The 72,089-nt window shown below is 34.3% G+C and overlaps 2 protein-coding genes across 2 annotated transcripts; both read right to left on the reverse strand.

The window, feature by feature from the left end:
- Nucleotides 1-26,319: 26,319 nt before the first annotated feature.
- Nucleotides 26,320-55,489, reverse strand: LOC136034248 (selenocysteine insertion sequence-binding protein 2-like). The gene is made up of 3 exons (XM_065715389.1): nucleotides 55,291-55,489; nucleotides 32,179-32,265; nucleotides 26,320-28,569 (listed from the first exon to the last, which is right to left on the reverse strand). Exons 1-3 carry the CDS (start codon nucleotides 55,487-55,489, stop codon nucleotides 26,957-26,959), a joined length of 1,899 nt encoding a protein of 632 aa, XP_065571461.1. The 3' UTR covers nucleotides 26,320-26,956.
- Nucleotides 55,490-56,431: 942 nt separating this feature from the next.
- LOC136034249 (uncharacterized) lies at nucleotides 56,432-57,908 on the reverse strand. The gene is made up of 2 exons (XM_065715390.1): nucleotides 57,759-57,908; nucleotides 56,432-56,815 (listed from the first exon to the last, which is right to left on the reverse strand). The coding sequence occupies exons 1-2, from the start codon at nucleotides 57,906-57,908 to the stop codon at nucleotides 56,432-56,434; spliced, it is 534 nt and encodes a 177-aa protein (XP_065571462.1).
- Nucleotides 57,909-72,089: the final 14,181 nt, after the last annotated feature.

Genomic DNA, 72,089 nt, shown 5'->3' on the forward strand with positions numbered 1-72,089 from the left:
AAAGATCAATCCGTCAAACAAATGTAATTTCAACAATTAAAAGCCTTTTTTGGAGATGAATCATCTCAAAATCTTTTGACATCAATGCAGGGTGGCAAAATAACCTCTAAAGACAACCCCAAACACACATCCAGACGAAATTAAAATCAAATTGGAAATCGGATTGAATTCAAATCGAATAGTTGTGGGCATCAAGCCATGGCTAATTGTAGAAAAAGCCAAGACAGATATTTCGATTAAAAGTCCCAAATGTTGTTCTTAGTTCAATGAAATGTTTCAGAAACTGAATGGTGTTCTTGCTTTAAAGTAAAACTTTGTACCTAGTGTCATTTCTAAATGACGAAAGATGAAAGTCCACTGAAAAAAAAAACTCTGAATGTCAAATTTTCTAAATTCAAATATTTTACTATCAGGGCCCTACACCATACTCAGGATTGTTGTTTTACGGGAGGATTACATAATTTTTTTAAAACACGCATCCGTGAAACTTATGAAAATGTTATATTTAAAATCAGCATGAAAATGTGATTTTTTTTATGTAAGTATTGGTATCCAAATTCCGTTTTTTAGAGTCTCGGTTACTATTGAGCTGGATCACTCTTTACTACAGTTCATTACGACAAATTGCTTGATTAGAGGGATCATTCTAAGGAAAATTAAAAGTTCTAGTGCTCTTTTAGAGTAACCAAAAAAATAGAGGGAAACTAGACCCCCCACGCCTATTTTTCCCCAAATTAATCGGATCAAAATTTCAAGATAGCTATTTTGTTCAGCATAGTAAAAAAAATTCATAACTATGTCTTTGAGGACGACATAATCTGCCAAATTCCCTGGGGGAACTTTGCCCATTGTTTACATATAGAATTGGTTATTGGGAAGTATACAGATGTTTTCAGGGGGTATTTTTTCTGGTGGCTGGGATGGGATTACGTGAGAGGATCTTTCCATGGAGGAATTTATCACAGGGGAAGAGAATTTCCATGAAGGGGGCGCTGTATTCTCCAACATTATTTAAAAAAAAAGGAGAGATTAATTAAAAAAAAGTAAGTTTTTTCAACTGAAAGTAAGAAGTAACATCTAAGCTTAAAACGAAGATAAATTATTATGTAAAGGAAGAGGTTTTGTCCCCTCCGTCTTACCTCACTTTTTACGCTAAAGTTTTCTTAGTAATTTCAAGAGAGCAATTTATTCTAATTAAAAGACTTTTGTGATTCAGGGGTCATTCTTGAAGAATTGGAACAAAATTCAAACTTTTGTGCAAAGAGCGTGGTACTGAAGAGGGGTGAATCCCCTCATATACGTAATAAAAATATACAAATGTAGAAGTTCGTTACGTAAATTAATTTGTAATTTACGTATATTTATTACTGATAAAAACGTTCGTAAATAAAATTAAAAGTTCTAGTGGCCTTTTAAGTAGCCAAAATAATTGGAAGACAAAAAACCACTCTCCCTCGTACTTTTTTCTCAAAATTGTCCGATCAAACCTTTGAGAAAGCCATTTCACCAAAAAAAAAAAATTAATATGCAAATTTTGTTTTAATTATTCTTGTAGGGTGAGCCAAAATAAAAACCTCCATTAATTCTAAAATGTTCAGAAATTAAATGAAAAAAAAAGTTTTTTTTAACTGAAAGTAAGGAGCAACATTAAGAGATAAAGCGAACAAAAATTATTACTTAAATGAGGGGGTTCGTCCTCTCCTTAATACCTTGCTTTTTACGCAAAAGTATTATTAGTAATTTCAAAAAAGCTATTTGTTCTAATTAAACAGCCTTTGGGATTCAGGGGTCATTATTAGAAAAATGTGACAAAATTCGAACTTCAGTGTAAGAGCGAGGTATTGACGAGGGGGCGAGCTCTCTTATATAAGTAATACAAATATACGAATATACAAGTTCGTTACGTAAGTTATTTTGTAAGTTACGTTTAATTATTACTAATAAAAATGCTCTTAAATAAAATTAGAAGTTCTAGTGACCTTTTTAAGTAAAAACAAACTCGGAGGGCAACTAGGTTCTCTCCTCCAACCGGTTTTTCTCAAAATTGTCCAATAAAAACTTTGAGAAAGCCATTTAGCCAAAAAAAAAGTAAATTAATACACAAATTACTTTTTAGTTATTAATGTACGGTGAGCCTAAATCAAAACCTGCATTAATTCAAAAATGTTCAGAATTTTGTTCCACGGAAGAAGGGGCAGGGGAGGGTTGGTTGCCCTTTGATCACTTTTGATTCTTTTAAACCAAAATAGAGCCTTCAATCTTCAATCTAATGAGCCAATTCTCAAGTGAATACGATCATTCCTTCCACAAAAACTTTTATGTAAACAATGGTTAACTTGTAAAACTTACAGGTCTTTCCCAAAGGACAGGGGAGAGATATCAAAACCCGAATCAGATTTATGTGACATTTGGAATATTTTGAACCAAATGGCCATCTCACAATTTTGATTAGATGCACTTGGAGAAGAGAGGGTGAGGGGGGCTGGTTGCTCTCCTATCACTTTTGACTCTTGGAAATGGGTCAAGAACTTTCAGTTTCCAATTAAATGAGCCTTCTCCAAAGTTTAAACGGCCCCATCAATAAGACCCATGCAGTAGGTTTTGTCTAAATAGAACCTACAATTTTCAATCAAATGAACACCCCTACAAAATGAAAACAAATTACCCTATCCAAAGCAACCTTCAATGTTAATTAAATAAAAAAAAATTTTTTAACTGAAAGTAAGGAGTGACATTAACACTTAAAACGAACAGAAATTGCTCCGTGTATGAAAGGGGCTGTTCCCTCCTCAACGCCCCGCTCTTTTAATGTCGCTCCTTACTTTCAGTTAAAAAAAACTTGTTTTTTATTATTTAATTTCTGAACGTTTTTGAATTAATGCATGTTTGATTTTGGCTCTCCACAAATGGATAATTAAAACGAAATTTGCGTATTAATCTTTTTTTTGCTAAATGGCTTTCTCTTAGTTTTGATGAGACAATTTTGAGAAAATGAGGTGTGGGAGGAGGCCTACTTGTCATCCAATTTTTCGGTTACTTAAAAATGGAAACTAGAATTTTAATTTTTAACGAACGTTTTTATTAGTAAAAAATTATCCAGTAGTTTGAAAGGTACAAAATACCCCTGATCTTGATATTCCTGGACTTCATTGCCGCCTTCGACTCTGTCACTCGCCAGAAACTTTGGAAGATCCTAGAGAATGACGGAATGCCGTTGGAGTTTGTTGAACTGATGAAGGCATACTATGACGCGTCAGTGAGCCGAGTTAGAGTCTATGGCGATGAAACCGAAGAATTTCTGGTTGAGTTTGGAGTAAAAAAGGGTGTGTCCTTTCTCCGACTCTGTTCAATTATTGCATCGATTGGGTGCTTGAAAATGCTCTATCGTCTTATCCAGGAACGCAGATTGGACAGAATCTCTCACTGACTGACCTCGATTATGCGGATGATGTTGGCCTCCTGTCAGACCCTGTAGAAGCCCAAAATATTCTCGACAGCGTTGTGGCCTGGGCAGACCTGATCGGCTTGAAAGTCAGCACAGAGAAAACGAAATTCATGGCTATTAACCAGGACACAGGACCATTCCCACTAACTGTCAACCAAGTTCAGCTGGAAAAAGTCAACCGTTTCACATACTTAGGCTCCCAGCTTTGTACTGACGGATCTTCTGACGCTGATATTCAACAGAGAATACAGAAAGAGCAGACAGTCTTTGCCTCTCTTCGGAAACTCTTATGGAATCGCCGCGAAATCAGTGTCCGAACGAAAGTTCGAATTTGCATGGCACTAGTCCGCACCGTTCTCCTTTACGGGTGCGAAACATGGTTGGTAAAACTACAGCAAGAGAATACACTTAAGGTGTTAGAGCATACTTGTCTGCGAAGAATTCTCAGAGTATAGCTACGTTACCGTATCTCCAATGCGAATATATGTCGAATGTGCAATATTCAGAGAGATGCTGTGCTCACTATAAAAGAACGCCGTTTGAAATGGTTGGGTCATGTATAACAGAAACCACCAGAGTACCTGCCTCGCCATATACTTCTAGTTGAGCCTATTAGCTACTGGAAGAAACGCCAAGGAGGACAGAGGAAGAACTGGTGGAACCTGGCCAAGTCAGAACTTGAACTAATCGGGGGTTTCAGAAAATTCGGTCACAGATGGTCAACACAGTGGCTCGCTTTTGCAGAGCAGCTGGCACAAGATCGAACAATATGGTCCAAGAAGGTCTCTAAAATCATCGATGCCGGGTGAGGTGGAAACGCCTAATTCCCGCCACAAGTACAAGTGCAAGTAAGTAGCCAACTGGTACGTGCTTAATAGTAAAAAGTAAACAGCATGCAGTTTACCAAAGCTGTATGCATAAGCACCAACTCCCATTTTTAGGAGTACAGAAGGGGTATCCCACTTCGGACAAGATTACAAATTTCCAGAGATGTCTTTCCTTCAAAATAATCCATCTGGCTTAAAGAGGCACCGACAAATATGACAAAAATACTAGATTGAAGCTGGTTGAATGGCTTACATATTGAGTAAATAAAAAGCTTAGTCAATAAGGTCGATTACGGTTAGAGCCGATTGCAATTACGAAGTCATAAGAAAAGTCTATTTTCAATTTACTGTCGGGTTGTCCCACTTTTATAAATGTAAACTTGCCTCGTTGGCCGCCCAGACACAAATTCATAGTGTGTAACATTAATTTAATCGAATGTTTCTATTTCATTCATGACATCATAAAAAGGTCATGATCCCAAGATAAAAGGATAAGGTTAAGTTTAGTCCTTTTTGAACTGATTTGGAAAAGATTATATATTCAAAACTCTAAATAAAGATTTGACATTTAAATATAATACCACTTCTAGCAAAAAATATGACACATTATGGAATCTGAGATGGCACAAAAAGCACATTTTCGGAAAAAATATGACACACTCCTTAAAAAAAATTGGCAGCCCTGCTTCCAAGGAAAGAATCAATAAATTAATGTATTAATTGAGGGGTTGACTACTTCTAGTTGAAAACCATTGCTTCTTGTGTTACAGTGTTTTTGAAAATTAAACGGGGCTCAATAGAATATAATATTTTGAGCTTGAAGTTAGTATATAAAATTGTAAAAAAAATAAGTATGTTAATTTCGGAATCAAACTGTTCGTGGTAACGAACTGTAAGGAGCGACCCGGCTCAATAGTAACCAAAACTCTAAAAAAATGGAATTTTGGTACCAATAGCTACATCAAAAGATTTGCATTTTAATGCGTATTTTAAATATATAAGTTTCATCAAGTTTAGTCTTACCCATCAAAAGTTACGAGCCTGAGAAAATTTGCGTTGTTTTAGAATATAGGGGAAAAAACCCTTAAAATCATAGAATTTTGAAAAAAATCACACCATCTGATTCAGCGTATTAGAGAACCCTACACTAGAAGTTTCAAGCTCCTGTATACAAAAAATGTGGAATTTTGTTTTTTTTACAAGAAAGATCACGGATGCGTGTTTATTTGTTTGCTTTTTTTCATGGGGGTAATCGTATCGACCCAGTGGTCCTAAACATCGTGAGGGGGCTCATTCTAACCAAAATTTAGAGTTCAAGTGCCCAATTTAAACATTGTTTTAACACAATTGAGCTTAATAGCTTTATTCGAATGACTACTATATAGAAGTTTTGTTAAACTGAATAGAGCGTTTTTTATTCTTTTATTTTATAGCATAAACAATGTTAGATATTCATAAATCAGAATCTGATTTGTTGTCTATTTATTAATCATACGTAACAAATTTTTAATCATAAGAATATCTTATCAACATATTAGTTAAAAAGTAAGCACAAGACTTCAAAAGAAGAAAATCAATAAATAATGAACTCATTGAGGGGTTGACTGCTCTCTAGTTGAAGTGCATAAGTTCTTGCGTTTAAGAGTTTTTGAAAATTAAACGGGGCTCAATAGAATATAATATTTTGAGCTTGAAGTTAGTATATAAAATTGTAAAAAAAATAAGTATGTTAATTTCGGAATAAAACAGTTCGTGGTAACGAACTGTAAGGAGCGACCCGGCTCAATAGTAACCAAAACTCTAAAAAAATGGAATTTTGGTACCAATAGCTACATCAAAAGAATTGCATTTTAATGCTTATTTTAAATATATAAGTTTCATCAAGTTTAGTCTTACCCATCAAAAGTTACGAGCCTGAGAAAATTTGCGTTGTTTTAGAATATAGGGGAAAAAACCCTTAAAATCATAGAATTTTGAAAAAAATCACACCATCTGATTCAGCGTATTAGAGAACCCTACACTAGAAGTTTCAAGCTCCTGTATACAAAAAATGTGGAATTTTGTTTTTTTTTACAAGAAAGATCACGGATGCGTGTTTATTTGTTTGCTTTTTTTCATGGGGGTAATCGTATCGACCCGGTGGTCCTAAACATCGTGAGGGGGCTCATTCTAACCAAAATTTAGAGTTCTAGTGCCCAATTTAAACATTGTTTTAACACAATTGAGCTTAAAAGCTTTATTCGAATGACTACTATATAGAAGTTTTGTTAAACTGAATAGAGCGTTTTTTATTCTTTTATTTTATAGCATAAGATATTCATAAATCAGAATCTGATTTGTTGTCTATTTATTAATCATACGTAACAAATTTTTAATCATAAGAATATCTTATCAACATATTAGTTAAAAAGTAAGCACAAGACTTCAAAAGAAGAAAATCAATAAATAATGAACTCATTGAGGGGTTGACTGCTCTCTAGTTGAAGTTCATAAGTTCTTGCGTTTAAGAGTTTTTGAAAATTAAACGGGGCTCAATAGAATATAATATTTTAAGCTAATGGCTAGCATATAAAATCGTAAAAAATAAACATGTTAATTCTGGAATTACGAGTAAAGTTGGCAGGTTTAATTTTCAAAGTCTTAGTTGTGGAAATTACAGAAGAAACATTACTAAAATAAAAAAGAAACACCCCCTAAAAGTCATAGAATCTTAACGAAAATCACACCATCAGATTCAGCGTATCAGAGAACCCTACTGCAGAGGTTTCAAGCTTCTATCAACGAAAATGTGGAATTTTATATTTTTTGCCAGAAGGCTGATCACGGATGCGTGTTTATTTGTTTGTTTGTTTGTTTTTTTGTTGTTTTTTTCCCAGGGGTGTTCGTATCGACCCAGTTGTCCTAGAATGTTGCGAGAGGGCTCATTTTAACGGAAATGAAAAGTTGTAGTGCCCTTTTTAAGTGACCAAAAAAATTGGAGGGCACCTAGGCCCCCTCCCACGCTAATTATTTTCCCAAAGTCAACGGATCAAAATTCTGAGTTTGCCATTTTATTCAGCGTGGTCGAAAAACTTTATAACTATGTCTTTGGGGACGACTTACTCCCCCACAGTCCCCGTGGGAGGGGTTACAAGTTCAAAACTTTGACCAGTGCTTGCATATAGTAATGGTTATTGGGAAGTGTACAGGCGTTTTCAGGAGGATTTTTTGTTTGGAGGCAGGGGTTGAGAAGAGGAGGATATGCTGGGGGAACTTTCCATCCAGGAATTTGTCATGGGGGAAGAAAATTTCCATGAAGGGAGCGCAGGATTTACAGGCATTACTTAAAAAAAACAATGAAAAAATAAATATGAAAAAGTTTTTTTCAGCTGGAAGTAAGCAGCAGCATTAAAACTTAAAACGAACAGAAATTATTACCCATAGGGAAACTAGGCTTCCTCCCCCGCTCTTTTTTTCTCAAAATCATTCGATCAAAATTATGAGAAAGCCATTTAGCCAAAAAAAAAAATATATATATACAAATTTCGTTTTAATTATTCCTCTGCGGAGAGCCAAAATCAAAACATGCATTGATTCAAAAACTTTCAGAAATTAAATTAAAAAAAACAAGTTTTTTAAATGAAAGCAAGGAGCGACATTAAAACTTAAAACGAACAGAAATTACTCCGTATATGAAAGGGGCTTTTCCTTCTCAACGCCCCACTCTTTGCGCTAAAGTTTGACTCTTTATCTTAACTCTACGTTTTAAAACAGTAAAAAACTTTAGCGTAAAGAGCGGGGCGTTGAGAAGGAAAAGCCCCTTTCATATACGGAGTAATTTCTGTTCGTTTTAAGTTTTAATGTCGCTCCTTACTTTCATTTAAAACATTTGTTTTTTTTAAATTTAATTACGGGTAAAGTTGGCCGGTTTAAGTTTCAAAAGCTTAGTCGTGGAAATTACAGAATACATATTACTAAAGTAAAAATTTGTGACGAAGAGGGGGGAGGGGGAGATTATACAATATGTAGAGTAGAAAAAGTATGATTCATAATATATAAATTTTCTATAGGTAGTTATCTTGATCGTTTTTTTTTTTTTCTCCAATTTAATCTCTTTTTTATCGCGGTTGAAAAAAATTCTGTAAAAGAGATGCGTTTACTACCAAATCCCAGTATCTGAGATAAGGCAAAATTATCATTCTTTTTTTACTAAAAACTAAATTTACCAACAAATCAAAACTGAGACTGCTCTCAACATCTTAAGAGTATCGATTCGAAAGAAACAGAAAGTTTCTGTTTTACTATTTTCGTATTAAAAGTAAATAAATTACCAAAAGACTTATAACCGAGCAGAATTATGACCTACCCAGAGATCTTTTCGTTAATACGGGGGAATGATAAACAACATAGGGGGGGGGGGGGAGGGAAGTTAATAATCAAACAATGAAGAAGAAGATACTTTTAACATTTGCACTCACCGATGTGTTTGAGAAGTGGACAAGGCAATCAGTAAACACTTTATCAGTTAACTTGTTTTTTACCAAGTAATCGGCATTTCTGATGTGGCGTTATAATCATTTTGGATTAAAGTTTATTTTCAAAGATCAAAGCAGTGGAAAAAGTTAGAAACGCTGTGTTTGACTGCTCACTGTTCCAGTTCCCTGTTTGTGAACAGTGTTTGACTGTTCAATGTTCCAGAAAAACATTTGGAGACAAATTGTCATAAGAAAGTAAAGAAAGTAATGCTTTCATTTACTTGAGTCCTAATTCCTTTTGCAGCAGAAAGGTCGAACAAAAACGTATCTGTTTTTATTTGACCTTTTGACCTAGTAAATCAAATAGCTCGTGATAACGAACTATAAGTACGGAACGATGCGGCTATATAGTAACCGAAACTGTAAGAATGAGAGTCTTGATAAGAGTCTAGATGATTGAATCAAATTTTGATGCTTATTCAAAATATAAAATTCATGAAGTTTTATATTACCCATCAAAAGTTACGAGCCTGAGAAGATATGCCTAATTCTTGAAAAGGGGGACCCCCCCTAAAAAATGAAGTGACTTTAATGAAATCATACCATGAAATTCAGCTTATCAGAGAACCCTAGTAGCGTATAGAAGTTTCAATCTCTTCCAGTTCCAGTTCCAAAAATTATTGAGAGGTACACAGACTATCATCTCATCCTTTCACCTCTTTGACTCCTTGATAAGAAAAAAAAAAACTAGCCACTGGAAGCACTATTATCCTCTAGTCAGTAAACAGTGAGTGCACACTACTATATCCATAAATACGCTTTTATCGCTTGTGGGAATTGCGGGTACCTGAGCTCCATGTCCCCAGCTGTTTAAGGAAGGTAGGCCGGCTTATATACAAAAATGCAGAAATTTAAATTTTTTGCCAGAAACAAGGTCACAGATGCGTACTTTTTTGTGTTCTTGTTTGTTCTCCCCAGGGGTGATAGTATTGAACCAGTGATCCTAGATGATCGGAAGAGAGCTCATTTAATCAGAAATAGAAAGTTCTTATGCTCTTTTAAAATGAAAAAAATATTGGAGGGCAACTAGCCCCCTCCTGCCCCCTTGTTTCCTAAGGTTATCTCATAGAAATTTTGAGATAGCAATTTTGTTCAGATTCGCCGAAAAATCTAATAACTACAGTCTTGAGGATGAAATGACCCCCACATCCCCCGGGATAGGCGCTGCAAGTAATGCAGGTGTTTTTTGAATTTTTTATAAAGCTTTTAATATGATTAAATGGTCCTTGTGTATCAGTAGTCATTCTTGAATAATTGGATCAAAATGTTAAATTTTAGCCTAAAGAGTAAAATACTGAAAAAGGGGCAACCACTGTCATATACATAATAATTTAGGTTTGTTTTAAGTTTTAATGTAGCTTCTTACTTTCAGTTGAAAAAACTCGTTTTTTAAACTCAATTTCATCTAGTAGGACCTAAAGTCTACCAACAGGTGTCACAAAATTATTATTTTATACTTGCGCGTCATATGTTTTTCTATCAACTATGAATTCAGCTGCAGAAAAAAAAAATGATTTTTTCATATGCTTTCTCGAAATTTTGTTTTATTCAAATACGACCTTTTGACTATTACCTGGTGAGTGGTCAAGAGTAAGATAGTAGAAAATGATTAATTGGAAATTATTTTCTTGATTTTTTTTTAGGATGAAAATTTCCCAGAATCTAAGGGGGATTTATTTTTCATTTTATGCTCTAAAAACTATAAAAAAAAGAGTCCTTCCTAACTAAAACACATATTTTCAAAATTCCAAGTAGTAATAATTTATCTCCTCTTCCCCTTCACTATTGCTGCCCTATTGCTCTTGAACTATCAATGAAGTTGGGGTAATATGTTTATTCAGTTTGGGGGAAATGCATATCCGCACAAAGCCCCACATTCCAAAATCTCCACAAGACTTGAATGTAATACTTTAGTCCTGAGAGGGACAAGCAGGAGTGCGACGCAACTTTATAAAACGAGAAATCATACAACAAATAGTAGATGCTAGTGAAATAATTGCTAAAATCTGATCACTATGGGGTGGAGGGTAATTGACCAAGGTCATGGGAATATCACAACACACAGACACTGGTCCTCCTCTCACGTGGTGAGGACATCAAACGATGCCTGGCTCTTGTCTCCGCATGCTTAAAGTCAAAGCGCTCTTTTTGGAAAATTAAACACCTGCCCTTAAAACTGAAAATGTGACATTTCTGCGCCTTAGTGATTCAAGTTGCAGCGTTTTGAGCAGAGACGCATAAATGCTGATGACAAGCATTGATTGGTGGTATTTGAAAATAAATCCCTCCGAAAGCCCGAAAGCTTAGGGTTATCTTGACCGAGTAAAAAATGAACAGCTACATTCCTCCTTGGAGTAACCTCAAACCATTATGCCAGCCCTCAAATTCTGAAGCTTCGATGGTTAGGACACGTTAGCTATTTCCCAAGCCCCTCCCCCCGTCTTAAATTTGGATTTTGACAAAATTACGCCACTGTATAAAAGCAAAGGAAATGAAAAAAAGTCCTATAAGATGGACTCGAGCTAGAAATCAAACAGTTCGTGGTAACGAACTGTAGTAAGGAGCGACCCGGCTCAACAGTAACCGAAACTCTAAAAATTGGAATTTTTGATACCAATAGTTACATCAAAACAATTACATTTTAATGCTGATTTTAAATATATATGTTTCATCAAGATTAGTCTTACCCATCAAAAGTTACGAGCCTCAAAAAATTTGCCTCATTTTAGAAAATAGGGGGAAACACCCCTTAAAAGTCATACAATCTTAACAAAAATCACATTATTAGATTCAGCGTATCAGAGAATTGTAGAAGTTTCAAGCTCCTATCTACAAAAATGTGGAATTTTGCATTTTTTGCCAGAGGACCTGTTAAAGTCTTCCAGTAAACTTTGACCTGTGTTTACATATAGTAATGGTTACTGGGAAGCGTACAACCGTTTTCAGGGGTATTTTTGGTTGAGGGGGGTAATTTTAGGGGAGGGGTGCGTGGGAGGATATGTCCATGCAGGAATGTCTCATGGGGGAAGAGAATTTCAATGAAGGGGGCGCTGTGTTTTCTATCATTATTTGAATAAAACAATGAAAAATAAATATGAAAAGTTTTTTCTACTGAAAGCAAGGAGCAGCATCAAAACTTAAGACGAGCAAAAATTATTACGCATATGAGGGGTTTACCTCCTCGTAATACCTCACTCTTTACGATAAAGTATTTTAAGTAATTTAAATTATTTATTCTACGGCCTTTGTGATTCAGAGGTCATTCTTAATGAATTGGGACAAAATTTAAGCTTTAGTGTAAAGAGCGAGATATCAACGAGGGGTGAACCCCTTCATATACGCTATAAAACATACAGATATAGAAGGTCATTACGTAAGTTAATTCGTAAGTTAAGTATATTTTTTACTAATGAAAACGTTTGTAAAAAATTAAAAGTTCCAGTTGCCTTTTTATATAATTAAAAAATTGGAGGGCAACTAGGCCTCCTCCCTCGCACCTTTTTTCTCAAAATCTTCCGATTAAAACTATGAGAAAGCCATCTAGCGGATCAAAATTAATATGCAAATTTCGTTTTAATTATTTGTGTACGGAGAGCCAAGATCAAAACATGCATTAATTCAAAAACGTCCAGAAATTAAAAAAAAAATAAACAAGTTTTTTTAAATGAAAGTAAGGAGCAACATTAAAACTTAAAACGAACAGAAATTACTCGTTATATGAAAGGGGCTTTTCCTCCGCAACCTTTCGCTCTTTACACTATAGTTTTTTATCGTTTTAAAAAGTAGAGTTGTGAGAAAGAGTCAAACTTTAGCGTAAAGAGCGAGAGGCTGCAGATGAAAAGCCCCTTTCGTATACGGAGTAATTTCTGTTCGTTTTAAGTTTTAATGTTGCTCCTTACTTTCATTTAAAAAAACTTGTTTATTTTTATTTAATACTTAGTAGAAACAAAGTAGTACAAGAAAAGTTGTATTCCAAGATGGTAGTATCTTTTGATTTTTCAAGTGCAGAAGAAGAATAACTTATGGAGTAATAATCTGTTTGGACTTGTGCTAGTTTTGTTCAGATTTTTTGAGCAATACTTTGTCCTTTAATATTTAACCTAAATAAATTACGTGGCTATGCTGTAAAGACAACAAATCCAGAAATAGTTACTTTCTAAGACGAAATAAAAGACGACTAAATGTAGCTTGGACTTTGCTCGCTTTTACACCATCTAAGAGCTTAAGACACAAACACAAGAATCGTTTCCTTCCAATCTCGTACAGACCCATTGGCTCCTCACAAAGTCTTCTCCCTCTGGTGAAAAATAGATTTCTGTAAAATTTAGGACGGAGTTGGATGGTCTAGAGAGTTCTAGAGTTCTAGAGTTCCTTTTATTACCAATATCCATCCATTTATAAACAAAAAATATCCCAAAGGGCTCAATGGCCCGTTATTTGGGAAAAAAAACAACAAAACAAAACATAAATAACTATTAATTACATTCACACTTAAAATATATTTAGAGTCTACTCACCAATCCTCACTCGAGTACAACCGGTCTCCGCAACACCTACTTACAAAAAATAAATAAAAATAAAAAAATATATATACATCGAGGATCCAACACTCACACCACCCAAATCTAAATAAATAAATTCAATCTAAATAATTAAATAAATAAATTAAATCTTGATAAATAAACAATATAAATAACTGATCAATATTATAATTTAATTTATTTTTTTTTGATTAAAAAATTCTTCAACCGTTTCTTGAAGGATCCTATGGTACAGGACCGTCGAATCCCAACAGGAATGGAATTCCAGGCACGTCCGACAGCAACTATCAGACCAAAGTCCGAGCGCACTGCAGGGGTGGATGGCACTAGCACATCATCCTTTTTTCTAGTTTCATAAGGACTGACATTTCGAACAATTTCAAAAAGCCTGGAAAAACTTGATGGAAGGTCTCCACGGAAATACTGAAACGCAATGAAAGAGAGGTGTAATGTATGAATTTCTTTAATCTTCAGAAGTTCAACAGAAATATGGGTGGTAGACTGAAGAACTTTTGCTGCTTTCAGTTGGAGATTATGTAAAGGTGTAAGTACAGATGGAAATGTTGACATCCACACTGACGAGCAGTAGCATAAATAAGGGTAAATAAGAGAGAAATATAATAGACGAAGGATAGAGAAAGGAAAGACTCGCTTCAGCTTTCGAATAATTCCAAGGCCTCGAGAAACCTTTAATCTCATTGACTCAGTATGCCGTTTGAAAGATAGATTTTCATCCAGAAGTATCCCAAGGAATCGAATAAACCGGTCAGCTGGGCGGGATATGGATCCCTTAGATGTTTTAAGCTCTGTCACTGTAGGTCAGCTTTTGCCTATGCGGGAGAATATAAGAAGAAACGATTTTTTTACATTCAAAGCTAACAAATTTGCATCAAACCAACGATATATATTTTCTGCCATCAATTGTAGCTTGAGGATAAGAGATGATTCATCAGGTGCTGCAGCCCCCAGGGTGGTGTCGTCGGCGAATGCAAAGAGTTCTTCATGTTGACCAGGCGTATCCAAGGCTTCAACCACAGCATCTCCTTTCTGGCACAAATGACAACAGAAATCAGATCGTGGGTTGCTAAATAGTCGATAGAGGTCGTTGACATATATGAGGAAAAGGGATGGCCCAAGAACTGAGCCTTGTGGCACTCCATATTCGACTGGAATATGCTCATCATAAGCTTCAACTGCAATGGATCGGCCAGTTAGGAATGAAGAAAACCAGGACAGAGCTTCTCCGTCTGTAAGATGGTTTGAGGTTAATCCAAGAAGGAAAGTAGTTGTTCGTTTGTTACTTAGTCAAGGTAAGTGATGACACGGATCTATTGGAGGGATTTAGTTTTAAATGCCACCAGTCGGTGCTTGTCGTCGGCTTTAAAATGTCTCTTCTCCATGTGCTTCAGTTTTGCTCCATCTTCAGCAAACTGTTCTGTCCATTTGTTGTCCTGTTTCATCCATTTGATTTCCTCGCCCCAAGTAGTTGGTTTGATGAGATGGGGACCAGTCTCTGCGTGCTGTGATATTTTCATCACCTTGTTCCATTACCCCTTACAATAAAGAGATCAGATTTCTGAAATTATTCCAAAAACATCTACTATTTGTTACATGATTTCCCCTTTTATAAAGTTGTGTCTCATTCCTATATGCATACCACTTTCAAGGCTTTAAAGTCTTACTTACAAGCCTTGTGTGGATTTTAAAAAGTAATATTTATAATTAAAAAAAAATAGAACTAGATCAAGCTACTTCACAAGTGGTCAATTTAATAAGAAAGCATTACTCCTAAGCTGATTACCCCCAACATATTACCCTAACTTCATTGATAGTTCAAGAGCGTGGAGCTTTCTTATGATAACAAGGGGCAGCATTAGGGGATGGGAAGAGGAGGGAAATTATTACGACTTGGAAATTTGAAAATACGTGTTTTAGTTAGGAAGAACTCTTCTTTAGTATTTTAAAAGTATAATACAAAAATAAATCTCCCTTAGATTCTGTGAAATTTTATCCAAATAAAAAATCGAGAAAATATTTTTCCATTAATCATTTTCCGCTATCTCAACCGTAATAGTAAAAAGGTCGTATTTGAAATAGAATAAAATTTCGAAAAAAAAGTTAAAAATATTTTTGTGTTTTTACTGGAGCTGAATGTACAGTAGATAGAAAAACAGATGAAACGTCAATATAAAATTACTAGTTTGTGACGCCTGTTGGTAGACTTTTGGTCCTGTTACATGAAAAAAAACAAAAAAACAGCTTTTTCAACTGATAGTAAGGAGCAACGTTATAAACGAACAGAAATTATTACAAAAATGAAGGGGATAGCCCCCTCATCAATACCTCGCTCTTTACATTAGAGTTTGACTTTTTTCCAATTATTTATGAATAACTATTGATACACAAAGACTGTTTAATAAGAATAAAAGCTTCTTTAAAAATTAAAAAAAAACTGCATTACATGCAGCCTTTCCCTCGGAAGCTCTGAGGGGTCAAGTCATTATCAAAACTATAGTTGATAGATTTTTAGACCAAGCTGGACAAAATTACTATTTCAAAGTTTTGATTAGAAAGCTTTCGGGAAAAAGGGGGTGTAAGGGGGCTAGCTACCCTCCACTAGTTTTGTCACTTAAAAAGGGCACTAGAAATTTCTATTTTCTATTAAATGAGCCATCTTCGGATCATCTAGGATCATAGGTTCGATACGATTATCCCTGGGGAAAACCAACAAATCAACACGCATCCGTCACCTTGTTTTTGGCAAAAAATTCAAAATTCTGCAATTTTGTGTATAAGAGATTGAAACCTCTAAAGTAGGGTTGTTTGATAAGCTGAATCACATGGTATGATTTTCATTAAATCACTTCAGTTTTTAGGGGCGTTTCCCTTTTTACAAAAATTAGGCAAATTTTCTCAGATTCGAAACTTTGGTGGGTAGCATAAAACTTCATTAATTCTGTACTTTGAATAAACATCAAAATTCAATTATTTCGATGTATCTACTATTATCAAAACCTTGATTCTTACAGTTTCGGTTACTATTGAGCCGCAATGCTCCGTACTTGCTGTTTGTTACCACGAACTATTGTATTTACAAGGTCAAAAGGTCAAACAAAAACAAATACGTTTTTGCTTGACCTTTCTGCTGCTAAAGTAATTAAGAAAAAATTAAATGAATGCATCTGGGTTCTTTCTCCTAACTACCTATAGAATATTTATGTAAGATGGTTTGGGGTAATGAATCACACTTTTTCTACTCTACGTATTGTATAATCCCGCCCTCCCCCTTCTTCCGCGCCAAATTTGTATTTTAGTAATGTTTCTTCTGTAATTTCTACGACTAAGAATTTGAAACTTAAACCTGTCAACTTTACTCGTAATTCCGAAATTAACATATTTGTTTTCTACGATGTTATATGCTAGCCTTAAGCTTAAAATATTATATTCTGCTAAGCCCCTTTTCATTTTAACAATTTGATTCTTGCAGATAAGAGATTGTATAAGAGATTATATACAATCAGAGATTATATATAAGAGATTGATTGATTGGCAAATTTTATATGTAAAATTGAACAAATTGATCAATATTGAACAAAATAGAAAGGGCACTAGAACTTTCTATTTCCTATTAAATAAGCCATATTCAGATCATCTAGGATCAGAGGTTTGATACGATCATCCCTGGGGAAAACAAACAAATCAACACGCATCCGTAAACTTGTTTTTGGCAAGAAATTCAAAATTCCATAATTTTGCATATAAGAGATTGATAAAAGATGTATATAAGAGATTATATACAATTAGAGATTGTATATAAGAGATTGATTGATTGGCAAATTTTTTATGACAAAATTCTTACAGTTTTGGTTACTATAGAGCCGCATCACTCCGTGCTTAAAGTATGTTAACACGAACTAATTGATTTACTAGGTCAAAAGGTCAAACAAAAACAGATACGTTTTTGCTCGACCTTCTGCTGCTAAAGGAATTAGGACGAAAGTAAATGAAAGTATTTGGGTTTTTTCTCCTAACTACCTCTAAAATATTTATATAAGAGGGCTTGGGGTAATGAATCATACTTTTGTTTTACTCTATGTATTGTATGATCTCGACATTCCCTTCTTCCGCGCCCAATTTTTACTTTAGTAATGTTTCTTCTGTAGTTTCCACGACTGAGAATTTGAAACTTTAACCTGCCATCTTTACTTCTAATTCCAAAATTAACATATTCGTTTTTTTACGATTTTACATGCTAGCCTTAAGCTTAAAATATTATATTCTGTTGAGCCCTGTTTCATTTTCAAAAACAATTGAACGCAAGAACTTATGAAATTCAACTATGGAGTAGTCTTCTCCTCAATGAGTTCATTACTTTACTGATTCTTTCCTTGGAAGTCCTGTACTTACTTTTTATTTAATATTTTGATAAAATATTCTTTATGATTAAAATTTTGCAATTAATAGACAACAAATTATATTTTGATTCATGAATATCTAACCTTGTTTATGCTACAAAACAAAAGAATAATAAACACTCTATTTAGTTTAACAAAACTTGTTTAAAACAACCTTGTGTAACATAAATATGATTGAAGAAAGGTACTTTTGATATTTTTTAAAGCAACTTTCAAAGGGTTTTACTAATTGTAAAGTTGTTGAAGAAACGATACTACTAGTCAAGCTGAAAGATCTCACCGTTTAACTTATCCAGTGTTTTTCTTTTCTTTTCAGACAATCTGGAAAACATTGGCGATTTTCGCTAAATTGTTGTCATGGTTCTTTAGAATTATGAGTAGGACTGTTTTTCATTTTGTGTTATGTTTTGGAGGTGTTTGAGCGATTTGCGAATAAAGTACCACATTCTAAAAACTCAGAGAACAATTCCGGAAAGAAAAGCAGAATTTTGTCGGTCAATTTTTTGTCAAAGTTGACTCTGTTTCGAAGGGGAAATTCGAGGAGCAGAAAAATATTGAAATGTGTTTAATTTTGAAAGTAAGTGTAATCGTATTTTGTTCGTTTAAAAATACCACAGACAACGCCATGGGCCATATAAAAAACAAAGAATGACCACCAGCACAAAGTAACTTTTTTCGGGGATTCAGAGTTTTCGGTAGTTTGGGGATCTTCTTTTTTTGTCGGGAGATGGATAGGGAATCCAACTCCGTTTTTGAATTGAAATGGAATACTTGTGTGAATCAAGTCATGGCTAATTGTAGAAAGAAAGCCAAAACAGATAGACCAATTGAGTGATAAGAAATTGAATTAAAATGGAGTAGTTGCAGGCATCAAGTCATGGCTAATTGTACAAGTAGGAGGTTAATCGGAGAAGGACAGTAGTTGTTCATTTGTTACTCGGCCGAGGTAAGTGATAATAAGCAGCTTTCGGAGAGATTTAGTTTCAAATATTACCAGTCGGTGCTTGTCATCGGCTTTTATATGTCTCTGTTCCATGCGCTTCAGTTTTGCTCCATCTTCAGTTTTAAGGGCAGGTGTTTATTTTTCCAAAAAGAGCGCAGTGAAATAAAGTATGCGGAGGCAAGAGCCAGGATTCATTTGATGTCTTTTGAGGAGTCACTAGTGGATGTCAGCAAACTTCCTAGGTAAACAAACTGTTCCATCCATTTTATTTCCTCGCCCCATGTAGTTGGTTTGGTGAGAGGACCAGTCTCTGCATGCTGTGATATTCTCATCACCTTGGTCCAAAACCCATTACCCTAAAGAGATCAGATTTCTGAAATTATTCAACTAACATCTACTATTTGTTGTATGATTTTCCGTTTTATAAAGTTGTGTCTAACTCCTATATCCATACCACTTTCAGGGCTTAAAAGTCTTTCGTACAAGCCTTGTGGGGATTTCGGAAATTAATATTTATATCGAAACAAGCTTAGGACTAGATCAAGCTACTTCACAAGAGGTCAATTTAATAAGAAAGCATTACCCCTAAACTGATTACCCCCAACATATTACCCTAACTTTATTGATAGCTCAAGAGCGTGGAGCTTTCTTATGAAAACAAGGGGCAACATTAGGGGAGAAGAAGAGGAGGAAAATTATTGCCACTTGGAATTTGGAAAATACAAGATTTTGTTAGGAAGTAGTTTAAAATATAATATGAATATAAATTTCCCTTGGATTCTTTGAAATTTTATCCTAATAAAAAAATGAGAAAATATTTGTCCACTAATCATTTTAAGTCACTCTTGACTATTTGCCACGTAATTGTAAAAAGGTTGTATTTGAAATAGAATAAAATTTCGAGAAAGAAGTTAAAAATATTTTTGTTTTTTTACTGGAGCTGAATGTATGGTAGATAGAAAAACAGATGAAACGCCAGTATAAAATTGATAATATGTGACGCCTGTTGGTAGACTCTTCGACCTACTAGATGAAATTAAATTTAAAAAAAATAGTTTTTTTCAACTGAAAGTAAAGAGTCAACTGAAACTTAAAACGAACAAAACTTGTTAAAAAAATAAAGATGATAGTCCCCTTCTCAATACCTTGCTCTTTAGACTAAAGTTTGACTTTTTGTTCAAAATATTTATGAATGACTATTGATGCACAAAAACCGTTTAATACAAATAGAAAAAAGTTCAAAAAACACCTGCATTACTTGCAGCCTTTCCCCGGAAGCTGGGAGGGGTCAGGTCATCCTCAAAACTACAGTTAATAGATTTTAAGACCATGCTAAATAGAATGGCTATCTCAAAATTTTGATCAGACAGTTTTGGGGAAAAGGAGGGGGCTAGCTACCCTCCAATAATTTTTTCACATAATGGGGCACAAGAACTTTCTATTTCCTACTAAATAAGCCATCTTCAGATCATCTAGGATCATAGGTTCGATGCGATCATCCCTGGGGAAAACAAACAAATCAACACGCATCCGTAAACTTGTTTTTGGCAAGAAATTCAAAATTCCACAATTTTGTATATAAGAGATTGATAAAAGATGTATATAAGAGATTATATACAATCAGAGATTGTATATAAGAGATTGATTGATTGGCAAATCTTATATGACAAATTTCTTACAGTTTTGGTTACTATTGAGCCGCATCACTCCATACTTACAGTTTGTTAACACGAACTAATTGATTTACTAGGTCAAAAGGTCAAACAAAAACAGATACGTTTTTGCTCGACCTTCTGCTGCTAAAGGAATTAGGACAAAAATAAATGAAAGCATTTGGGTTTTTTCTTCTAACTACCTATAATATTTATATAAGAGGGCTTGGGGTAATGAATCATACTTTTCCACTCTACATATTGTATAATCTCCCCCCCCTTCTTCCGCGCGAAATTTGTATTTTAGTAATGTTTCTTCTGTAATTTCCACGACTAAGACTTTGAAACTTAAACCTGCCAACTTTACTCGTAATTCCAGAATTAACATGTTTGTTTTTTACGATTTTATATGCTAGCCATTAGCTTAAAATATTATATTCTATTGAGCCCCCTTTAATTTTCAAAAACTCTTAAACGCAAGAACTTATGAACTTCAACTAGAGAGCAGTCAACCCCTCAATGAGTTCATTATTTATTGATTTTTTTCTTTTGAAGTCCTGTACTTACTTTTTAACTAAAATGTTGATAAGATATTCTTATGATTAAAAATTTGTTATGTATGATTAATAAATAGACAACAAATCAGATTCTGATTTATGAATATCTAACATTGTTTATGCTATAAAATAAAAGAATAAAAAACGCTCTATACAGTTTAACAAAACTTAACAAAGCCATTGCAATAAAGCTATTAAGCTCAATTGTGTTAAAACAATGTTTAAATTGGGCACTAGAACTCTAAATTTTGGTTAGAATGAGCCCCCTCACGATGTTTAGAACCACTGGGTCGATACGATTACCCCCATGAAAAAAAGCAAACAAATAAACACGCATCCGTGATCTTTCTTGTCAAAAAAAATACAAAATTCCACATTTTTTGTATACAGGAGCTTGAAACTTCTACTGTAGGGTTCTCTAATACGCTGAATCTGATGGTGTGATTTTTGTCAAAATTCTATGATTTGAAGGGTGTTTCCCCCTATTTTCTAAAATAAGGCAAATTTTCTCAGGCCCGTAATATTTTATGGGTAAGACTAAACTTGATGAAACTTATATATTTAAAATCAGCATTAAAACTTGATTCTTTTGATGTAACTATTGGTATCAAAACTCCGTCTTTTAGAGTTTTGGTTACTATTGAGCCGGGTCGCTCCTTACTACAGTTCCTTACCACGAACTGTTAGATATATAAGTCTATATTCAAGTCTCTATGTCTATAATTACTATAGATATTAGTCTATAGTCCATAAATTCAATAAACAGGTTAGCTTTCAAATAACTCAAATGTTAAGTAATATCATGAACTCCATAAGTAACTGTAGGAGGGGATCAGTAAGAATAGCTAAGAAATTGTTTACCAAAAACACAGTCTAATAATATGAACTGTACTTACACAAGATATCACCTTTTATTATGCTGAGATTTTGATTCAAAGTATTCGATGAAGGGACTGAATTTATTTAATCATTTTTATTTCAATTTTTCAATGTTGTATTTTAGGAAATGCCTATTTTTACTTTTAATTTTTTTATGCCATAAGATTTTTTCTATTAGCTTGAAAAATAACAAACGCCTATATTATAAACACTAATTTATCATCAACAAAGCAAGAAAAATGCTCAGTTGAGCTATAAATAGAACTTATTTCGCACCAAAAAAATTAGCTTTCATACTAAGCAGATCCATAGATTACAAAACTATTTGACTTAGCATTACAATTGACGATTATCACCTCAAAACATTGCACATAAAAAACATAATAATAGAATATAATAATATTTTCTAGAGAAGGAAACTGAATTTTTTTTTTCTTTTGGAGCTGAATGTATGGTAGATAAAAAACAGATGAAGCGTCAGTATAAAATTACTAGCTTTTTACGCCTGTTGGTAGACTTTTGCTTATGCCAGATGAAATTAAATAAAAAAGTTTTTCAACTAAAAGTAAGAAGCAACATTTAAACTTAAAGCTAAAATAAATTATTGGGTATATATCAGGGATCACCCCCTCCTCAATACCGCGCTCTTTACGCCATAAACTTTACGCATTTTGTTCCAATTATTCATGAATGACTACTGATACACTAAGACCGTTTAATTAGAATAGAAGCTTTTTAAAAAAATCAAAAAATACCTGTATTAATTGCAGCCCTTCTCCAAGGAGTTTTGGGGGGATCAAATCATCGTCAAGATTGTAGTTATAGGAGCGTTTACTGGTACCGAACAAAAAGGCTATCTCAAATTTTGATTAGACAACTTTGGGGATAAAGGGGGTGGAGGGGGACTACCTGCCCTCCGATAATTTTTTCACTTAGAAAAGGCGCTGGAACTTTCTATTTCCTATTAAATGAGCCCCCTTCCAGTTGTTACGGGAGAGGTTTGTGGATATGGTGAAGTTCTGGGGTGTTTATTTTAAGGAGGATTGTTGGGAGTTTTATTGCTACGAGGTACTTGGGACTTTTCTAGGTCTTGGTAGTTTAATATCGATATGAAACATGGGATATTCAAATCTAGATATGGGATCTAAGTAGCTAACAGAATAAAAAGGCTCTGTGAATAATTCCCAGTAACCTGGGAGACAGAATCATCTCAGTGATGTTCAAGTCTCCTAAATTGCATAGATTCCCTTGGGAACGTACCAAAAAGACTATAGGAACTGTACCTGATGCCTTAGTTGATAGACAAAAATGATTAATAGACAATAATTTTATTTTCGTACTCACATACAACTTGGACAAGACAACTTCAATAAACTCTAGCATGAAATGGTACACATTAATGCCAGAACTCAACTGCTTGCTCCGGCTGCCGTTACACATCGTAACGGCAGCTGGCATATAGGCCAGCACCCCCCTATAAAATTTAGGACTAAATCTCTCATTCATACCCCTTTAGAAAATTTCAAAGTAAAAGTCTTTGAAGCATCTATAAGTTTTAAAGTTAAATTCAATACCCCATAAGATACGTACTTTTCGCACAAGTCAAATTATTTGTTATTTCAGTAAGTAAAAATGTTGTACCAAGCAGAAAAGTTTCCTTAGGAACATTTGACCATTTAGCTGTGCCTTTTTGGCTTGAGCAGTAGCACTATGTGGCATTACTCTTTGTGAGCCCTTGAGTCTGTCTGTGTCTGATTCACTTTCTGTTTTGAGGAACGTGTACTCGTAGATTTAGTACTTATTTCTTTGGAAGATGTTTGAGATTTTGGTGTTGAGCCTGCTTGACCTTCAAAAATTTCTTCTCCTCGTGATGTAGAGGGTTTACTACTTGGTTTCTTCTTGTTGAATCCTTTGCTTGGGAGAGTTGAAGGATTTTTGGAAGCTAAGTGAGGAGTCAAACGTTTTCTTAGGATGTCTCCAGTGTTTAAAAGCTTTGTCTTCAGGAGGATGGGAATTGATTGCATCATGGTTTCCTTCCAAGATAGCCAGTCCTTTGGTCTTGCTTTTGAAACGGTTATATCATGATACTGGTGTTCATTAGCGGCCGGACTAGCATCAAATGTACTTTGTCTGGCCTTAATCGGATAATTAATAAGATCCATGGCTTCTCGTAATGTTTGTCTTTGGGGCTGGTTGACCTGTTCTGGCATTTTGTCACCGGGTGTATCTATGGCCTTATTTAATTCATCGTATAATATTAGGGGCCTGCCTATGGGTGTGATAGGAGGTACTGCATCGTCGGGGCATCGTTTTGGAGGGCAAGGAGTTGAAATCCTATCGGGGAAAAACTGAGTTTTGGGAGAAATTGTATAGTCCAATTCTTCCTAATCTTCGCTTGAGGATGAATCGCTTTCGCGTGTTGGGTATTCTATCTTTGGGAGTAACCATATTGGTCATCGTTAGAAATTCGTGAAACTTTTCCTCGTCGCTACTATTTTCAAAATATCCTTGTTTAAAATTGAAAGGCTTAAGTTCACTCAGTCTAGATTGGGTTTGGTTCATTTTCATCTTCCAATGTATTCGATATTGACAGGCGCGGGGTCCACGTTTTTGTGAATTTTGCCCTTTTTATGCGACTAATATGAGTCTTATAAGTTTTTCCAGATTTAGGTTTCAAGAGTTTAAATGCTAAATTATTGTCATACTTTTTTAATAATCTGTAAGGTCCTTAATATCTATCAGAGAGTTTTTTTGCCTTTAATTTTTGCTTAATTTTTTAAGTAAACGCAATCTCCTATCTGAAAATTGAGTTCTCCTTCAAAATTTTGAATTTTTTTGGCTTCTTGTTTTATTTTTGAATAAAAAAACTTGTTTTTTTCTCCCGAGAATCAGCGCCAAGGAGACTAGTCAATGTTCATGATTGGGAAATACCAGTGGTATTGCGACATTTTCAGTGGAGGTCACCTGTCCAGGGCGTGTGCCCACTTCTTGTTTTAGAAATCAAGTTTTGGTATTATTTCTACGCGAGGCGGGCAGCCGGAGCAAGCAGGTCAGTTTTGGCGTTAATTTGTACCATTTCATGCTAGATTTGATTGAAGTACGAAAATAAAATTATTTTCTAATAATAACTTTTGTCTATCAACTAAGGCATCAGGTACAGTTCCTCTAGTCTTTTCGGTAAATTATAGTGTTAGTATAATTAGTAAAATTATAGTGGGTACGCCACCAGAGGTAACAGAGGTAATACCTTTTTAACAAAAGGTAATTATCAAAACTCATATTAGAATTTCCAACGCAATATGTATCAGTATCGCGGAGGGTATCGCGGAAGGACAAACCTACCCAGTAACGGTTGGAATAGAAATACAAGAGGTAGTTATATCAGCCGACGGTAACAATATAACAACTCAACTTCAAATAATAATCAAGAAAACTAAAGTAGAACAAATGAAAGTTCTACACCGAACATCTGGAAATCTCGGGGAAACGACAAAAGCCTCCAAAGTTTGTGGGACCAAAATTTGGCGGAAGATGTATTTATAGGTCCCCACCAGTGATTATACCATTTTTGAGTGCAAATAATAATAAAATGTTACCAATATTTGAAAATTTTAATGTAGGGAATATTTACTTCTTAGCCCTTATAGATTCAGGGGCGACAGTAAATGTGATAAATACATCCATATTTAACAAATAGCCAAATTATACTAACGACGAATGAGTAATATGTCCCAATCTATCAAGCGTAGCCGGACATGATCTGGACGTAAAGGGAACTGTTTACCTAGCCTTGTGCAAGGACAACAAAAGTTTCCATACTCGATTTATATTTTGTAAAAAATTTTCATACGAGGCCATAATAGGCGGTAATTTTTTTTAAAGCCAATAAAAATATTGTTGGACGTAGCAAATTAAAAATTCGTTTACCCGAAGGATACCAAAACAATAATAAATAACATACAAGCAAATAAGGCAAAGGAGAACATAGGCAAAATGAAAGAGTATAGGAAGAATAGCTCTGGCTTCTCCTAAAAAATTAAAGAAATTTCTTATTTATGGAAGAAACTAGCAAGTGCAGAGACTCCCAGGAAAAAACCAACAAATAATATTCTAAACTTAATAGAAGAAAATCATAATGAAAAATATTATGGATTTTTAGTACGAAAAACTGAAATTCCCCCAAAATCAATGCAAAGAGTCCAAATATCGAAAATTCTAGAACCCACTAATGATAAAAACAAAATTTGGATAGCCTCATCACTGGAGGATATTCCTAAACATATAACATGTGAAGATAACATTCCAAAAATAAGTGATGAACGATAAAACAAAGTACCAATAGTGAATTCAAAATTTATATTAAATAAAAGTACCAGTGGTGATTTTATTATATAATTTTAATATATTTTTACACTTTAATGTTAGAATACCTGGGGTCAATTGAGAATTAAATACAATAGATAAAATTGATTATAACTTAAATAAAACAAACAATTGGAAACAGGTATTTTTGTGTAAACCCAGTTGATGTCAAGTGCTGTCTTAATGTAATTTATATGAGTGTAAGGTGTAGGGTCCATATAAGGTGTAGGGACATAAATCTAAAAATTTTAAACAATCATTCTAAGGGGAAGAAATTATAATAAAAATATTTAATAGACAATATAGAATTTTAAGAATGTAATATTTAAAGAAAGGCATTTTTGCAGTAAGCAAAAATGTTACACCAAGCAGAAAATTTTCTTCTTGAATTAGCCAATCAAAATCAAATCTCTTTTAATGGTTTATTTGAATCGTCGAACCAAAAGGGAAAACCCTTGTTACAAAAATAACTCTTTGAATTTATGAATTAGCCAATCAATATCAAATCTCCATTACTGGTTTATTTGAATATTTGGACCAAACGTCATGGGCATTACGGAGGAAAGATAGCAATAAAGGGCATGGGAAGGGGTTTTTAATTTCCAATCAAATGTGCCCATTACGAAGTTTCTACGAACAAAGCTTGCATACGAAGTAGCCGGAGAAGAATAATACATGGGAGGCACATGGTTCCTTATTGGGGCAGTGCTGGAGTGTCACCTTTGAAAATCAACGACCAAACAAACATAGTTTGCCATTCAGGCTTAATCTTTTAGTTTCCTTTTAATCAAAGACAGAAGGAGAGGAGAAATTTCCGGTGATTATTGTTGATTTGAGCTATTCTTTGAAATATCAGTATTTGCTTCCTCAATGCCGACGTTTTGCATAATTTTGTTCTTAGAACTTCTCCGTTCATATTCGCTCCTTGCTTCTTCGACAAAAACTTGTAGTTTTTTGTAATTTTCATTTGAGCCTTGATAATTTAGTATACCCAGACAGCTCGTCTTTCCTTTCTTCTTTGTGGCTTTGGAAAGTCGCCATCTATCCAAAGCGTAAACACAGAATACACCTTTCTTGTGTATCTGATCTAGAAGAGACTTTACAGCTTCGTCCAGTCCTCCTGGTTCATTACACTTTTCTAGATTTGGTGCTATAACAACAGCTTTGACCCAACCTCTTTCAACTTGCCTTGTAGTTTCCCTCAGCCCAAAAACTAGTCTCTTTTTCATTTTGGCTTTTATTGGATTTTTTTGATGAGCTCTGTCTTGAAATTGAACCAAATCATGAAGCAAGTCTACACAAACGATCTCAATATCATCGGTCAATATTTGATCACAATATTCTCTGAATTTCTTAGTATGACGAATTGGCTCGTCATTGTTGCTATCCAAAATGTTTACTTTTTTCTTCTTCTTCATCTTCTTCTTTACAACAACGATTTTTCCTTCGTTTTCAGTTGCTTCAGGTTGGTCCAGCCATTCACCATCAATGGCTTCATTACTCAGGTTTCTAGGGGATGCAGCAACCATTCCTATCGAAACAGGGAGGAGTTTTTGCCTTTCTTGTCGTTGTTTCAAAATCACCTTCTTCATCAAAGTGGGTTTTTTTCGTCTAGTTATAATTTTACCACGACTTAAAGTGGGAGCTTTACTGTCTAATGAATTGGCAATAATTTTGTCAAAATCCGTTGTCCTCTTTGTAGTTCGTAACTTTGATCGTTTTTCTTTCGTTTTTTGCTTAAGAACAGACTTGGCCAGAGTAATATCGAAAAGATTGAGTTGTTTAGGATCACTAAATTTTGGTGCTTTCTTCTCACTAACATTTTTCTCTGCTTGCTCAATCTCTTTCACGATTCCGTTTTCTTTCCTATTTTCTATACTAGTCTGTACAGGAGTTAATGTTTCTACCATTGGTGTTACTGGTACTTTCAGCTTCTCCAAAGCTTCAGGTGCAGAAACTGTATTTACTGCATTTAAGTCTGGAAAATCTTCAGTAAAAGCAGAATATTCTAATTTTGGTTTAGTATTTAATTTGCTTGGCTTCAAAAATTTGTTGAGTGCATTACCAGATAGGATAGTTAATTTAGAGTTTTTTGGGGCACGAAGCTGCTGCAACAATTCAGCTTCTTTCTGTTCTCTCTTTCTAGCCCTGATTATGTGGCGCCTTCTTCTTCTTTTCTCTCGTATAATATCTTGCTCCTCCTTACTTTTCTTTGTATTCACTACATTTTCATCATTAAACTGCAGGCTATCCTCTAACGATTTCACAGTCAACTTTTTAGTTTTATTTTCCTCATTTAATATTTCATTGTCAGTACGTTTTAGGTTTTCCTTAATTTTTTTACTTATTTCAGTTTTACTTGACTTTGTCCTTTGGTCTTGCCAATTCTTTGTGCTGCATTGAATTTCTCGTTGACTCTTTTCAATTTTTCCTTATATTACATTAGGCAGATTTTTAATTAAATTATCAGAATCTGCTTTTTTGGGGCTTTGCTTTGATGCTCCAACCCTTTTTATAAATTCATTTACTTTAGAAGCACCCTTTTTATGTTTTTGAGAATCAGCACTATTTAAATGTTCCTGCACTTTCTGTATATTTGTGTTTCTCTTTAGAAAATCAGAATATCCACAATTTAGACTAGAATCAAAACCAGAGAAAACACTGCCAGGACAATGAGACTCTTCTTGACCTTTAATGATAAGGTCGGGCCATTCAGTAGGGGATGGAGAATTAGCTCCCCTCTTTTCTTTCCTTTCTAATTTTGGTTTCCTTGATTGTTGACGTTTTGCTGACTGAATAGAATCAGACAATTTGGTGCCAGGAAATTCGTTGTGAATTTTAAGTACTCCTCTTGTCTTTCTTGTATTACATACATAATTAGGCATTGCATCTTCACCATGGTTCACATTTACTAAGGCACTTCCATAGCTTCTCATATTTGTCAGTTTTTCTGCTGATTGTTGTTCATTTTCGGATCAACGACATGAATGTTAATGATTGGATTAGGATTGGAACTAGGTAGATATTTAGTTTTGAAATGGGTTGATATTGGAGCTATAACAGTTCCAATGTACTTGTTTTTCAAATACTTTTGAATCTATTCAAAAAAATATAACGTGTATTTTTTTTTTTTTACACGTTATAACGTATAAATGAAACGTTATATTTATACGTTATACAACGTGAAAAATATGACGTGTGAAGAACAAATTATAAATTATGAAAAGGACGAAGGTTACATTTGGGTAACGAACACTCACACAAATAACCTGATTACCCTAAAAAAAGGAACATGTTTAGTTGAAATACAGGTAATATCGGAAACTGACATAAATAATTTGAAAAAATCAGAAAAAAAAACTTGGTGAATAATATAATAAATACTCAATTTGACAAGGAATATCCCTTGTCAAGAATTCAATTTCTTGGAAAATTCGAATTAAATCACATAACTGACATTCCATTGAAACAAAAATTATGCGACCTACTGTTGGAATATAAAAATGCTTTTTCGACATCTGAAGAAGACATAGGACTTATCCTGTTTTATGAGCATGCAATCCAAACTACGGGACTACCAGCGGCAAAACAGTCCTATCGTATCCCATATAAACATAAAGAGTGGCTAATAAATAAAATCCAGGAACTCGAAAGAAACGAGGACAAAAGACCAAGTATAAGTCTATATTCAGCGCCCGTTAAACTTGTGCCAAAGAAAAACAATGATCTTAGGTTAGTAGTAGATTATAGAGCCCTAAGTAAACAAGTAGTCAGTGACAAATTTCCCCTACCTAGAATAGATAAAATTCTAGATTCCATATCAAATAAAAATAAAATATTTACTTCCCTAGGTTTGACGCAAGGCTATCATCAAGCGAAAAAAAACAAAAAAAAGCTCAAGTGCCCTGTTTAGACCCTTACTTCACTTGTTAAGAGGTCTAAATAACATAATTCACTTTGTAGATGACGTCATAGCAATGGACAAAAATCCTGAAGACCATTTAGTAGCCTTAGCTAAGGTAATTGAGAAATTCAGAGAAGGTAATTTAAAATGTAGACCAGAAAAAGTGAATCTTCTTCAAACAAAAATAAAAATTTTAGGAGTAGTTGTAACACAAGGACAAATTTCCTCAGACCTTGAAAAAATAAAATCTGTTAAAAATCTAAACCCCGCCCCCAAACTATTGAGCAATTACGAGGAATCTTAGGATTAATGAGTTATTTTAAAAAAATTATAAGGAATTACGCACAGGTAGCGAAACCACTAACTGACCTGACTAGAGGAAATCCACAAAAAATTATCTGGTCTAAAAAGGCCCAGGATTTCTTAGATTACTTAAAAAAGGCTCTTATTTCAGAACCTATATTATCTTTACCAGATTTCCAAACAGGACGATTCCTGTCAACCAAGGGAATCTTGGTTGACAAGACTTGGCGTCAACCAAGGAAATTGGGGCGATTCTCTCCCAGATGATAAACGGAGAAGAAAAAGTTATAGCGTATGTTTCTTGCACCCTAACCTCTGGAGAAAGTAATTACTCAGCTACATAGCTTGAACTATTGTCAATTATACATCATCTAGATAATTTTCGACATTGTTTAGTAGGAAGAAAATTTAAACCGTTCCGACCATAAAAGCCTGCAATATTAACAGACTTTAAAAAAGCCAACACGAATCCTCGCGAGAAGAATATTAAAAATCCAAGATTTAGACTATGAATTTGAGTACCTTAAGGGAAAACAAAATGCCCCATGTGATCATCTAAGTAGATTTCCAGATAATACTCCCGTAGAAAATGAAAACGAAGAAGTTAACACAATAAAAGCAAAATATGCTCCAAAAAACAACAATTTAAAAATAAAAACCAATAATCCGGTTAAAGAAGATCACAAACACAGCCCGCTTTCATCAAATAACATAAAAATATGTCAAAAGAAAAAACAATATCTGCCCTGCTCTAATAGATTATTTCTTGTATGATAAAGAACTACCTAATACTATGAAATCTTTCAAAAAAAAAATTGATAATTTCTACTATGATTTAGAAGAAAAATATTATGTAGAATAATGACTGATAACAATAATAGAAATCAAACTTCCATAATACCAGTTTTACCCCAAATTCTAGAAAAATCCACTTTTGAATTTTTTCATTCCGAAATAGGTGGACATTTGGGAATAGATAAAACCTTCCATAGACTAAAACAATACTTTTTCGTTACTTCAGCCTTAACAAAGTTGAAAAATTATGTTAATAATTGTGAAACATATAATTGAAGAAAAAATCCTCAAATCTACCCTAATCCAACAATAGGAAGAATGCTTAAGGCCAGGTTTCTATTCGATATAGTTTCTTTTGATTTATTTGGTACAATTGGTGGATTACCGACGTCAAACAAAGGACATAATTCCGTACTTTCAGTAATCGATCATTTTCTTGTTTCACGTTTCCTAAGCCATTAAAAAACCAAGGCACTTATACCACGAGCAAAACACTAGCTAAAATATTTCTCAATTTCGGCATTCCTAATACAGTATTAAGCGACAATGGTCCTAATTTCGTATCAAAAGTAACCAAGGATTTAATTTCATTTCTTCAAATAAAAAATTGGTAACAACCCCATACCACCCCCAAGCCGATGGCAAAATATAAACAGGCAAAAGCTATTCTCTGCTATTTTAGGTATTTACACAAAAGATAATAGAAGAGATTGGCACGAAACCTTACCCTATTTAGCAAATGTGATAAATACAGCTTACTCCCCAATTATACGTGAAAACCCATTTTATATATTATTCGGACGAGATTTTCGAATCCCGTATGATGAAATTATAGAGTCATGACCATACTATAATGATTCTGAAGATTATAAACAAAAATTTATCAATAGAATGAGAAAAACTTATAAACTTGTAAAACAAGAAATTGAAAAATCAAAAATAAATCAAGAACTGGGCAGAAAACCTGGGCAGGTGACCTCCACTGAAAATGTCGCAATACCACTGGTATTTCCCAATCATGATACATTGACTAGTCTCCACTTCCAGGATTTATTCTTGTAACAAGGATTTTCCCTTCTGGTTTGCTGAGTTCATATAAACCAGTAATAGAGATTTGATTTTGATTGCCTAATTCAAAAATTCAAAGTTATTTTTGTAACAAGGATTTTCCCTTTTGGTTCGTCGATTCAAATAAACCAGTAAAAGAGATTTGGTTTTGATTGGCTAATTCAAAAAGAAACTTTTCTGCTTGGTGTAACATTTTTGCTTATTGCAATAACAAATAATTCGACTTGTGCGAAAAAGCACGTATCTTATGGAGTATTGAATTTTACTTTAAAACTTATAGATGCTTTAAAGACTTTTACTTTGAAATTTTCTAAAGGGATATGAATGAGAGATTTGGTCCTGAATTTTATAAGGGGGGGAGGTGCTACCCTATATGTTACACGGTCATCTTGCATCCCTGATTCAATACGATCATCCCTGGGGAAAACAAACAAATCAACACGCATCCGTGACCTTGTTTCTAGCAAAAAAATTTAAATTCTGCATTTTTGTATATAAGATAGTGAAGCCTCTACAGTAGGGTTTTCTGATAAGCTGAATTTCCCGGTGTGTTTTTCATTAAAATAACCTTATTCTTTAGGGGAGCTCCCTCTTTTGCAAAAATTGGGCAAATCTTCTCAGGCTCGTAACTTTTGATGGGTAGCATAAAACTTCATGAAGTCTATATAAAACAGTCTATATCAAACGTGGTAACGAACTGTAGTAAGGGGTGACCCGGCTCAATAGTAACCAAAACTCTAAAGAACGGAATTTTGGAACCAATAGCTACATCAAAAGAATCGCATTTTAATGCTGATTTTAGATATATAAGTTTCATAAGTTTCACGAATTCGTGTTTATTTGTTTATATGTTTTCCAGGGGTGATCTTGTCGACCCAGTGGTCTTAGAAAGTCGTGAGAGGGCTCATTCTAAGGGAAATTAAAAGTTATAGTGCCCTTTTAAGTTACCAAACAAATTGAAGGGCACCTAGGCCCCCTTCCACGCAAATTTTTTCCAAAGTCATTGGAACAAAATTTTGAAATAGCCATTCTGTTCAGCATAATCAAAAATCTGATAACTATGTCTTTGGGGACGACTTAATCCCCCGTAGTCCGGGGCGAAATCCCAATATATCCGGCAGCGCCCCCGGCGCTGCCGGATATATTGGGATTTCAAGATTATTTCCTAGTACCCCTGTATCTGTGTCCAGCTCATGCCCCTGAATACCCCTTACCCATCAAAAGTTATGAGCCTGAGAAAATTTGCCTAATTTTAGAAAGTAGGGGGGAACACCCCCTAAAATTCATAGAATCTTAACGAAAATCACACCATCAGATTCAGCGTATCAGAGAATCCTACTGTTGCAGTTTCAAGCTCCTAACTACAAAAATGTGGAGTTTTGTATTTTTTGCCAGAAGGCAGACTAGGGTGAGTGTTTATTTGTTTGTTTGTTTTTTGTTGTTTTTTCCTAGGGATGATCGTATCGAATCAGTAGTACTAGAATGTTGCGAGAGGGCTCATTCTAACGGAAATGAAAAGTTCTAGTGCCCTTTTCAGGTGACAAAACAAATTGGAGGGCACCTAGGCCCCCTCCCACGCTAATGATTTTCCCAAAGTCACCAGATCAAAATTCTGAGATTGCCATTTTATTCAACATAGTCAAAAAACCTAATAACAATGTGTTTGGGGACGACTTACTCCCTCACAGATCAAGGGGACGGGCTACCCACAGTTAAAGAGCGAGGTATTGAGAAGGGGACGAAGCCCCTTTTATAAGTAAAATTCTCTGTTTTTCTAAGCTTCAATGCTGCTCTTTACTTTCAGTTGAGCAAATTGTTTTTTTCTATTTAATTTCTGAATGCTTTTAAATTAATGCAGGTTTTTAATTGGCTCACCGTACATGAATAATTAAAACGAAATTTGCATATTAATGTTAATTTTTTTGGTTAAATGGCTTTTCAAAGTTTTGATTGGACTATTTCTAGAAAAAGGGGCGCGAGAGGGGGCCTAGTTGCCCTTAAATTTTTTGGCTGCTTAAAAACTCCGCTAGAACTTTTAATTTTATTTTAAGAATGTTATTTATTAGTAATAAATATACTTAACTTACAAATTAACTTACGCAATAAACTTCTGTGTTTGTATATTTTTATTACGTATATGAGGGAGTTTTTCCCATCGTCAATAACTCGCTCTTTACACTAAAATTGGAATTTCGTTCAAGTTCTGTTAAATCAAAACACTCGGAAACTTTTCAAATTAATTGATATCGACAAAACATTATCTTTATTTTACCAGAACAGTGGTCATTATTTCAATTAAACTATCGAATTAGATTTAATTTCAACAATACGAATTAAATTTAATTAAGCTATCAAAACTAGAAAGTCAATTAAAATAGGGCAACAACTGAATATAATGAGACAACTCGCCGTGCTGACGAGACTGGGCTCAGTTACTCTTGCCAGATGTGCAGCTATGGAAGTTCATTATTCAGCGGTAGTTTAGACACAATTCCACTACTTATACAGGCAAACGATGGTCACACAACTTAATACCTATTTTTGTGCTCTTTCCAAATATGATAATCATGTTCCCTCGCAAATCCAATTTAAAACCCTTACAGTGACATCTAATTTTAACAATTTCATTGAAATCGCTCGGACGCAGTTATTTTCACGAGTTTCGTGTAATATTCAGCAAATCTATTGTAACGGACAAATGATGACGCATCACGAGATAATAGACAACGATGAAAATGTCATTTAGCATTGTATTCTGGACCATCAGAAGGAGTGGGGTGCATTGTCAGGGTAGGGGCTATTATAACAGGGGCATGAAATAAGGAACGTACTACTTTTATTCTCAATAGTCTTGTCAAGTAGCGGCAGGGATTGGGTTTAACTTTAAGGTCCATTTAAGGGCTTTAAATATGAATTGCAGAATAAATGATTATTATATTTTGAAAGAATATAGAAAATGGGATCGAAAAGTGTGTTCACCTTGTCTCTACGTAAGTAACAGAATCGTTTTTAAAATTACCATCTAGTGTCTTTTTAATTTACCAATATTCGACTGACAAAAACAAACTAAAATTATGTTTACCGATAAAAAGTTTTTTGAAGGGTATGGTCCATTATTGATTGTCTGGGGTTTGACTCCCATCGATGACTGTTTTATAGGAAATACCCACTATTTTTAAAAAGAAACAGCCCACGAAGAAGGAATCAAGGAAATAAACTAAGGATATCAAACTGTCGATTGTGTTTCAACATTATTAAAAAAAAATCAACTTAAAGTAAGAAGCAACATTAAAACTTAAAACGAACAGAAATTATTACATATATGAGGAGGGTCGCACCCTCATCAATACATCGCTCTTTACGCTAAAGTTTGAATTTCGTCCCAATTCCTTAAGAATGAGTTTCTTTAAGAACAACAAACGCTGTTTAATTAGAACAAAAAGCTCTTTTAACAGTGCTAAAAGCAACTTTAGCGTAAATAGGCATGTACTAAAGAGGGGGTGATTCCCCCCCCCCTATTATACGCAATAATTTCTGTTCGTTTTAAGATTGTTTAAGTTAATATTGCTCCTTTCTTTCAGTTGAAAATGCTAGAAAATCTAGCTTTCCATCCATAGAAAGTTTCCTTCTCCCATGACAAATACCTCCATGTAAAGAACCTCTCAAGTAACCCACCCCCTTCCACAAGAAAAATCTCCCCTAAAAACGTCTGTGTACTCCCCAGTGACCAATACTATATGTAAGCAATGGACAACGTTCGTAACCTGCAGCCCTTCCTCCGGGGACTGTAGGGGTTTAAGTCATCATCAAAGACATTATTAATAGACTTTTTAATATGCTGAAAAAAATGGATCTCTTAAAATTTCTATCAGGTGAGTTAGATGGAAAGTGAGCACAGGAGGGGTTATCTTTCTTCTGGCATGAAATACAAAATTCAAGATTTTTGTACATAGGAGCTTGAAACCTCTGCAGTTAGCTACTCTCCAATATTTTTTGTCACATAAAAAGGGTAGTAAAACTTTTAAATCCCGATAAAATAAGCCTTTTACCAATCTCGAATTTCTAATTCGATATGATTACCCGTGAGAAAAAGAAACAAAAAAAGCAAAAAAAAAACAATCAAAAAATAAAATTAGCTTGCATCCATAACCTTTCTTCTGGCAAGAAATACAAAATTCCACATTTTTGTAATAGGAGCTAAAAACCTCTGCAGTAGAATTCTCTGGTGTGCTGAATTTGATGGTTTCATTTTCATTAATATCAATTGACGTTTTGGGTTCCCCCCTCGTTGAAAATTTGACAAATTTTCTTAGGCTCGTAACTTGTGATTGGTACAATGAAATTTGATGAATTTTAAATAATTTGGATAAGCATCAAAATTTGATTCTATTTAAGTTTTAGTTACCATTGAGCCACATCGCTCCTTGCCTAAAGTTCATTACCACGAGCTGTTTGATTTGCACAACTCACACAAAATGTCTTATAAAAAACAGCATTGATTACAGTTTACCCCCCCCCCCCTCTCTCTTATTTTTGTGTCATTAGGCTTTAATAAAGAAAAAACAAGAAAGAGGAAAACAATTATCGGGCATCAAGGAGAAATAATGAGAGACAGTTTTTATATGTTTTTAGTCTCTGAAAGTACATAAGAAGCCCTAACTGCAGTGGCACAATTTCGTCAAAATCCCTGGGGAGGGCAAAGTTGGAGCAAATTTTCCCAAATCAAGTGAACATGACAGTGAAAACAGAAAAAAAATATTTAGTACCATAAAGGGACTTTTTCTTACTATAAAAGTGCAATTAAGGTACTTTATGGTAAAATAAAGGTAAATATATACTAAAAAAACTGCTCTGTTTCTTTTGATGCTTCAACTATACGGATTTATCTTAGTTTTGACAATATTTTGGAATAATCAAATTTCAGCTGGGGGGAAAACTCAGGTCTGGGTCGGGAGCAAACTGGGTTGCCCCTCTGCCCTATTGTAAAATACGTCTCTGTCTAGCTGCGTATATCTGCTAAAGATTGGAGATTCATATGGACATTCTTACAAACACTCATGGCTATAATGCAGCTCTCCCTTAAAAGAGGTTTGATCAAGCACGGACACTTAAGGCCCTAGCTGTAGCTATTATTCACAGCCGTTTCGTTGAATGAGGTCGCCCAAAGCCATTGTAGCAATTAAGCACTATTGGGATATGTTTCAACTCTTCTAATATTAATTGTCCAGTAACTGTCAAATATGTGATAAAATATTAATCTTTTCATCTCCTTTAAAATCTAGAAGTATATAGAATACACAAATTATATTGCATTTTTCTTCTTGCTAGCTTCACGGGGTTGGCCGATGGCATCCTCTAACGGCATCGTTGCAGTATTTTTGAAATGCCTTCATGTTTTTTGTAGTCCACTGAAAAGAAAAAAAATCGACCATTTAACATTCTGTCTATAAATAGCCTTCTTAATATTAGAAGCTAGTCCTTTAAAGCTTCTATTGAGGCATCGAGGATCAGCCTCATCCTTAACCCGCCTGGATTTAACTCGATCGAACCTAAGAAATTCTTTAAGAATCTGGTTTTAAGAATCAGGCTAAATAAAATCCAGATTATCTAAAAATCTTGAACAATAGAAATATGATGCCTGTCTACAACGAGTAGTCTTTAATGAATATTCGTCTAGGGGTCTAATTCTTATAGAACTGAAATATAATGAACTAACTGTAGCAGGCAGTATAAAATATTAGAAACTAGAAAATCTACATGACGGTTTACAAAGTCTACTATATAACAATACAACTAGCATCAAGCATAAATATAATGAGCTGCAGTTTGCTGTATAGCCTTACCATTTTTTTGCAATATAAACATATTTATTTTTTAATATATTTTATAGTAAAACTTGTGTGAAGCAATAATTTTGCAAAAGCTGAATTTTTTATTTATAATATTTATATAGCTACAACATAACTTCTTACATAGTAATTTACATTATTTTATACACAATCATTCACATGGTGTGAATTTTTCAGGTGTCAGGGGCTAAATGAGCTAAGAAAGAGCTTTCTTGGGATGGATAGTCTTTGGTTGGCTTTCTTGGGTTGGGATGGAGTGAGCCCCTTCTTGGAACTTTGAAGTCGACGTCGAAAATAAATACAGTAGCAGCGGCAAATTTTGTCCGGAAGGGTCTTGTTATTCGAAAGTCGATTGTTACATAATTTAGTTTGTTTGTTGTTATATATGTATGTATACGGCCTGAAAAATGGCTTTAAATACAGTCATTCATTCATTCATTCATTCACTCATGCCTTGATTAAAATTCTTACATAAACAAATTGATACACTTCTGCTACATCAGTAACCAATTTAAAGGAAGGTCATCTTTTTTTAACTAGAGGCAAATTTCTTCTTAAACAAGGGTCAACCTTTACGGGTAATTAGATTCAATTAATAACAATAAACTAGGACATTAAATTGAGATTTTGTTTTTAGTGAGCATTATAACAGTTACTCAACTTAAACATGCTTAGTATAATAATTTTAACACTGTTAGTTATCAAAAGGTAGTTCGACAATTACTTCGGTTAAATTCAAATAAATCGAAATACTCCGAGACTTTGCAATTCAAACGAATTGATATGGATAAAGTATTATCTCTGTCTTACCCGAACATTGGTGTATTTCGATTAAACTGACAAAATAGATTCAATTAACATAATATAAAATTAATTTAATTAAGCTATCGAAACAAGAAACTCGATTAAAATAGGGCAACAACTGGATATAATGATACGAAACGCCGGGCTGATGAGACTGGGATTCAGTTACATTCGCCAGATGTGGAGCTATGGGTGTTCATTATTCAGTGGTAATTTAGACATAATTCCACTACTTATACAGGGACAAGAGGGTCACGTAACTTGATGACTGTTTTTGTGCTCTCTCCAAATATGATAATCTGTTCCCTCGCAAATTCAATTTAAAACCCTCAAACTGACACAACTATTTTTAACAATTTCATTGAAATAACTCAAACAGATTTATTTTCACGAGTTTCGTGAAATCAATTCAGCAAACCTGCTTAAACAAAGAAATTAAATAGAAAACTAGTTTTTTACCTGAAAGTAAGGAGCGACATTAAAACTTGAAACGAACAGAAATTACTCCGTATATGAAATGGGTTTTCCCCTCCGCAATCCCTCGGTCTTTACGCTAAAGTTTTTAATTGTTTTAAAAAAGAGTCAAACTTTAGCGTAAAGAGCGAGGGATTGCTCCCGCTTTTATAGTATTGCTTATAGTGATGCTTTTTTATAGTAATGCTAGAAAATCCTGAACCCTTTTCATTGAGTTTCTCTTCCCCCATGACATATTCCTCTAAGGAAAGATCCTCCCACTTAGCCCCCTCCCCTCAACCCAACCCCCAAACCAAAATAATCCCCCTGAAAACGTCTGTACACTTCCCAATAACCATTACTGTATGTAAACAATGGTCAAAGTTTGTATTTTGCAGCCCCTACCCCGGGGACTGTGGGGGAGTAAGTCATCTCCAAAGGCATAGTTATTACGGTTTTCGACTATGTGGAACAAAATGGATATCTCAAAATTTTGATCCGTTGACTTTGGTAAAAAAATGAGTGTGCCCTCCAATTTTTTTGGTCACTTATAAAGGACACTAGAACTTTTCATTTCCATTAGAATGAGCCCTCTTGCGACATTCTAGGACCACTTGGTCAATACGATGACCCCAATGAAAAAAAAAAAAACAAACAAACAAATAAACGCGCACCCGCTATCTGTCTTCTGGCAAAAAATACGAAATTCCACATTTTTGTAGACAGGAGCTTGAAATTTTTGCTATAGAGTTCTCTGATACGCTGAATGCAATGGTGTGATTTCGTTAAGATTTTATTACTTTTGGGGGGTGTTTCCCCCTATTTTCCATAATAGGGTAAATTTTCTCAGGCTCGTAACTTTTGAAGACAAAGACTAAATTTGATGAAACTTATATATTTAAAATCAGCATGAAAATACCATTCTTTTGATGTATCTATTAGCATCAAAATTCCGAGTTTTAGAGTTTCGTTTACTATCGAGCCGGGTCGCTCCTTACTACAGTTCATTACCACGAACTGTTTGATCATGACGCATCACAAGATAATAGACAACGAAGAAATATCATTTATGACTGTATTTTGGACCTTCAGAAGGAGTGGGTGCATTGTCAGGGTAAGGACTACTATAACGAAAAGGGGCATAAAATCAGGAACTCTTTTAATTAAGAACTGGGAATACTCTTAGCTGGTATTATTGTGGGAAAAGATCATCAAAATATAAGTAGCAACTTCATCTAAGAAGGGTTTCTCAGAGACTGTACTAAGATCAATCCGTCAAACAAATTTAATTCCAACAAATAAAAGAAATTTTTTAAGAGATCAGTCGCCTATTTTTACATCAGTGCAGGGTGGCAAAATAACCTCTAAAGACGACCATAAAGCACACATCCGGACGGAATTCAAATTAAATAGGAAATCGGATTGAATTCAAATCGAATAGTTGTGGTCTTCAAGCCATGGCTAATTGTAAGTATAAGCCAAGACGCATAGTCTGACGGAGTGAGAGGCAAATCTGGTATTAACCCTCTTATTAGGATTGTATAAAAATAATGTTAGTTCATTTGTTAATAGATAAGTCTATCTATTATCCGCCCAAGCGTGTGTTTACTGTTTTGGGTAATATTTTGTATTTTATTTGATACTTTATATAATCATTTGATAAATGGTATTTGATATTTAATATTTCTTATAATATTTTAAAGTAAATTAAAAAATTTAGTCTTTACCTCATATCTATTTTAGATAGGGAGTTAAGACGGGCCATGATTATTCTGCTTTGTATATCTAGTTTTCATATCCCGCCCGGATCATCCCGTTAATAGTTCTAAATATTATTTTTAGTTAAAATAAATGTTTCAGAGACTGAACAGCATTCTCACTTGAAAGTAAAACTTTGTATCTAGCGTCATTTCTAAATAAAGAAAGACGAAAGTCCACAGAAAGAAAAAAAAAGCTCTGAATGACAAAGTTTCTGATTTTGAATATTTTACTATCAGGCCCATACCCAATATCCGAAGTTTTGTTTATGTCGAAGGTTTGTTTACATGCATTTTCTTACGTTTTTGCGAGTCCAACAAACATTTCGGAGGGGAGCTCTCAAGCTCCATAACTTGATATAGCAGTGGGTATAATGATCTCATAAACCTGCTGAAAGTCCACTAAAAAAAAAAAAAAAAAAAAAAAAAAAAAAAAAAAAAAAAATGAATAAAAAACTTTCTGAAGTTAAATATTTTACGATCAGGCCCATACCAAGGATTGTTCTTTTTGGAGAGGATTATATATTTTCTTTTAAGAAGTGTCGAAAGTTTGTTTATATACATTTTTTAAACATTTCAGAAAGGGGGGGGTCAAACTCTATAAGCCCCCTGGATATAGCAGTGGGTATTATGATCTTATAAACCTGCTTTTAGAGGACAAAGCAAGACAGTAAATTAAGTCGAAGACAATTGTAGCAATTCAAAAATGAAATATTTTTTTTAGAATTTAACGTGGATTTAATTGTTGCTTACATTTCTTGTCCCTTATAAAAGTCCCCTTTTGTTCAGTTTTTAGCTTTAGTATAGAGCTTGCCTAAAAGAATAACACTTCCTTCACATTTAGAAAAATGTCTTCTAATCTCCAAACATGTAAATAATTTCTTAGCCCTTTTCCATTGACAGCTCTAATGAAAATATATAGAAACGAGTCAAAATTTTATTATGACAGTGAAAAAAAAAACTTTTTAATTTCCTTGTGACTTTACAAAGAAAGCTTCTAATGAGTTAAATTATATAATTATTGCTTATTTTTCTCACACTAATTGCAGCGAATTCATTAATTTAATTGAATATTGCAATAAGTAACGGTTGGTAACACCATTCCACTGTTGCCATTTGCTCCTTTTGAATCAACTGCGCAAGGCGAATTTGAGACTTAAGGTGTACTTTTTTGACACTTGTATAACGCCGAGAATTCAACGACACTCAACTAAAGAAGTGCAAAATTGATTGTTCGCTATTGATCTGATATTACTTGATTTCTACTTCCATTTTTCTTTCAATTTTCTTTTTTAAAGAAGATGAAGAAGATGTAATTCGTGGTCCCAGTCCAAACCTGCCAAGACTTCCCAAGAGGTCTTATAGTAAGGTGAGTGTCCTGAATCTTAACATTCTTATGATTTTAGAAGTTAAATTGGCAGGTGAATCTGACTGTGCACAGGCTCTTAAGAAAACTGAAAAGTCTACATATCTTTAATGATTGAAAGGGGCAGGAAATCCCCAAAAAGCAAAGACTTTGATTGAATATTTATTTTTATTGTTTTATATTTTTTTCAGAAGTCGTTTAAAGGTTCTAATAATAGTTTAATAAATAAATTTAATAATGCTTCATAAATAATAGTTTTATTTTTATGTTAGTACCGAAAAAAGAGATAAAATTTTGATTTTGTAAATCAATGTCACAAATCAGATGAACGAACAATAAAATAAAAAGACCATCCATGAACGGAGCGCAGGATTTTCTGGCATTATTAAAAAAAAAACAATAAAAAAATTAATGTGAAAAAAGTTTTTTCAACTGGAAGTAAGGAGCAGCATTACAACTTAAAACGAACAAAAATTATTATGCCTATGAGGGGTTGACCTCCTTCTAATATCTCGTTCTTTACGCTAAAGTATTTTTTAGTAATTCCAACTATTTATTCGACGGCCTTTGTGATTCAAGGGTCATTCTTAAGGAATTGGGATGAAATTTAAGTATAGTGTAAAGAGCGAGGTACTGACGAGGGGTAAACCCCTTCATATACATAATAAAAACATACGAATACAGAAGATCGTTACGTAAGCTAAATCGTAAGTTACGTAAACTTTTACTAATAAAAACGTTCGTAAAAAATTAAAAGTTCTAGTTGCCTTTTTAAGTAGCATAAAAATTGGAGGGCAAGTAGGCCTCCTCCCCCGCTCCTTTTTTATCAAGATAATTCAATCAAAACTATGAGAAAGCCATTTAGCCAAAAAAATAAATATGAAAATTTCGTTTTAATTATTCACCTGCGGAGAGCCAAAATCAAAACATGTATTAATTCAAAAACGCTAAGAACCCTCCTCAACGCAACGGTCTTTACGCTAAAGTCTTTTACTGTTTTAAAAAGTAGAGTTGAGAGAAAGAGTCAAACTTTAACGTAAAGAGCGGGGCGTTTAGGAGGGAGCAGTTCCTTTTATATACGAAGTAACTTCTGTTCGTTTTAAGTTTTAATTTCGCTCATTACTTTCAGTTAAAACACTTGTTTTTTTTAATTTAATTTCATATACTAGGCGAAGATAATGCTTTGTATTACACTGACATTTTGATTCAAAGTATTCCCTTAAGTCATCAAGCCCTGATTTTATTTAGTCATTTAGACTTCATTTCAGACATCAATAAATTAAATGCTCAACAATGAAATATTCAACAGTAAAATCATCCCTCTGTCTTTTCTTTGTCTTTTTTTTACTGAAGTTTAATGCGTAAAATTTATTGTGTAAAATTGCTGAAATAGAATTTTGGTAGGTTGTATTTCGTTTATTGTTATATTGACCATCACAATTGGAGGTAACATTTATTTATTCATCATTTTTATTTTTATTTCGTCATTGTCCCTGATTTTCAGTTCTTTTTGTCCTAGTACTTTTTCCTTTTTTGACGTAAGAAGCAGACTAAGCTTGGTCACATCTTTGACCCATTTAGAAATACAAATTATCTCGTTCATTTGTGATTAATTAAATTTTTTATTACTTATTCTAGAATAATTGTTGTTAATTTTTGTTTTTATTATTAATTTTAATTATTATTATTGTTATTATTTTGATTATTTTTTTCATATTATTTTTAGTATAACTGTTTTCATTTTTATTGGTATTATCAACTTTTTATCATCTAATTTATCATAAATTTTTAATTGATATAAAATTAAGAATTAAAATAACAGAAATTTTATCTTAAGTCATCACTAGGCACAAATTACCTCTAATTTCCAGAAATCATAAGAAAATGTATTGTTCCTAAGGACCATTCTTAAAAACTTTAGAAAACTGAAGACAAATCATAGATCATAAAAACAGATACTCGAATAAATTGCAAATAAACAAATCCAACTATAGCAACTAAAATACAATAAGACTATTGCTAAATAAGTGACTTAAGAACATTTAAGAATAATGGATTGGTATAATCAAACAGTTCGTGGTAACGAACTGTAGTAAGGAGCGACCCGGCTCAATTTTTGATGCTAACGGAATTTTTGATGCTAAAAGATATATAAAAAAAATTGGATTTTCATGCTGATTGTAAATATATAAGTTTCATCAAATTTAGTCTTTGTCATCAAAAGTTACGAGCTTGAGAAAATTTGCCTTATTTTGGAAAATAGGGTAAAACACCCTCTAAACTTCATAGAATCTTAACGAAAACCACACCATCGCATTCAGCGTATCAGAGAACCCTGATGCAAAAATTTCAAGCTCCTATCTGCAAAAATGTGGAATTTCGTATTTTTTGCCAGAAGACAGATCACAGGTGCGTGTTTATTTTTTTTTCTTTTCCCCAGGGGTCTTCGTATCGACCAAGTGGTCCTAGAATGTCGCAAGAAGGCTCATTCTAACGGAAATGAAAAGTTGTAGTGCCCTTTTTAAGTGACCAAAAAAATTGGAGGGCACCTAGGCCCCCTCCTACGCTCATTTTTTTCCCAAAGTCAACGGATCAAAATTTTTAGATAGCCATTTTGTTCCTCATAGTCAAAAACCATAATAACTATTTCTTTGGGGATGACTTACTCCCCCAAAGTCCCTGGGGGATGGGCTGTAAGTTACAAACTTTGACCAGTGTTTACATACAGTAATGGTTATTGGGAAGTGTACAGACGTTTTCAGGAGGATTTTTTTGGTTTGGGGGGTGGGGTTGAGGGGAGGGGGCTATGTGGGAGGATATTTCCTTGGAGGAATATGTCATGGGGGAAAATCGCAGAATTTTCTAGCATTACTATAAAAAAAAAACAATGAAAAAATAAACATGAAAAAGTTTTTCCAATTGAATGTAAGGAATAGCATTAAAACTTAAAACGAACAGAGATTATTACGCATATAAGGGGTTCTAAAAATACTTTAGCATAAAGAGCGAGGCATTTAGGAGGAGATAAATACCTCGCTCTTTATGCTAAAGTATTTTTAGGAATTTCAACTATTTATTCTACGGCCTCTCTGATTCAGGGGTCATTCTTAAAGAATTGGGACGAAACTTAAGATTTAGTGTAAAGAGCGAGGTATTAACGAGGGGACAAACTCCCTCATATACATAATAAAAATATAAGAACATAAAATTTTGTTACGTGAGTTAATTCTTAAGTTACGTATATTTTTACTAATAAAAACGTTCGTTAAAAATTAAAACTTCTAGTTGCCTTTTTAAGTAACCGAAAAATTTGAGGGCAACTAGGCCTTCTTCTCCACCCCTTATTTTTCAAAATCGTCTGATCAAAACTAAGAGAAAGCCATTTAGCCAAAAAAAGAATCAATATGCAAATTTCGTTTTAATAATTTATGTCCGGAGAGTCAAAATCAAACATGCATTAATTCAAAAACGTTCAGAAATTAAATAAAAAGAACTAGTTTTTTTTAACTGAAAGTAAGGAGCGACATTAAAACTTAAAACGTACAGAAATTACTCCGTATATGAAATGGGTTGTCCCCACCCCTTATTTCTCAAAATCGTCTGATCAAAACTAAGAGAAAGCCATTTTGCCAAAAAAAGAATTAATATGCAAATTTCATTTTAATAATTTATGTGCGGAGAGTCAAAATCAAACATGCATTAATTCAAAAACGTTCAGAAATTCAATATAAAAAAAACTAGTTTTTTAACTGAAAGTAAGGAGCGACATTAAAACTTAAAACGAACAGAATTACTCCGTATATGAAATGGGTTGTCCCCTCCGCAATCCCTCGCTCTTTACGCCAAAGTTTGACTCTTTGCCCCAATTCTACTTTTTAAAACAATTAAAAACTTTAGCGTAAAGAGCGAGGCGTTGAGGAGGGGACAGCCCATTTCGTATACGGAGTAATTTCCGTTTGTTTTAAGTTTTAATGTCGCTCCTTACTTTCAGTTAAAAAAAACAGTTTTTTTATTGAATCATAAAATAGGATTACCATAACCTAGCCTAAACTATAGTTCATAGGCCTGATCAAACAGTTCGTGGTAACGAACTGTAGTAAGGAGCGACCCAATATTAACCAAAACTCTAAAAAATAGAATTTTGATACCAATATTTCCATCAAAAGAATTGCAGTTTAATGCTGATTTTAAATATATAAGTTTTATCAAGTTTAGTCTTATGCATCAAAAGTTACGGCCTGAGAAAATTTGCCTTATTATAACGAAAATCACACCATCAGATTCAGCGTATCAGAGAACCTTATTGTAGAAGTTTCAAGCCCCTATCTACAAAAATGTGGAATTTTGTATTTTTCGCCAGAAGACAATCATGGCTGCGTGTTTATTTGTTTGTTTGTTTTTTGTTTGTTTTTTTTTTCTTTTTCCCAGGGATGATCGTATTGACCCAGTTGTCCTAGAATTTTGCGAGAGGGTTCATTCGAACGGAAATGAAAAGTTTGAGTGCCCTTTTTAAGTAACCAAAAAAATCGGAGGGCACCTAGGCCCCCTCCCACGCTCATTTTTGTCCCAAAATCGTCAGATCAAAATTCTGAGATAGCCATTTTATCCAACATAGTCGAAAAACCTTATTATTATGTCTTTGGGGACGACTTACTCCCCCACAGTCCCCATGGGAGGGGCTGTAAGTTACAAACTTTGACCAGTGTTTGCATATAGTAATGGTTATTAGGAAGTGTACAGACGTTTTCAGGGGCATTTTTTGGTTGGGAGGAGGGGTTGAGAAGTGGGGATTATGTGGGGGAAACTTGCCATGGAGGAATTTGTCACGGGGGAAGAAGATTTCCATGAAGGGGAAGAAAAAATAAATATAAAAGTTTTTCAACTGAAAGTAAGAAGTAGCATTAAAACTTAAAACGAACAGAAAATATTACGCATATAACGGGTTCACCTCCTCCTAATACCTCACTCTTTACTTTAAAGTATTTCTAGTAATTTCAACTATTTATTCTATGGCCGAAAATTTGAATACCAGACCGTGACCTCTATTAATGGTTCAGGTAGCCATGGAACACAGAGCGATGAGAAGGTCCATCATCAGCCTCATGATATTATCAAAAAACAAAACAATTTTTTTTAACTGAAAGTAAGGAGCGACATTAAAACTTAAAACGAACAGAAATTACCCCGTATATGAAAGGGGCTGTTCCCTCTTCAACGCCCTGCTCTTTGCGCTAAAGTTTGACACTTTCTCTCAACTCTACTTTTTAAAACAGTAAAAAATTTAGCGTAAAGAGCATCCACATTTTTGTGGATAGGAGCTTAAAATCTTTGCAATAGGGTTCTCTGATACGCTAAATGCGATGGTGTGATTTTCGTTAAGATTTTATTACTTTTAGGGAGTGTTTCCCCCTATTTTCCAAAATAAGGCAAATTTTCTCAGGCTCGTAGCTTTTGATGACCAAGACTAAATTTGATGAAACTTATATATTTACAATCAGGATGACAATCTAATTTTTTTTATATATATCTTTTAGCATCAAAAATTCCGTTTTTCAGAATTTCGTTTACTATTGAGCCGGGTCGCTCCTTACAACAGTTCGTTACCACGAACTGTTTGATTATACCAAGCCTTTATTCTTAAATATGCTTAAGTCACTTATTTAACAATAGTTTTATTGTATTTTAGCTGCTATAGTTGGATTTGTTTATCTGCAATTTATCCGAGCATCTGTTTTTATGATCTATGATCTGTCTTCAGTTTTCTAATGTTTTTAAGAATGGTCCTTAGGATCAATACATTTTCTTATGATCTGTGGAAACTAGAGGTAATTTGTGCCTAGTGATGACTTAAGATAACATTTCTGTTATTTTAAATCTTAATTTTACATTAATTAAAAATTTATGATAAATTAGAAGATAAAAATTTGAGAATACCAATAAAAATGAAAACAGTTATACTAAAAATAATATGAAAAAAATAATCAAAATAATAACAATAATAATAATTAAAATTAATAATAAAAAAAATTAACAACAATTATTCTAGAATAAGTAATAAAAAATTTAATTAATCACAAATGAACGAGATAATTTGTATTTCTAAATGTGTCAAAGATGTGACCAAGCTTGGTCTGCTTCTTACGTCAAAAAAGGAAAAAGTACTAGGACAAAAAGAACTGAAAATCAGGGACAATGACTAAATTAAAATAAAAACGATGAATAAATAAATGTTACCTCCAATTGTGATGGTCAATATAACAAAAAACGAAATACAACCTACCAAAATTTTATTTCAGCAATTTTACACAATAAATTTTACGCATTAAACTTCAGTAAAAACAAGACAAAGAAAAGACGGAGGGATGATTTTATTGTTGAATATTAAATTGATGAGTATTTAATTTATTGATGTCTAAAATGACTAAATAAAATTGGGGCTTGATGACTTAAGGGAATAGGCTACTTTGAATCAAAATATCAGTGTAATACAAAGCATTATCTTCGCCTTGTATATGAAATTAAATTAAAAAAGAAGAAGTTTTTTTAAATGAAAGTAATGAGCGAAATTAAAACTAAAAACGAAAAGAAATTACTTCGCATATAAAAGGGGCTGCTCCCTCCTAAAACGCCCCGCTCTTTACGTTAAAGTTTGACTCTTTCTCTCAACTCTACTTTTTAAAACAAGTAAAAACTTTAGCGTAAAGAGCGTTGCGTTGAGGAGGAGCAGCCCCTCTCATATACGAAGTAATTTCTGTTTCTGTTAAGTTTTAATGTCACTCCTTACTTTCAGTTAAAAAAAAAATTTTATTTAATTTCTTAACGTTTTTGAATTAAAGCATGTTTTGATTTTGGATCTCCGCAGATTAATAATTAAAAAAAAAATTTCATATTTATTTTTTTGGCTAAACGGCTTTCTCATAGTTTTGATCGAATGATCTTGAGAAAAAAGGAGCGGGGGAGGAGGCCTACTTGCCCTCCAATTTGTATGCTACTTAAAAAGGCAACTAGAACTTTTAATTTCTTACGAACGTTTTTATTAGTAAAAGATGTACGTAACTTACGAGATAGCTTACGTAACGATCTTCTGTATTCGTATGTTTTTATTACGTATATGAAGGGGTTTACCCCCTCTTCAGTACCTCGCTCTTTACACCAAAGCTTAAATTTCGTTTCAATTCCTTAAGAATGACCCTCGAATCACAGAGGCCGTCGAATAAATAGTTGGAATTACTAAAAATACTTTAGCGTAAAGAGCGAGGTATTAGAAGGAGGTCAACCCTCATAGGCGTAATAATTTTTGTTCGTTTTAAGTTTTAATGCTGCTCCTTACTTCCAGTTGAAAAAACTTTTTTCAAATGTATTTTTTTATTGTTTTTTTTTCAATAATGCCAGAAAATCTTGCGCTCCGTTCATGGAAGTTTTCTTCCCCCATGACAAATTCCTCTATGGAAAGTACCCCAACATATCTTCCTCTTCTCAACCCCTCCCCCCAGCCAAAAAATCCCCTGAAAACGTCTGTACACTTCCCAATAACCATTACTATATCTAAGCACCGGTCAAAGTTTGTAACTTGTAGCCCAGGTGCCCTCCATTGGAGGGGGCCTAGGTGCCCTCCAATTTTTCGGGTCACTTAAAAAGGGCACTAGAACTTTTTATTTCCGTTAGAATGAGCCCTCTCGCAACATTCTAGGACCACTGGGTCGATACGATCATCCCTGGAAAAAAAAACAAATGAACAAACCAACAAATAAACACGCATCCGTGATCTGCCCTCTGGCAAAAAAATACAAAATTCCACATTTTTGTAGATAGGAGCTTGAAACTTCTACAGTAGGGTTCTCTGATACGCTGAATCTGATGGTGCGATTTAAGATGGTATTGTTAAGATTCTTTGACTTTTAGGGGATGCTTTCCCCTATTTTCTAAAACAAGGCAAATTTTTTCAGGCTCGTAACTTTTGATGGAAAAGACTAAACTTGATGAAACTTATATATTTAAAATCACCATTAAAATGCAATTCTTTTGATGTAGCTATTGGTATCAAAAATCCGTTTTTTAGAGCTTTGGTTACTATTGAACCGGGTCGCTCCTTACTACAGTTCGTTACCACGAACTGTTTGATTTGCATATTAATTTTAATGAATAGGGTGTACAAAACTTGCATATTAGTTTTACTTTTTTTGGCTAAATGGCTTTCTCAAAATTTTGATCGGATGGTTTTGAGAAAAAGTCGGGGGAGGGGGCCTAGTTGCCCTCGGTTTTTTTAATCCCTTAAAAAGGCCACCAGAACTTTTCATTTTATTTACGAACGTTTTTAGTAGTAATAGATATACGTAACTTACAAAATACACTTACGTAACGAACTTCTATATTGGTATATTTTTATTACCTGTATGAGGGGATGTGCCCCTCGTCAATACCTCGCTCTCTACGCTAAATTTTATTTTTTCCAATTCTTTAAGAATGACACCTGAATCACAAATGCCGTTTAATTAGAATAAACAGCTCTTTTGAAATTACTAAAAATGCTTTAGCGTAAAGAGCGAGGTATTGAACGGTGGGACGAAACCCCTTTTATAATTAAAAAATTATTTTCGTTCTAAGCTTAAATGTTGCTCTTTACTTTCAGCTAAAAAAAAACTCGTTTTTTTCTATTTAATTTCTGAAGGTTTTTAAATTAATGCAGGTTTGATTTTGGCTCGCCGTACATGAATAATTAAAAAGAAATTTGCATATTAATTTTACTTTTTTGGCTAAATGGCTTTTCAAAGTTTTTATCGGACTATTTTTGCAAAAAAGGCGCGGGGGAGGGGGCCTAGTTACCCTCCAATTTTTTTGGTTACTTAAAAAGTCCACTAGAACTTTTAATTTTATTTTAGGAAGGTGTTTTATTAGTAATAAATATACATAATTTAAAAATTAACTTACGCAATAAACTTCTTTGTTTGTATATTTTTATTACGTATATGAGGGTGTTGGCCCCCTCGTCAGTAAATCGCTCTTTATACTAAAATTGGAATTTTGTTCAAGTTCTTTAAGAATAACCCTTGAATCACAAAGGCCATTTAATTAGAACAAATTTATTTTTTTTAAGTCCCGTCCATCCTCGCGGGACGTTTTGGGGCCACTTCTTTTAGATAAGATAAGATAATATTTATTTGCAAAAGGCTATCACAAGCTCTAAAGAGCCGAATTCGCTTTATATGTCACTAAAAGCTAAGAAAAAAAAAGAATCAAAATAGTACATTAAGTCAAACACTTAAAATTAAAAGGGATTAAAAAAGCAAAATCATCAAAGATAAAGGGCAAATCAGTAGACTTAACAATTAAATTACAAAAACATTGCAGTAAATAAAAAAAAGAATAAAAACGGCAATAGAGGAAAAGGGGAATTTGGCAATTAATCACGAATTATTATTAAGGTGCTCCAGAATAAAGGGTATAAAACTTTTGCGAAACCTTTCTGTAACAGCATGGATCGGAGAGTAAGTTGGGATTGCTAAGGAGGCTGACCGGGGGAGTCGGAGTCTAATGGGATTGTGAAAATCAGGGAGTAAGTCCTCAGTACGGGGATTGGAAATGACTGATTTAGCGAAAAGCAGGCAAATTTTTTCCCTCCTTTCTTTTAAGGTGGTAATGCTCGCAGCTTTAAGGAGGAAGGAGTATGGAATTTTGCCTTCTTTGTAAATGATCCTGAGCGAACGCTTTTGGACCGACTCGATTTTGTCACTAAGTTCATTTGAAAGTTGCGAATGCCAGACCGGACATGCATATTCCAATAACGGCCTGATAAAGGATAAGTAAACACGGAGGGAATGTATCTTAGGACAATTAAATTTGTTTAGTAGCTTAAAAATGGATAGTGAAACATTTGCTTGTTTAACAATGTTGGATACATGTGTTTCCCACTTAAGATCATTAGAAATTGTGACACCAAGAAGCTTAACATGTTTCACTAGCATTTCGCTTGGGATCGGATTGCAAAAAGCAGGAGTAGATTTCAAGAAGTTGATTGTCATTATCTGTGATTTAGTGGGATTTACTGTCATATTTAGATTCTTGGATTCATCCGAACATTGGGTTAGGATTTCAACGGGGTCACTTTTAATATTCCTATGACATACTTCAAGGATCGACAAGTCATCAACATATTTCCATCTTTGGGGGAATTCCTTGCCAATTTCGTTAATCATGACAAGAAATAATAGTGGTCCCAATAAGGTTCCTTGAGGTATTCCACAGTACCTAGGGAGGGGGTTAGAGAAGATATTTTTATATTTTACAACTTGTGATCTGTCTGAAAGGAACGATATAACAATATTTACTAAGAGTGGGTCAATTTCAAAGTTATCATGTAGTAAACGAATTAGGATAGTGTGGTCAACTAAGTCAAACACTTTTTGGAAATCGACTAAAACCAGGTTTAGCCAAACATTTGGTTTCTCTAGTTCACTTAGGATCGTGTGAATCAAATGTACAAGGTAATGGGTGGTAGAGGTTTTTCTTAAATTACCAAACTGTCGGATGTCAATGCGTGGTATAATTTTAATTATAAGCCAGTCACAAAGGAACCCTTCGTAAAGCTTAGAAAAAACTGGAGTGAGTGTAATAGGACGCATGTTGGTTATAGTCAGACTGGAAGATTTCTTTGGGATGGGTGTTATAAAACCTAGTTTCCAGCAACTTGGGAATTTACCAGATTTTGTAATTTGGTTAAAAATATCAGATAAAGGTCCAGCAATTGTGTCTGAAAAGGCTTTAATCAAGTCAATTGGGATGTATAATGGGCAAGTACTTGATTTTTTGAGCTTTTGGATTTTATTTATAATATCAGAGGGAGAAATTTGGGGGAAAGAGGTGGAGGGAGGAATAGTTTGACCTTAGCCAGTGAAAGGGGGGAGACTTTGTACTATGGACGCAAGATGCAGGTTCAAATCGTTCGCTATCTTGTAAGGGGGCTCAGGGAGATGAAAATTAACTTCAACAGGGTTTATTCCGCAAATCTCTTTAATTTTCCTGTACCATTGTTTGGGTTTGTTAGAATACAAATCCTTAACCTTACTATTGTAATACCCAGAAGCTGCCTTTCTCAATTTTTTCTTCAGGAACTTTCTTAGATCATTAGCCTGAGTGATATGTCCTTGCTTGAACAAATTAATTTTTTTCCTTATTAGTTTTTAAAAGTCGCAGTAATGTAGGGTTTATCGGTAGAGCATATTTTAATTTTTTTCACCGGAAAATGGGCTTCATAATTATTCCTCAATAAATTTTGGAGGGACAAAGCCTTGAAGTCGACATCATTTGTTTGGTACATAGGGGACCAATTTTCACTAGTGATCCAAGAGCCAAAATTGTAGAGTCCTGAGTCAACTAGAGGTCTAAAGACGGTTTCAGTAACAGTAAAGGAATGTTCAACTGTAGCTAGTGGAGATAGGAGTAGGCTAAAGTGGTAACTACCTCCGAGAGGGGGAAGAATGGTGACGGGTCTGTAGAAATTTGACATATTGGTGCATATTAAATCAAGAGTAGAATTGCCTTTGGTAGTAGGGACTTTACAATTTGTTTTAGACTAAAAGTATTGCATGTAGACTCAAGTTTTAATTCATTTGCATCACCTAAGAGGAAAATTCCAGCATTTGGGTATTTAGATAGTACATAGTAGGCACTGCCATGCAATTTTTCAATAAAATTAATTTTTTCAGCCGCTCTCTGCCCAGGAGAGTAGTAAAAACAACACAGGACAATCAAATTGAAAGGACGTGGTAAGACTTTAGGTCGAACACAAACCCACAAAATTTCATCAAAGGGAGTGAGACAAGGAACCAATATTTCTGAAGGATAAAAATCATTACAGACAAAGAAAAGAATTCCACCCCCTTTCTTACCCAGAGGGTGGATTTCGGGTCTGAGTTTAATAAACTGGGTGAAATTATTCATTTTTGACATGTGTGTATTTTGAGCGTGTACTTCAGTAATAGCAATTATGTCTGATCTATATATTTTAGAAAAGGAGTCTAATTCATTAAGTTTGTCAAAATTAAGACTTTCAGCGTTGCTTAACAAAAGTGTGGGAAATTTAAAACGACCCGCAAAGGTACCATTTTTACCTTTAACTTTATTTAAATTACAAATGGGTACAGGGGGTGTGGTGGGATTCTTAGCAGGGGCCAGATTAATGTAGTCTGAACAGGGGACCAAGGGAGCACATTTGACTTTTATGGGATGACTATTAGGGTCAACATCGAAAGATGAATTATTAGAGTAAGAAAAGGATTTATCTTGGGGACTTGGGGATGGGGGGACGGGCAATGATATGGATGAAGCACGAGGAGAACAATTAGGATTCATTATAAGACAATTAAAAAGTCTCAGACCTGAGTCACGTTGACAGGGTAGACACGAGGGATAAAACGAATGGACTGGGGGTGGGGTTTCGTAAAGTGCTGGGAAAGGGGGCCTGGTTTGGAATAGTGATTCATGTCCGTCAAGAAATTGCTGGTTTGTGGCAGAGTAGGGAGGGTATAGGGCAGCATACTGTGAGGGGGGAGGATGGACAAGGAGGGAGGATGGGGTCGTGAGTGCCTTCGACGCTGGCCTAAAAAGGGTGGGGCCTCCCTCCGAAATCCATACCCGTTTTTTGTCAAATTCTTAGAACTAACATCGTGCACATGGGAAGGTATGACTTGTGGCTTAGAGAATAACCTACTAAACGACTTTGGTATAAAAACATGATACTTGTCGCAACCGAAACAACGACCCGACATAAAAACAGAACAAATTGAAACATGGTCAAACGAGCACGAACTTTTATTGCAAGAACCCGTCAGAAAATATTTGCAAATATGGAGCCGATTACATCTTTTTCCGTGGTTACATTTTGCACTTAAAAAATCCTTGCAAACTGATTTCGTTGATTCCTTATTTTCAATTACACGTTGATCACCATTTTTTTTCCAGGCAATTCTTCCGTTTCCTTCACTTTCATATGCCACACGTTTCTCATAAACAATTTCAATATCTGCATCGGATTTCGTAGTAAGTGGGATTACGTTCATGAATAATTGATTTCATTTCAACATTATTAACTTGACTGTTCCGGTCAATGTCATTGCTAATCACCTGGTATGTCACTGGTTCAAACGCCCTTGACCTCTCAAATGAATTTACGAAGGGTAATATAGCATTTTCTGAATTTTTTATTTTCACTTGATTGACTTCATTATTTTTTATTATATCACTGTTTTGAGTTACAGATAGGGGTTCAGAAATTACGGTCGAAATGTAGCTTAATAACTCTTCTAGTCTGTCTTTTAATGGTTTAAGAATATCGAGATTTGTCTGGCAAGCAAAATCTTTAACACAGGGCTTTGGATACGTTAAATTTTCTCTGGTAACATATGAGTAAGGTTCGGTCTGAACCGATACCTCGCGTGAGCAGGTGCGTAATTTTCCAATGGTGGTGTTCAGAGTATAGGATGGTTCGACGGAAGAAAAGGTCTGGCACTCAGTGTGACAAGAAACTTCAAGAGGGGGGACGTCACTTCGTGTTGTAAATAGGGAGAGGCTAGAGTCAACTTCTGCGAAGGGGGGAGCACCGGCGATTTGAGCTCTTTTAAGATATTAAGCATCCTAGCTCTTGAATTTGGAGAACGAGGGGTGCGAGGTGAAGGTAAAACAGGTGAATTTAAAGGATTTACCTTATTGATTGGCATTTTCTTAGAGCAGCAGTCAGGACAACACCAGCTCTCACTCCAATTAGCTGTATCAGTTCTGGCACATTTTTCCGCTCCTGCGTGAAACGAGCAATTGCACCCTCCACACTCCACAGAGTTTGAAAAGACTCTAAGCCTACATTCGGGACAAATTAGTCTTTGTCTGACCATTGTTTCTTAAGAGGTTAATGGTCCGGCTGAAAAACTTGGCTCAACAGTTAACAACACTAGATCCTCACACGTTGGATGCTAGATGAAGACTTTTGACAGGGCATGAACTAGGGCTCAGTACGTTGTTCTATCGTGTGCAGTTCGAGTCAACTCAACGATGCGCTTTCGGTCAAAGTTTTCAATCCACCTCTTGCTAGGTCTTCCTCGTGGTCGAGATCCGTCTATGGTTCCTTCGAGGGAGATTTTTGGTAGACGGTCGTGGTCCATTCTCTTGACATGCCCGAGCCATCGCAGTTGTTGTCGTTTGATTTTATTTAGGATTGTGTCGGGGGACTTCAGCCGTCTTCGCACCTCCTCATTGGTCACATGTTCAATGTAGGTGATTCTTGCGATGCGACGAAGACATCTAATCTCGAATGCAAGTAGGTTGCGCTCATTTTCGATCTTCAAGGTCCAGGTCTCACACCCACATATAGCAATTGGGTGTGAGACCTGTACCTTGAAGATCGAAAATGAGCGCAACCTACTTGCATTCGAGATTATTAGAACAAATAGCTCTTTTGAAATTATTAAAAAAAAATTAGCGTAAAGAGCGAGGAATAGAAGAGGGGACGAACCCGCTCATACACATAATAGTTTCTCATCATTTTAAGTTTTATATTACTCCTTACTTTCGGTTGAAAAAATTTGCTTTTAAATTTAATTTCTCATTGTTTTTTTAAATGATGCTGGAGAATCCAGTGCCCCTTTCATAGAAATTATCTTCCCCAATGATGAATTCCTCCATGGAAATACCCTCTCAAGTAACCCCCTCCTAACCATCAGAAAAAATCACCCCTGAAAACATCTGTATGCTTTCCAATAGCCAAAACTACAGATAAACAACGGGCAAAGTTGCAGCCCTTCCCCCGGGGACTGTGAGGGATTAATCCGTCCTCCAAGACATAGTTATTAGATTTTTGACTATGCTGAACAAAATTGCTATCTTAAAATTTTGATCCGGTGACTCTCGGAAATACCTGAGCGAGGGAGGGGGCCTAGTTGCCTTCCAATTTTATTGGTCAATTACAACAGGCACTATAACTTTTAATTTCCGTTAGAATGAGCCCTCTCACGATATTCTAGGACCACTGGATAAATACGACCACCCCTGGAAAAAAACAAAAACATATAAACAAATAAACCCGCTTCCGTGATCTTTCTTCTGGCAAAAAATACAAAATTCAACATTTTTGCAGATAGGAGCTTGAAATCTGTGTGTATGCATCTGGTAAGATACAAAAAGTCAATATTGTCAATTAATTCTTTAAAACAAATTAGTATTGGGTAGAAAACTCAAACCGAATTTTTCACCCTCTCGATACATGGATATAGGGGTTAACCGGGCATTAGACAAAGGGGCAGGAGCTGGGCATAAGATACATGGGCATAAAATACATACAGAGGCATGAGCTGAGCGTAGGTACAGGGTCATCAGCTGGACATTGGATATAGGGGTATAAGTTGAGTATAGATATGGGGGTATGAGCTGGGCATAGACTGGCACACGAGCATGGCAGTTGGCATATATACAAGGATATGAATTGTGCATAAATATAGGGGCATGAGCTGGACATAGATACAGGGGCACTAGGGAATGAGCTTGAATGCCCAATATATTCAAGAGCTTTTAAACTCATTTTTTAATCTTGCTTTGAGGCTAGTAGAATAAATGGAATCGATACATTTAAGTTAGATTTTGTATTTTATAAAGTGACTAAATCTAAAAAAATATCAAATTTTCTGTTTAATAGTTAAGGTAGCAGGAGAAATTAGTCAGAACTAGTGACCCTTCTTCTAAAGATATAAGGGAGGAGGACCAAAAGCACCAAAATGACATTTTGGCCACCATTGAAATTGAGTGCCCTACCCTATGAAAAAATAAATTTTTGTTATATAATTTAAATGTTCAAATTAAAATTTGTGTTACATAAATGTATATTTTTTTTACTTAAATCACTTAATATTTCTTTTAGTTTCACTTGTGTCAAGTAGTAATTTTGCACAAGCAGAAATTTTTATTTTTTATTATTTATGTAGCTATAACACAAATTCTTACACAGTAATTTACATTATTTTATACACAATCTTTCACATGCCTTAATTAAAATTCTTACTGGAACAAATTAATAAACTCCTGCTACGTCACTAACCAATTTAAAGGAAGGTCATTTTTTTGTACTGGAGGCAAATTTCTCCTCAAACAATGTTCAACCTTTAAAGGTAATTAAATTAAAAAAAAACTAGTTTTTTTAACTGAAAATAAGGAGCGACATTAAAACTTAAAACGAACAGAAATTACTCCGTATATGAAATGGGTTGTTCCCTCCGCAATCCCTCGCTCTTTACGTTAAAGTTTTTAATTGTTTCAAAAAGTAGAATTGTAGCAAACAGTCAAACTTTAGCGTAAAGAGCGAGGGAACAACCCATTTCATATACGGAGTAATTTCTTTTCGTTTTAAGTTTTAGTGTCACTCCTTACATTCAGTTAAAAAAACTAGTTTTTTTATTTAATTTCTGAACGTTTTTGAATTAATGCATGTTTCATTTTGGCTCTAAGCACATAAATTATTAAAATGAAATTTGCATATTAATTCTTTTTTTGGCTAGGTGGCTTTCTTTTAGTTTTGATCAGACAATTTTGAGAAATAACAGGTGGGGACGGAGGCACAATTGCCCTCCAATTTATCGGTTACTTAAAAAGGCAGCTAGAAGTTTTAATTTTTAATGAACGTTTTTATTAGTGAAAAATATACGTAATTTAAGAATTAACTTACGTAACAAACTTTTATATTCTTATATTCTTATTATGTATATGAGGGGGTATGTCCCCTCTTTAATACCTCGCTCTTTGCACTAAATCTTAATTTTTGTCCAAATTCTTTAAGAATGATCCCTGAATCAGAATAAATAGTAGAATAAATAGATGAAATTACTAAAAATAATTTAGCATAAAGAGCGAGGTATTTATCTCCTCCTAAGAACCTCGCTCTTTATGCTAAAGTATTTTTAGAACCCCTCATATTCTTAATAATCTCTGTTTTATTAAGTTTTAATGCTACTCCTTACTTTCAATTGAAAAAAATTTTTTCATGTTTATTTCTTCATTGGTTTTTTTTATAGTAATGCTAGAAAATCCTGCACCCTTTTCATTGAATTTTTCTTCCCCCATGATAGATGTCTTCCTCTCGATCAACGTGCAATTGAAGTATCTTTGAGCAGATATTTTAAAAAAGGTAGACCAAATTATTGGCCTATTCAAGAAAACTGGCATTCTGGCATTTGTTTCAGGTCAAACATGCATAGTGTTTTTATAGATGAAGAAGCATTATTATTACTTACGAGTTGTGAAAATATAAGTGACCAATTTACTAACTTTGATAGGAAAAAATTACATGATATAATTTTATCTCGATGGTTTTCAGCCTTCCAAATCGCAGCCAAACCGTGGACAAAACACTTTTTTTAAAACAGTCAATGATTTTAAAGCAGCGGCAAAGACAAGCCCATCTTTTAAGCTTACACAATTTATTACATGTCATTCTAGATTAAATTCATTTTTATATAAAATCAAGAAAATCGAGTCCCCTTTATGTGTCTGTGGTAAAGATGAAACTATGGATCATGTCATTTTTGATTGTCCCTTGTACATACGAGCTAGATTTTCATTACAAGTAAATTTAACTTTTTATAGAGTAAGCTTCCCATTTGATCTAAACTTGGTGTGGCATATGAAGGATGTACGTCGTTTATTCATGAATTTTATCAATAAAATTGGTCGCCTAGACTTTTAGAACCATGGAATTTTGAACTCATTAATATGTTTCGTGTATTTTATATCTATGTGTGGTGAATGAATTATGTTGCTTTCATGTTTTTCTTTTTCTTTTTTTTGTCCATAGTGCTTAGCTTTAGAATAGAAAGTGAAATACTTTTTGTAAGTCGAATCACTAAATAAATTCATTCATCATTCAAATGCCAAGCGCTTGGAAGACATCATTGTTTATACCAGTTTTTAAGAGAGGAAACCGGAAGGCTCATGAGAATTATCGTTTAATTGCGCTTGTCTCTGCTTTAAGTAAGGTATCGGAGAAAATATTAGATACCAGGCTTTCCAATTGGTTAAATAAAAATAATTAAATACATGAGGAAAAAGGAGGTTTCAGGACAGGGTATGGGACGACAGATAGTATGTTTATTTTAAAGGCAGTAATAGATAAATATGGAAAGAGAAAAACTTGTCTTTATGTGGGATTTCTCGATCAACATAAGGCTTTCGATAGTGTCGACAGAGAGTTATTGAATGATACCACGCTAAATATTGGCCTTCACCATTCATTTGTTAGATTGATAATGAGCATGTATACTTGTGTGAGTGGAATCATACAAGTTAATAAAAGGTTTTCGAAGCTATTTGATATTAAGCGGGGAGTTAAACAGGGCAGCACCCTTTCACCTAAGTTGTTTAATATTCTTATTAATGATGTTGTTAACTTTCTAGAGAATAGATGGGCTCCGAAAGTTAGCCTAGGGACTAAAAAACTGTCTCTCTTATTATTTGCAGATGATATTACTTTGGTGGCTAATAAACTGCAAGATCTACAGACTCTTTTGAATCTCATTGAAGAATATTTGCAGATAAAAAAAATAAGGCTGAATACTGAAATGAGCGAAGTTGTTATTTAAAAAAAAAGGAGTGTAGGGGGCGAAGAAAAACATACATTTAAATTTAATAATAAGAGACTAATTATAAGTAAAAGAATAAAATATTTAGGCTTTATCTTATCGGAAAATGGAAGCCCAAAGAGTTATGTTGATGAAAAAACTAAGAGAGGTAGAGTGGACATGTTAGCATTTCTTAGAAACCCGACGAAAATGGGGATTAAAAACCTAAAAATGCTTAAAAGAATATTTAACACAAAAATTTTACTCTTGATAGAATATGGAGCAGAGATATGGGGTGGAGAAACGGTGCAGCAACTGGAGTCCCTTCAGCTCCAGTACTATAAAAGAGTGTTTGGTCTACATCAGACAACTCATTCACAGATTCTGAAAGGTATTATGGGCCTGTTTTCTTTAAAGCTGCGTAGGTATATTTTAATGCTTAAATTCTGGTTGTAAGTTAACTAAGAGTAATTAAGATAGACCAATAAGAACTGCATATGATCTGATGTTGATAAGTGGTTTAAAAACCTCGTGGTGATCCCAAATTAAATCATTACTAGAAAAAGTAGGAATACCTTACTTATGGAATAATGGTCTTTGTTCTAGTGATATACCTACATATTTAGAAAGCCAGGTACGATTTATATTAGAGAGTCAGGAAATTCAGCATTGGCAAGGGCTGGTTTTAGATTCTACAACTCTACAACATTATAATCAGGCAAAGCCTAGTTTTGGAGAGGAGGTTTATTTTAAATTTAATTTACCGGCCATGATTCTACATCATTGGATTCAGCTTAGGGCGAATTAACTACCAATCCAGAACAGGCAAAAAATGTTGGACAAAAAAAATGATAGATGGTCCTGATAGGCGGTATGTTTTTCCCCTTTGTAAAAATGAGGATGAAGACTTGGATCATTTTCTCCAGAAATACCCAATGCTCTTGGATTGATGGGAAATTTATTTGCCTGGGATTAATTTGATGATTCCGGTTATTCTGCAAAATAGTAACCTAACCACAATATTTCGAGTGGGAGTGTATATAGATAAATCCTTAATAAGAAGAAAACATTTTATATGATTAATTTCTTTTATTGTTAGACTAGGCATTTTCGCGTTGTATTCTGTTTTTGTGCGTCTTTGTAATTCATACTGTTGTTTAATTCCCTTGCTTGTTTGTTATTTATTTATATTTTTTTTGTGTTTATGGCCCATGGGCTTTTGAAATACACTTATCTATCTATCTATCTATTATTCTTAGTTAATGAAATGTTTCAGAAACTGAACGGCATTCTCACTTGAAAGTAAAACTTTCTATCTACTGTCATTTCTAAATAACAAAAGACGAAAGTCCACTTAAAAAAATACTCTGATTTTAATTCAGGCCCCCACCCCTAGCTTAAATTTAATTTATTTTTAATTTCTTTAATTTGAAGACTTTGAAGATTTATATTTTCGTGAACCGACGCAACTATATTTCATGTTTCTATAGAATTGCAGTTTTTTTCTTTTCTCAGTGTTTTGATCTTTTTGCGAGGGTTTAGTGGTTAAGTTTTACCCAGAACATTTCTAATCAAAACATTATATCCGAGAGTGTTCATATGATAACAATTTTCCGCAGAAACTTCATCAAATGCATCAGAAATTTTATCAAAGTCCTGGTGGAGCCAATATTCCCAGATCAAGTAAAGATGACAGTTAAAATGAAAAAAAAGCCATTTCGTACCATAAAGGTACTTTTTACTACTATAAAATTGCTATGAAGGTCCTTTGCAGTACTATAAATATAAATAATAATAAAAAAATGATCTGTTTCTATTGATGCATTAATTATTCAGATTTTTCTTTGTTTTGGCAAGTTTTTGGAAGAAATTAAATTTCAGCTGGGGGTGGGGCAAAATGGGTGTTTGGGAGAGGGGGAAAGGGGGCAAACAGAGGTCTGGGAGAGGCGGTCCCCTCTGACCTATAGTAAATTACGCCCCGGGTGTCCATCCCAGCGTGCGACTCATCAACACAAAAAAATACAACCAACCTGGGAATTTGAAAAATTTGATATACAAAAAAATTAAGTTACTAAAGGAAATTAGTATTAGTTAATGATTATTTGAATGAAGTCCGTAAGGCATAAAAATAAATGTACGCTCGGGGTGTGTTTTTATCATTTTTTAAACTTTCTGTTATGTTTGTTCCATGATAAAGTGACTCCATGATAAATGTAATTTACCATTTTCGGAATAGCATGGATATAGTATGTTACTTATCGGAATAGTATGGAAATAGTATGGATAAGGAAGCGCCCTCAAACATTTTTATATAAGAGTCTTTTTAATTTATTAGGGTTAATTTTTAGTATTTTTATCGTATTTTTTCCTGTTTTTTTCATTACCCCACTTTTGATTTTGTACCTTTAAAGTGGCAAATAGAACACATACATCTATTCATTCAAATAATACAAAAATAATTAGGACAAAGATTTTTTAAGATTCAGATTTTGATAACCCCGGCTCCATTTTTAGCACTTTTAGAACTAACATTTTACATTCCCACCTTAACAACCGTAACAAGTCTACTTTCCTAAGCAATTTCTCCAAAAAAATGACATAAATATGTAGTCGTATGAAGTTATGTTAAAATTCTTTGTCTTTTCAGGTAATAACACCAACAATAAACAGCATCTGTTATGTATCAGAATGCCACCACATTGGACCGCCACCTTTACCATCCAAAACCCAAATGCGCACCCCGTCAAAAATAACCTTGGCCGAAAATTTGAATACCACATCGTGACCTCTATTAACGGTGCAGGTAGCCAAGAAACACAAAGCAATGAGAAGTTCCATCATCTGCCTCAGGATATTATCAGGCCTATGGCCTATAGTTTAGGCTAGGTTATGGTAAGCCTATTTTATGATTATACCAAGCCTGTTTTCTTAAAAGTGTTTAAGTCACTTATTTATCAGTGGTTTTATTGTATTTTAGTTGCTGTAGTTGGATTTATTTATTTCCAATTTATTCGAGTATCTGTTTTTATGAACTATGATCTGTCTTCAGTTTTATAAAGTTTCTAAGAATGGTCCTTAGGATCAATACATTTTCTTATGATTAGTGGAAACTAGAGGTAATTTGTGCCTAGTGATGACTATAGATAAAAATTTCTGTGATTGTAAATATTAATTTTATATTAATTAAAGAATAAATGATAAATTAGAAGATAAACCGTGAATAATATCAATAAAAATAAAAACGGTTATATTAAAAATAATACAAAAAAAAAATAATCAAAATAATAACAAAAAATAAAATGGGTCTGTTATTGTAAAATAAAAAATAGTGACTGAAATGGGTTGTTATTGCAATGGCAAAAGGAAGGAGGTAAAGTCTGAGAGTTCTAGGTGGGAGTGGGGAGGAGGGGCTACCCAGACTTTCAGAATTGGCTTCGCTAATACTGAAAACAAAATCTAGTCAGACATGTAAAACAGTCTCTGGAGAGAGAAATATTCCCCCCTATTGAAACCGTGGCTAGTTCTTTCGTGAGAAACATTATAAACTCTCTGCTTCTCTCTTGTTAGGCCTTCAGGTTGCTAGATCAATTAGACCTAGCAATTATCAAGCTCTTCTCAAAAATAAGCGTTTTTTAAGCTTTCTTAATGGCTGTAAAATGCCTTTTCTATAGACTGATATCTCATTCACTTTCATTTAAAGTCCTCACCAATAGAAATCATTATTATATTATGTAATTTTTTTATCTGCCATATTTTAGAGCTGATAATCGTCAAATGTAAATGCTAAATGAAATAGTTTTGTAGTTTGGGCCGATACTCTTTTTAATCTACGTCAGTGACCTTATTAATGCGGTTAAAAATTTAAAACCTACCATTTGATGTCGTCTTTGTCAACCAGTATCCGTCACTAGCTGTGACAAGAGTTTGTCCTTACCGGATACACTTATTGCTTTTGCTGATGACAGTACTCTTGGCACAACTGGTAGAACTGAGTCTGATCTTCGTTCAAGGATGATAGCCCTTTTTGAAAGAGTTATCCAGTGGTTTGATGTAAATTATCTTCCCTTAAATGTCGAAAAGTCATGTTTTCTCATTTTCTCCAGAGTCTCAAAGGCTTGCCCTGATTTAAATGAAATAAATGTATCAAGAGGTTCTCTAAGTAGACCTAAGGATCGTTACGTTCGATTCCTAGGCATTTTGCTTGACGAAAATCTTTCGTTCAAGTATCATATTGACCTGATTAAAATGAAAGTCTCCAGGAGTCTCGGAATTCTTAGAAAGCTCAAATATATATTTCCAGGGTCGATTCTTAGACTCTTGTTCTTCAGTCTAGTTCAGTCTTATGTTTCATATTGTTCTGTTATTTGGATGTCAACTTTTCCCTCGTCTCTGAAGTCACTTTCAAAACTTTATGATAAAGCAAGGACTCTTATTCAGGAAACTAACTGTTTTTCACTTAAACCCTTGCTTGAATTGAAATCTCTCTATTTTCTTTCTTGTTCTTCTTTCGTTTTTTTACAGTTGCACGGCCATCTTCCTGCTGTCCTATGTAATAATATATCTTTTTTTTCTGATCAATCGACTTATCATCTCCGCACTTCCAACAATTTACTGGTTCTTCACACACCGTCAGTGAGGTCTGACTTCAACCCTCTGACAGCTTGCAACAGGATCTGGAACACGCTCCCAGAGTTCGTACGAAGCTGCCACTCGTTTGGTATGTTCAAAAATTATGTTAGAGATTTTCTAGCTAGTAAACAATTTTGTTTGTTTGTTGTTGTTGTTGTTTTTTTTTTTAGTCTTTATTTTTTATTCCGGTTTCCCTTGGAGTTGATGTCTCTGGATTGAGTTGGATATTTAATTGAGTTGGTGAAATCATGTGCTACCCCCTGCCTAGCTTGTCATTTTTTGGAGATTATTAAAGTGGGCGACTCAATTTTGTTTTTTGGTTTTTGTTTATATTTTTTTGTTGTTGGTATTTTTTCTCCCCTGTTCTTTCCCGGCCATGGAGCCTTATGGGGGAGATTGTCTTGAAGTATTTTTTTTGTTTATGGATTTTAATGTTAAATAAAGAACTCAGAACTCAAAAAAAAAAGTTTATGGTTCTGCTTAATTTCCAAGCTAAATTATGGTGGTGCAAAACAAATTCTATTTATATAACTTAACTGAGCATTTTCGTTGCTTTGTTGATTATAAATTTGTGTTTTTAATGCACGCATTTGCAATTGATCAAATAACTTTTAGCATAAAAAAACTTAAAGTAAAAATAGGCATTTCCAAATATACAACATAATAAAAATTGAAGTCTAAAATGACTAAATGAAATCGGGGCTTAATGGCTTACGGGAATACTTTGAATAAAAATATCAGTGCAATAAAAGGCGATATCTTCGCCTTGTATACGAAATTTGCATATTAATTTTACATTTTTTTGCTAAATGGCTTTCTCAAAGTTTTGATCGGACGGTTTTGAGAAAAAAGGCGGGGGAGGGGGCCTAGTTGTACTCCAATTTTTTGGTCACTTGAAAAGGCCCCTAGAACTTCCAAGAACATTTTAAGTTTTAATATTGTTCCTTACTTTCGGTTGAAAAATTAGTTTTTTCTTATTAAATTTCTCATTGTTTTTTTTAAATTATGCTGGAGAATCCAGCACCCCTTTCATGGAAATTTTCTTCCCCCACGATAATTTCCTCCATGGAAATATCCTTACACATAACCCCTTCCCATCGACCAGAAAAAAATCCCCCCTGAAAACATTTCTATACTTCTCAATAACCAATACTATAGGTAAACAAAGGGCAAAGTTCATAACTTGCAGCCCTTCCCTCGGGGACTTTGGGGGGATCAATTCGTCCTCAAAGATATAGTTATTAGATTTTTGACTATGTTGAACAAAATGGCTATCTTAAAATTTTGATCTGGTGACTTTGGGAAATACCTGAGCGTGGGAGGGGGCCTAGTTTCCCTCCAATTTTTTTGTCACTTAGAAAAGCCACTAGAACTTTTAAATTCTGTTGGAATGAGACCTCTCACGACATTCTGGAACCACTGGATCAATACGATCGCCCCTGGGAAAAAACAAACAAACATAAAAACAAATAAACACGCGTCCGTGATCTATCTTCTGGCAAAAAATACAAAAGTCAACATTCTTGCAGATAGGAGCTTGAAATATGTGTGTATGCATCTTGTAAGATACATAAAGCCAATACTGTCAGTTAATTCTTGAAAACAAATTAGTATTGGGTAAAAAACTCAAACCGAATTTTTCACCCTTTTGATACATAGATATAGGGGCATAACCGGGATATTAGACAAAGGGGCAGGAGCTGGGCATTAGATACTTGGGCATTAAATACATACAGAGCCATGAGCTGAGAATAGGTACAGGATTATGAGCTGGACATTGAATACAGAGGTATAAGTTGAGTATAGATACAGAGGTATGAGTTAGGCATAGATAAAAGGGTATGAGCTAGGCATAGGTACAGGGACACGAGCTTGAGGGTTGGAATATATACAAGGGTATGAATTGTGCATAAATACAGGGGCGCTAGGAAACGATCTTGAATGCCTAATATATTCAAGAGCTCTAAAACTTGTTTTTGACTCTTGCTTTGAGGCTAGTAGAACAAATTGAATTGGTATATTTAAGTTGGATTTTGTGTTTTATAAGTGACTAAATCTAAAAAAAATCTAATTTTTCTATTTAAGAGTTAAGGTAGAAAGAGAAATTAGTCAGCACCAGCGACCCATATGAAGTAGTGTGTTTGAGGCTTTTTAACTCTTTTTTTTAATTCTTGTTATGTGATTTAAATGTTTAAATTCAAATTTTTGTTATATAACTATATTTTCTTTACTTAATATTTTTTTTATAGCAAAACTTGTATCAATCGGTAAGTTTGCAAAACAAGAATTTTTTTTTTTTTTTAAGTAGCTATAACACAGTTTCTTATATAATAATTTAGATTTTATTTATTTTTTATTTATTTATTTCTAACCCGTCATACAATACAAAGTAAACAGAGACGGAGTATACAGACAAAACGACAAAAAAAGGAATATGAGAAAGAAAAAAAAAAAGAAGAAACATCACAACAATGGAATAATTTATAAAGAACATTCGATGAAGCACTGAACCGCTTTTGCATACATACAACTTTAAATATCACTGTACAGGAATACATACATACATACATACATATTTATTTCCCATCAAAAAAAAAAAAAAAAAGAAAAAAAAAAACTCTCTACAAAAGAATACACAACACACAAGAAAAATAAATAACAAATGAGTATCTAACTACAAAAAACAAAAAACCTATTGCCTCAAAATAATTGCCCAAGGATGAGTAACAATATTAGAGTTATATCTGGCGATCTGGGCTAATATCGCTTCATTAGGGTTGATGATCCCATACCGACTTGTCACAATACGGTTACTTGTCCATGGTGGAAGCCGTAAGAGGTACTTTGCATATTTATAATATGTAGACCGCAATTTTTTCTTATCTTCCTTTTGGAAAATCCTCCAAAAGGGACTTAGATACAGATAATGAGGTAGTGCCATTGCATTATATAGATGGGCTAAAATCCGCCGATCAAACTGACGCTTATAAACTGCAACACGGCTATACGCTAAAGAGATCCGCTTCTGCAGATGACTCTGCAAAAGATGACGTGTTTTAAGCATAGACCGACCAATAGGGATCCCCAAATAAACTATGTGTTCGGCAAGCCGAACAGTAGCACCACCCAGCCTAACATCAACAGCAGACCCTTGTTAGCATTAAATAACAACACATCAGATTTCTTTTCGTTAAACTGAAGGCCTATTTTTCCATATTCTACTTGAAGCTGGATAAAATTCTCCTCTAAACCGTGAAGGAGGCGGCTCAAATTAAGTATATCGTCTGCATAGCTTATTAACGATAGATCAATTCCTCTCAGAATGTATGTCAGATTTGACTTAGATTGTGGTTTAACGATGCTGTTATTAAATGCGGTAGGTGATGTCAATGCACCTTGCCTTACACCTTTTTCAACGGGGAGTACCGGGTTATTTGTCAGGTTTGGTGTTGTTGGTAGTTTAAGCCTAGCTTTTAAATTTTTATACATATCATATAAAGGGTTTAACATACTTGGATCAACACCTGCTAGGCCCATATCTAAGATAATCTGCTCATGAATTAGTGAATCAAAGGCCCTTCTGACATCATGTGCAGCGAGAGCTATGCTCTCACCGCTTTTCTCAGCATCTATCAAAGCCGAAACAAGAGCAGAAAGAGCGTGACCACAACCAAGACTAGGCTGAAAACCGAATTGATGGTCTGGGACTGTGCATTTTGACCGCAGTTCATCGACAATAAGTGCCTCAAATAACTTACAAAAAACTGTAGCCACAGTTATAGGTCGGAAAGACGAGCACTGGCTAAGTGGCTTTCCCTTTTTAGGCACAGGTGTTAATATTCCTATTGAAAAAGAATCAGGCACTATACCCAGGTTAAAAATTATTTGAAAAAGCAGGGCAAGGTGCTCAAGGAACAGCTCGCTGCAAAACAGCAGGTGCTGAATTGATATACCATCACAACCGCGCGATTTCTTTTTTTTTAGTTTTCTAATAGCAGAACGGATAGAACACCTCGTAATTTTAACACCCGGACTGTTTTCTTCTCTCTTTCGTGAGAAGAAATCATCCAGTTTCACACCGAAGCTTTTTTGTAGCTTGATATCAGGAGCCGAAAATTAATTTCTATAATGCTGAACCCAATTATCTCGAGATATTGAGGTCATTGTTACATGAGATCTTTCTTTAAACAATGAAGACCAAAGTTTATTTGGGTGGGTAAGGATAGCCTGAGATGAAGAACGAATAATTGCACTACGGTGTAGTGAAAGTTCTTTCGCGAATTTACGTTTACTATGAATTCGAAGCTTATTCACCCACCCGTCTCGAGGACATCCAGCCTCACGCCAAACCGAAAGCCAGAATTTTGCCGAACTACATGCGTTTTGAAGATTAACATTTGCAGACCAGCCTGGTACTTCGGTACCAGGCCACACCCGTCTAAATGGTACAGCTGACTGTTCAGCGAGACGTAATGCGTGCACAAGCTCACCACAATAAATATTCAACAGAATTCGTGATTCCGCCGGATGGTTCTTAGAACTAACCATCAGCAGATCAAAAGGAACGCGAATTTTTGAAACAAGTTCATCACAAGTCGACTGAAATGAACTCATAGACGCACGTTTCCAATCACAAACAAAATAAGGACACTTCTGGAGCCTTCCAGGAGGAGGCGGAACACTACTATTTAAATCAATATTGAAAAACAATGGAAAATGGTCAGATGTAAAACTTGAATCAGAAACAAGAACCTCACTCGGTGTAAGTGATTGAGTGTGCATAACATGATCTAGGTTTGACATACTTCCAGAATTATGAATATATGAAAAATTCTTATTCTTAGACGCGAGTATAAATTCATCACCTAGCATACCGAGTAACATATTAGCACGATTAGAACTTGAACTGTTGTTGCCGCTCGGGTTTTCAAGATCACAGTTAAAGTCACCTGTTATCAGACATGAAAGTCCATGCTTTTTTTTATACACAATCTTTCACATGCTTTAATTAAAATTCTTACGCAAACAAACTAATAAACTCCTGCTACGTCAGTAACATATTTAAAAGATAATCATTTTTTTTGTACTGAGGGCAAATTTCTCCTTAAATAATGTTCAACCTTTACAGGTAATTAGATTCAATTAATAATAATAAATTAGGACATCAAATTGAACACTTGGTTTTAGTAATCACTATAACAGTTAATCAGCTTAAAAATAATTAGTATAATAATTCTAACACTGTTAGTTAGCAGAAGGTAGTTCGACAATTACTTCGATGATATTTAAATAAATTAACACACTCAGAGACTTTTCAATTCAAACAAATTGATTTGGGTAGAGCATTATCTCTGTCTTACCAGAACAGTGGTCATTATTCCGATTAAACTAACGAATTATATTCAATTACAATAATACGCATTTAATTTAATTAAGCTATCGAAACTAAAACTCAAGTAAAATAGGGCAAGAACTGAATATAATGAGACAACTCGCCGGGCTGACGAGACTGGGCTCAGTTACGCATGTGTGTAGCTATGGGTGTTCATTAATCAGTGGTAATTTAGACACAATTCCACTACTTATACATTTCACATATCTTGATGCCTTATTCATTCTCTTTCCAATATGATAACCAGTTTCCTCACAAATTCAATTTAAAACCCTCCAACTGACATCTAATTTCAACAATTTCATTGAAATAAAACATATTTATTTTCATGAGTTTCGTGAAATCAATTCAGCAAACCCGTTTTAACAAAGAAATCATGATGCATCACGAGATAATAGACAAGGAAGAAACATATCATTTAGATCTGTATTTTGGACCAGCAGAAGGAGTGGGGTGCATTGTCAGGGTAAGGACTATTATATCGAAAAGGGGTATAAAATAAGGAACTCTTTTTATTATGAGATGGGAAAGCTCTTAGCTGGTATCATTATGGGAAAATATCATCAAAATATCTGTAGCAACTTCATCCAACAAAGGTTTCTCCAATATAGGTTTCTTGAAATACCAATATATTGAACGAACACGAGGAACTTTTGATTTGAAAAAGCTGACTGCGAGCTAGAAATTCAGCATCATCACTTTAGGAAAAATATGCATATCAAAAGCTGATTATTTTGTAATACAGCACTTTGGTTTTTAGATGCAGCTTATCAATCGATTTCTTTTACGAATCAGGCTCCAATCTGAAGATTCCTAGTTTGGCTCAACTGAAGGAGCTCATTTTTGTATGAATTTCACAGAATCTGAAGAATTCCGACATTTGTTTTTCTTTTTAAAGAAGCCGATAGTTTCTTATTCAATTCCTACTCGTACCTTGAGGTGCAAATTGAAAAAATTCATATTAAAAATAATTTCGTATCTTATTTTCAACATTATTTGCTAGAATAATCAAGAAAACGTAGAATATTGAGCTTTATCGTTGAATTT

This window comes from Artemia franciscana, chromosome 13 (genome assembly GCF_032884065.1).
Source record: "Artemia franciscana chromosome 13, ASM3288406v1, whole genome shotgun sequence".
Taxonomy (NCBI): Eukaryota; Metazoa; Arthropoda; class Branchiopoda; order Anostraca; family Artemiidae; genus Artemia; species Artemia franciscana.

Excerpts from the sequence above, each read along its gene's own strand:
- LOC136034248 (XM_065715389.1), bottom strand. The coding sequence starts at position 55,489 with ATGAACGTAATCCCACTTACTACGAAATCCGATGCAGATATTGAAATT. Across the intron at positions 32,266-55,290 it reads ATGTAACCACGGAAAAAGAT|GCAATCAAAATCAAATCTCT; the intron begins GTAATCGGCTCC and ends TTTTTGAATTAG. Across the intron at positions 28,570-32,178 it reads TACAAGAATAAATCCTGGAA|AAGGAAAAATTGAAAAGAGT; the intron begins GTGGAGACTAGT and ends CTAATGTAATAT.
- LOC136034249 (XM_065715390.1), bottom strand. The coding sequence starts at position 57,908 with ATGCACAATTCATATCCTTGTATATATGCCAACTGCCATGCTCGTGTG. Across the intron at positions 56,816-57,758 it reads TACGCTCAGCTCATGCCTCT|GTACAGGTCTCACACCCAAT; the intron begins GTATGTATTTTA and ends TCGATCTTCAAG.